This window comes from Coregonus clupeaformis, chromosome 26 (genome assembly GCF_020615455.1).
Source record: "Coregonus clupeaformis isolate EN_2021a chromosome 26, ASM2061545v1, whole genome shotgun sequence".
Taxonomy (NCBI): Eukaryota; Metazoa; Chordata; class Actinopteri; order Salmoniformes; family Salmonidae; genus Coregonus; species Coregonus clupeaformis.
The window spans coordinates 27,672,706-27,742,340 of NC_059217.1; the positions used below are offsets into that span (position 1 = coordinate 27,672,706).

The following is a 69,635-nucleotide window of genomic DNA, read 5'->3' on the forward strand; positions in this document are numbered from 1 at the left end:
TTTTCTAGAAAAAAAAATCTCAATTTGTCTGTCATAGTTGACGTGTACCTATGATGAAAATTACAGGCCTCTCTCATCTTTTTAAGTGGGAGAACTTGCACAATTGGTGGCTGACTAAATACTTTTTTTCCCCACTGTATACTGTGGGGAGAACAAGTATTTGATACACTGCCGATTTTGCAGGTTTTCCTACTTACAAAGCATGTAGAGGTCTATAATTATTATCATAGGTACACTCAACTGTGAGAGATGGAATCTAAAACAAAAATCCAGAAAATCACATTGTATGATTTTTAAGTAATTAATTTGCATTTTATTGCATGACATAAGTATTTGATCACCTACCAACAAGTAAGAATTCCAGCTCTCACAGACCTGTTAGTTTTTCTTTAAGAAGCCCTCCTGTTCTCCACTCATTACCTGTATTAACTGCACCTGTTTGAACTCCTTACCTGTATAAAAGACACCTGTCCACACACTCAATCAAACAGACTCCAACCTCTCCACAATGGCCAAGACCAGAGAGCTGTGTAAGGACATAAGGGATACAATTGTAGACCTGCACAAGGCTGGGATGGGCTACAGGACAATAGGCAAGCAGCTTGGTGAGAAGGCAACAACTGTTGGCGCAATTATTAGAAAATGGAAGAAGTTCAAGATGACGGTCAATCACCCTCGGTCTGGGGCTCCATGCAAGATCTCACCTCGTGGGGCATCAATGATCATGAGGAAGGTGAGGGATCAGCCCAGAACTACACGGAAGGACCTGGTCAATGACCTGAAGAGAGCTGGGACCACAGTCTCAAAGAAAACCATTAGTAACACACTACACCATCATGGATTAAAATCCTGCAGCGCACGCAAGGTCCCCCTGCTCAAGCCAGCGCATGTCCAGGCCGTCTGAAGTTTGCCAATGATCATCTGGATGATCCAGAGGAGGAATGGGAGAAGGTCATATGGTCTGATGAGACAAAAATAGAGCTTTTTGGTCTAAACTCCACTCACCGTGTTTGGAGTAAGAAGAAGGATGAGTACAATCCCAAGAACACCATACCAACCGTGAAGCATGGAGGTGGAAACATCATTCTTTGGGGATGCTTTTCTGCAAAGGGGACAGGACGACTGCACCGTAGTGAGGGGAGGATGGATGGGGCCATGTATCGCGAGATCTTGGCCAACAACCTCCTTCCCTCAGTAAGAGCATTGAAGATGGGTCGTGGCTGGCTCTTCCAGCATGACAATGACCCGAAACACACAGCCAGGGCAACTAAGGAGTGGCTCCGTAAGAAGCATCTCAAGGTCCTGGAGTGGCCTAACCAGTCTCCAGACCTGAACCCAATAGAAAATCTTTGGAGGGAGCTGAAAGTCCGTATTGCCCAGCGACAGCCCCGAAACCTGAAGGATCTGGAGAAGGTCTGTATGGAGGAGTGGGCCAAAATCCCTGCTGCAGTGTGTGCAAACCTGGTCAAGACCTACAGGAAACGTATGATCTCTGTAATTGCAAACAAAGGTTTCTGTACCAAATATTAAGTGGAGGTGAGATCTTTCACGAGGTGAGATCTTGCATGGACCCCCAGGCCGAGGGAGATTGACAGTCCTTTTGTGTTTCTTCCATTTGCGAATCATCGCACCAACTGTTGTCACCTTCTCACCAAGCTGATTGGCGATGGCCTTGTAGCCCATTCCAGCCTTGTGTAGGTCTACAATCTTGTCCCTGAGATCCTTGGAGAGCTCTTTGTTCTTGGCCATGGTGGAGAGTTTGAAATATGATTGATTGATTGCTTCTGTGGACAGGTGTCTTTTATACAGGTAACAAACAGATTAGGAGCACTCCCTTTAAGAGTGTGCTCCTAATCTCAGCTCGTTACCTGTATAAAAGACACCTGGGAGCCAGAAATCTTTCTGATTGAGAGGGGGTCAAATACTAATTTCCCTCATTAAAATGCAAATCAATTTATAACATTCTTGACATGCGTTTTTCTGGATTTTGTTGTTGTTATTCTGTCTCTCACTGTTCAAATAAACCTACCATTCAAATTATAGACTGATCATTTCTTTGTCAGTGGGAAAACGTACAAAATCAGCAGGGGATCAAATACATTTTTCCCTGACTGTGTATATATATATATATATATATATATACATACACACATACATATACCTAATTTACATATACATACATATCTTTAAAAAATATATATTTCCCTTTTTACTTTCCAACCACACCACCCCTTCCCTAATTGGTGTAAACTAGTGAACAACAATGCTTAGGCCTCTACTTCCAGCTTATACATACTATATACATTTTATAGACACAATTTTATAATAATTCTATTTTGTTTGTTTTTACTCCTGAACTGCCTCTACCCTCAACCTCTCCGATCATTTTCATGATGTCCATCCGGTTTGCTTCTACAGTGGGGAGAACAAGTATTTGATACACTGCCGATTTTGCAGGTTTTCCTACTTACAAAGCATGTAGAGGTCTGTAATTTTTATCATAGGTACACTTCAACTGTGAGAGACGGAATCTAAAACAAAAATCCAGAAAATCACATTGTATGATTTTTAAGTAATTAATTTGCATTTTATTGCATGACATAAGTATTTGATGCATCAGAAAAGCAGAACTTAATATTTGGTACAGAAACCTTTGTTTGCAATTACAGAGATCATACGTTCCCTGTAGGTCTTGACCAGGTTTGCACACACTGCAGCAGGGATTTTGGCCCACTCCTCCATACAGACCTTCTCCAGATCCTTCAGGTTTCGGGGCTGTCGCTGGGCAATACGGACTTTCAGCTCCCTCCAAAGATTTTCTATTGGGTTCAGGTCTGGAGACTGGCTAGGCCATTCCAGGACCTTGAGATGCTCCTTACGGAGCCACTCCTTAGTTGCCCTGGCTGTGTGTTTCGGGTCGTTGTCATGCTGGAAGAACCAGCCACGACCCATCTTCAATGCTCTTACTGAGGGAAGGAGGTTGTTGGCCAAGATCTCGCGATACATGGCCCCATCCATCCTCCCCTCAATACGGTGCAGTCGTCCTGTCCCCTTTGCAGAAAAGCATCCCCAAAGAAAGATGTTTCCACCTCCATGTTTCATGGTTGGGATGGTGTTCTTGGGGTTGTACTCATCCTTCTTCTTCCTCCAAACACAGCGAGAGGCATTTAGACCAAAAAGCTATATTTTTGTCTCATCAGACCACATGACCTTCTCCCATTCATCCTCTGGATCATCCAGATGGTCATTGGCAAACTTCAGACGGGCCTGGACATGCGCTGGCTTGAGCAGGGGGACCTTGCGTGCGCAGCAGGATTTTAAACCATGACGTCGTAGTGTGTTACTAATGGTTTTCTTTGAGACTGTGGTCCCAGCTCTCTTCAGGTCATTGACCAGGGGCCTCATGTATCAATCTTGCGTACGCACGAAAACACGGCGTACGCCAGCTTTCACGTTCACGGTCAGATGTACTAACAGTGAAATTAACGTAAGAATGTGCGTTCTTCCACGTAAACTTCAGGCCTGGCGTACGTACATTTTTGTGATGTTTGTCCGTTGGCGACTCATAGAGGCAATAAAGTGAAGTGGCAAACATTACACTACGAACTGTTCTATCGCACCTGCCAGATATTGCTTATAATTTGTAATTGATAAATGATTTGCCATATTATTGTCACACGAGTCTTATTAGAATATTCTATTAATTATGCAATTAAGTAAGAACATATATAAAGGATGTGAAAATTGATACAACCCGTCTAGCAATGGCAGCTTTGGCTTTATTAGAAGACATTTTCAATGGACAAATCCGGAGAGAACGAGTTTTTAGGGACCACGGTGATTTTCTGGCCCACGACGATGACTGGCTCATCAGCCGTTTCAGATTTCCAAGGGCTATACTCTTGGAGCTCTGCGCTGAGTTGGGTCCGAATTTGGAAAGAGAGACAGTGAGGAGCCACGCATTACCCGTTCCTTTACAGGTGCTTACTACACTTGGTTTCCTAGCAACCGGTTCTTTCCAAAGAGAACTGGCAGACCGCTCAGGAATAAGCCAGTCGTGTTTGAGCCGTGCAATGCCACCTGTATGGGACGGCATCATCCGCTTGTCTACCAGGTATATAACGTTCCCATACGATGCTGGTGACCAGCCAAACATCAAAGCGCAATTTGCAGCGATAGCCGGTTTTCCTAATGTAATCGGAGCGATCGACTGCACACATATTGCTATAAAGGCGCCATCTGAAGACGAATTTGCATATGTGAATCGGAAACATTTCCATTCAATAAATGTGCAGATTATATGTGATGCACAAATGCGCCTAACAAATATTGTGGCAAGGTGGCCTGGGTCAACCCATGATTCATATATCCTTACAAACAGCATGGTTGGGATGAGACTCCAAGCTGGCAGGGTGCGCGATGGGTGGCTACTTGGTAAGTTATGCATTTAAATGTATGGTTCTATCTAAAAGTAAAATGTTTGTGTCTGTAATTATTATTACTGCCCATCAGGAGACAGTGGTTATCCACTAAAGACGTGGCTGTTAACCCCCCTCACCAACCCACAAACTGACCGAGAGCGCAGATACAATGATGCCCATTCCCGCACTCGGTCAGTTGTGGAGCGGGCGATTGGGCAGCTGAAATGTCGGTGGCGCTGCCTTGACAGGACCGGGGGATGCTGTTATACCGCCCTGACAAGGTTTGCCGCATCATACTGGCCTGTGGAGTGCTGCACAATGTCGCGCACAGGCATGGCATACCCCTTGGTGAGGTGGGGGCACCGCCAGATGACCCTGACCCAGGACCAGTATATGTGCAGCACAATCAACAAGCCATTCAGGCCCGTCAACGTGTAATTGCGACAATATAAATGGTACTCAGACACAAAGTTCATTTTTTGACCAATTCTTTTAATGAATGGCTTATTTCTGTGAGTGCGTCAGTGACATTTTTAAGGTGACTGTTCATTTCTTCAATGGCCCTAACAATTTGTTGTTGTGACTCCAGAACAGCATGCGTCAAGACACGGCCAGATGGACGGGCTTCAGCACTGGGGGAACATTAGAGACACGGGAGACGTTGGACTGAATGGGCTCTGGCTGCTCAGGTGGTGCGGACTCTGAGTGCGTGCCAGTGGACGTTCCTGCGGTTCCTAAGTCCAATTAAACACAGGCACATCTTAACAGTAATTTGAGTCTGTTCCTTATTAATGGGTACACGCATTTGCAATAAAAGCAGTGGATACGTGAAATCTCTGGTGTACCTTTTGCTATATTGCATGCATTTTAAAATTAAACGGTGGCTGGCTATGTATATCAAAGTTAAGGAAATAAATCTGAGTCACCTTGCTGGCAGTCCTGTAGTATATCCGAGTCTCCTACATCAGCGGATACGATTCCAGAGATTAACGTAGAGGCAACAATAGAGGCAACTCTCTGATCAAAGGGTGCAAGTTCATCGGTCCCTGTACCACCGCCTGTTCTGCCCACACTTTGTCAGTGCGCAGCAGTTCTCCGCTTAACTTCCACCTTTATGTCTGACCATTTCTTCTTCAGTTCATTTACGGTGCGACTCTCAGATCCCACCGCGTTGACGGCATCAGACAAACTCGCCCACTCTTTTTTCTTTCTTTTGTTATTAATTCCAGAGGACAGATTTCCAAATAAAATATTTTTTCTTGTTTCTACCTCTGATAGTAGCACCTCTAATTCGTTTTCAGTGAAATTTCGTTTCTTGCTTGCTTTAGCCATGTTCTTGCAGGTTTCTTTTGCCAAATTGGACTAATTACCATATTTAAATTGATTTAATTGAGGGAGGAGACCGGGTGTGGTGTGGTGCTCGTGCATGTGCGCTCAATTTCGCGTTGATTGGGATGTACAAAGAGAATGTATGCGGAATGCTGCGTACGCAGAGATTCATACATCAGATTTTTTTGGTGCGTACGCACATTTATGGCTTTGTCCGTACGCACTGTTTTAGTATGAATTCAACGCAAGTCTTTGTACATGAGGCCCCAGGTCCTGCCGGGTAGTTCTGGGCTGATCCCTCACCTTCCTCATGATCATTGATGCCCCACGAGGTGAGATCTTGCATGGAGCCCCAGACCAAGGGTGATTGACCGTCATCTTGAACTTCTTCCATTTTCTAATAATTGTGCCAACAGTTGTTGCCTTCTCACCAAGCTGCTTGCCTATTGTCCTGTAGCCCATCCCAGCCTTGTGCAGGTCTACAATTGTATCCCTGATGTCCTTACACAGCTCTCTGGTCTTGGCCATTGTGGAGAGGTTGGAGTCTGTTTGATTGAGTGTGTGGACAGGTGTCTTTTATACAGGTAACGAGTTCAAACAGGTGCAGTTAATACAGGTAATTAGTGGAGAACAGGAGGGCTTCTTAAAGAAAAACTAACAGGTCTGTGAGAGCCGGAATTCTTACTGGTTGGTAGGTGATCAAATACTTATGTCACGCAATAAAATGCAAATTAGTTACTTAAAAATCATACAATGTGATTTTCTGGATTTTTGTTTTAGATTCCGTCTCTCGCAGTTGAAGTGTACCTATGATAAAAATTACAGACCTCTACATGCTTTGTAACTAGGAAAACCTGCAAAATCGGCAGTGTATCAAATACTTGTTCTCCCCACTGTGTGTGTGTGTGTGTGTGTATATATATATATATATTTGCGAGAAGAAGAAAAAAACATATGGGGGATTGGAAGTGATGCAGACAATTATATTGATGAAGTTACAATCTATCTGCAATTTTAAAGCTGATCAACCGCCCCCCCAAAAAAAAAAAAACATACATGAATAAGTATATTTCAAGCTAGAATGCAACCGTCTACACCTGTTGTTTACGAAGCATGTGACAAATAAAATGTCCTTTGATTTAACATGCTTTTCCCACCCAGAAGTGGGAACTGTCGAATTTTCATTCCAATCTATCCCACTCACAATGTAAACACCTTTAGTAAGACTGACATGCATAACTAGCTCCCCAGCTTGCAAGTAATACTGCTTCAGAGTACATTTTCACATTTTAGTCATTTAGCAGACACTCTTTTCCAGAGCGACTTACAGGAGCAATTAGGGTTAAGTGCCTTGCTCAAGGGCACATCGACATATTTTTCACCTAGTCGGCTCGGGGATTCGAACCAGCGACCTTTCGGTTACTGGCCCAACGCTCTTAACCACTAAGCTACCTGCCGCCCAGACAGAGTACTCACAAGTCCACCAGATCTCCATCCAACATCAACGTTTAAGAATCAACAAAGCCTCCAAAATGTAGACTCCACACACTCTACTCCTCCCTTTTATAAACAAGTCAGCTATCTTCTATGGACCCCCCCAATTGTAACAACTGCACTATATTGAGTTACCTTAATTTGAAGTGATCAAGTGTGGTTACTTCTCAACCGCCGTCAATCGAGTCACCTTATTCTGAAGCGATTGGCTGTGGTCTAACTAATAAAAAGTCCGTGCTCAAATGTTTTCAAAGCGAGAAACTCGGGAAGCAGTGTAGCTTGCTTCAACATAGCCCAATAATGGACTAAATAAGCACGTTACTCCTTAGAGTCCAATGACCTTACATGTACTGTTTAAAGGCGAATTGGCTCTGGAAGCCAAAACAGCCAAATACTCCAACTAAACGTGAATCGATTCTCAATTGCAGTACAGTTTAATTAACATTAATCCCTCTACTTTCATATCACATCAAAATTATTTCACAAATGCCAAATACACACTTACTGTACAGTTTCATCCGGCTTTATCACATTTGCAGCCGACAGTATTTTTCAGTGACAAAACCTTTGTGGCGTCCATCTTCCGTTTACACACAGATGTTCAGACACCAATAGCTAATGAGCCTAGGTTGTCCACTCGATCTTTCGTCTGTTTTTTCCGTAAACAAGCACTATAACATGGAAATATAAAAGGTGTGTATCAATTTTTATAAAAAAAATATTATACGCGATGCGTGTTAATGTTCAGACCGATCATCGGGGCTCTTAAAAAAACTCCCCTAATTACATGTGTAGTGGAACGGAAAGGAGTCATGATCAAGGGCTAGCTTCAACCGGAAGCTGTACACTCACGTTCAGCTCCCCTACACACTTTTGTCCTATTCTTCAGCCTTAGCAGGCATAGAGATGGTGACTCCCGAGTGGCGCAGTGGTCTAGAGATCCTGGTTCGAGTCCAGGCTCTGTCGCAGCCGGCCGCAACCGGGAGACCCATGGGCGGCGCACAATTGGTCCAGCGTCGTCCAAGGTAGGGGAGGGTTTGGCGGTTAGGGATGTGGGTTCGTTTCCCACTGGGGGCCAGTATGAAAAAAAAAACATATGCATTCACTAACTGTAAGTCGCTCTGGATAAGAGCGTCTGCTAAATGACTAAAATGTAAAATGTTGTAGAACATGCAGATGACAGCCCCTCAACAGCCTCTTCTTCTCAACAGTCTCCTTACCCAACTGTCGCACCAACATAGTCAGAAGGTCTCTTTCACAAGCAGCAAGGACTCTCCTTACTGGTTATTCCAACATCTTCCAGTCCCCTTTTCTCACTATCTGGGCAGCAGGCAACCATAGGCCCCATTCGCCTAGGGCTGTCTTAAATTGTGCTGTAATATTATAAGACCTTGACAGGGTGGAGAGATTAGGGTAAAAACTTGATTAGAAAACTAAAATGGAGACTGGCATCACGCTTACATTTTTATTAAAAGGACCAACATTAGAATAACTTTACAGAAATGATAAAATAGTTACATGATTCTAATCTGAAATAATTTCACTTACAATTGTTCACAATGGAGTTGAGTGCAGAAGTCAACATTCAACTACTTTTGTTTTTATTGCTTTACAAGGTCGTCAGAGAAGTCACCAATTCACTAGACAGACATTTCAATTTATGTTAATACCCCCCATTCCTTCCCCCCCATAAACACAAATAACTCAAAAAAAGTGATAGACAACATGGAGGGGGGGGGAAAGGGTAACACTTTATTTGGATAGTCCATCTGTAGATGGTCTACAGACTATCAGTAACATTTCTACTAACTATCTACTAATCTTAATCCTTACCTTAGTCTAAACCTAACCTTAACCTTAGCAAGCTGTTCCTTATCAACCAAGTTTGTTGATAGTATGACCATCTGTAGAGTAGGGATGGGGAAAGAAAATGTTTTTGAAAGGCTTGGTCTAAAATGAAATAACATTATCTATGTGACATTGCTACATAGCCTACATTACATTCAAATGTAATAAAAAGTTGACAGTTAATAGTGCGCCCCATAAAAGACGCACCGGTAGCCAACATGTAGCTTGTTGTTATTGTTGGTCAATCAAAACGGCTACAGTCAGAGGCATTGATTTATAATCGATGCAAAACGGAATTACAATTATGGAATTAAGTTGGCTAAATGAGGAGTCGGCTGCAATGATCAACCATCAGGTAGGCTGTTTAATCTGAATGGAGTTGTTGTAGATAAAGACAGGAAGCGCAGCAAAATAACCTAAATTAGCCTTGCTACTTTACCTAGCTAGCTTCTTTACATCGACTTGATGCAGTCAAAAGACAGGCACTACCAAATGGTATGACAGATAACCTATGGCAGCAACAAGTTTGTCTACTCTCTCTCCCTCCGTGCCACACACACCGGCCACTGCTCCCCTCTCGCCTTCCCCACCGTCTCTCTCTCTCGCGCGATCAAGTCTCCATTGAAGTTTTAAAATATATATTTTTCTCTTTCAAAACATTTATTTTACACTATCCGGATATCCGAAATAATCTGGATATTATTTGAAGAGTGAAATCATTTCAAATGCCTTCCCTGCTGTAGAGCATATGCAGATGGAAAATCCAGACTATCCAAATAAAGTGACTCTGAAAATCTTCAATAAACAAAAACAGCCAAATAACTGTGTCAAGATCGGCTCCAGTCTGGTTCTTTATCGTGACCAGAACATACATCTGATTCTGATCCAAACCCCCCTCTGCAAGTTCTGCATCCGCTCCCCTCTCTTTCCATCTTCCCACCACCATCTTTTGACCTGAGTGTTCAGTTATGCTGTAATCTCTAACCCATTTCAAACGTGTTCCAAATACAAATGGGGAATTCCGGAACCTCCTCAAGAGAACTGGATCTGCTGCACTCCGGGAATCTGGAAAAGGGAAAAGGGGATACCTAGTCAGTTGCACAACTGAATGCATTCAACCAAAATGTTTCTTTCCGCATTTCACCCAACCCCTCAGAGAGGTCAGGGGGGCTGCCTTAATCAACATCCACGTCATCGGCGCCCGGGGAGCAGGCTACCCGCCACCCAGAGACAGAGCAGAACTAACATGTAGAGATCTTTGTTTCTCACTTCTTTATGGTCAGCTGCAAGCCATGGTTACTCTCAGACGTTTATGATACGATATATTCATTATTCATGGATTAACATGTTCCGGGGTGCACAGTTGTGTGTACTTGTGGTGGTGGTGGGGGGGTGAGTCAGATGGCCCCTGTGCACATGGTTGTGTCCCCAGAGAGGTGCGGGACGGGATGCCTGTGCCACTGCAACCAGCGCCCCGACTGATGGTGCAACTCATCACTCTCACGTGTTGTCTTAATGAGTACTTGCAGCGTGGAGAGTAAACTCAGGAGCACCCTTACCTGTTGGTACGAGGTGGTGTAAACCATGACATTCTGTTGTTGTCCATCAGCAGTTATTATTCCAGCAGGCAACTGGTTCGCTGCAAAAGGAAACAGATTTATACTTCAGATTACGCAGTCACAATTTCCATGAAGCAATGGTCTGTCACTCACTGTCACCCACTGTTAGAAATTAATGAAATACATTTTAAACATAGAGTGTACTGTTGGATTCTAGCTTGAAATAAACGTATTAATGTTATCATAACAGAATTTATTCAGTACTTTACATGTATAAGAAATGTATATGTCAAGGGTCAAGGAAAGGGTAAAAAGGAACTTGGTGTGTGAAAGTTACTGAGTGATACGGAAAGTTACTGAGTGAGAAAAGGGAAAGTGCAGAAAGTTCATATTCTGTTCAAATATACAGTGCATTCAGAACCCTTGACTTTTTCCACTTTGTTATGTTACAGCCTGATTCTAAAATGGATTAAATTGTTTCCCCCCCCCTCAATCTACAGCCATACCCCATAACGACAAAGCAAAAACGGACTTTCAGAAATTTTTGCAAATTTATAAAAAAAAATGAAATATCACATTTATTCAGACCCTTTACTCAGTACTTTGTTGAAGCACCTTTGGCAGCGATTACAGCCTTGAGTCTTCTTGGATATGACGCTACAAGCTTGGCACACATGTATTTGGGGAGTTTCTCCCATTCTTTTCTGCAGATCCTCTCAAGCTCTGTCAAGTTGGATGGGGAGCGTCGCTGCGCAGCTATTTTCAGGTCTCTCCAGAGATATTCGATCGGGTTCAAGTCCAGGCTCTGGCTGGGCAACTCAAGGACATTCAGAGACTTGTCCCGAAGCCACTCCTGCGTGGTCTTGGTTGTGTGCTTAGGGTTGTTGTCCTGTTGGAAGGTGAACTGTCGCCCCAGTCTGAGGTCCTGAGCGCTCTGGAGCAGGTTTTCATCAAGGATCTCAATGTACTTTGCTCCGTTCACCTTTCCCTCGATTCTGACTAGTCTCCCTTTCCCTGCCGCTGAAAAACATCCCCACAGCGTGATGCTGCCACCACCATGCTTCACCGTAGGGATGGTGCCAGGTTTCCTCCAGACGTGACGCTTGGCATTCAGGCCAAAGAGTTCAATCTTGGTTTCATCAGACCAGAGACATGTTGGTCTGAGAGTCCTTTATGTGCCTTTTGGAAAACTCCAAGCAGGCTGTCATGAGCCTTTTACTGAGGATTGGCTTCCATCTGGCCACTCTACCATAATGGCCTGATTGGTGAAGTGCTGCAGAGATGGTTTGGGTTTCTGGAAGGTTCTCCATCTCCACAGAGGAACTCTGGAGCTCTGTCAGAGTGATCATCGGGATCTTGGTCACCTCCCTGACCAAGGCCCTTCTCCCCGGATTGCTCAGTTTGCCCGGCCAGCCAACTCTAGGAAGAGTCTTGGTGGTTCCAAACTTCTTACATTTAAGAATGATGGAGGCCACTGTGTTCTTGGGGACCTTCAATGCTGCAGAAATGTTTTGGTACCCTTCCCCAGATCTGTGCCTCAACACAATCCAGTATCGGAGCTCTACGGACAATTCCTTCGACCCCATGGGTTGGTTTTTGCTCTGACATGCACTGTCAACTGTGGGACCTTATATAGACAGGTGTGGGCCTTTCCAAATCATGTCCAATCAATTGAATTTACCACAGGTGGACTCCAATCATGTTGTTGAAACATCTCAAGGATGATCAATGGAAACAGGATGCACCTGAGCTCAATTTTGAGTCTCATAGCAAAGGGTCTGAATACTTATGTAAATAAGGCATCGTTTTTATTTTTTTATAAATGTGCAAAAAATTTCACATTCCTCACTCTTCCCTTATCCATGGCTATCCAACCTTATCAGTGACCGCAACCAAGTGATTGCCTTTTTCCTCACTCAGTAACTTCCATAACCCTAGTTCTTATCCACACTCCATTGACCCCACCATATACAGTGGGGGAAAAAAGTATTTGATCCCCTGCTGAATTTGTACGTTTGCCCACTGACAAAGACATGATCAGTCTATCAAGTATTTCAAGCTTATTACAACAAAAGTAATAAAATGTGGAAAAGGGGAAGGGGCAGATTCCTTTCCGAATGCACTGTATTATTGTTGAATATGAATGTTCCTAAGGAGGGAGGCAAAGGGCAACAGTCTAGTTTCAGTTCTTGATAAGGCAGGCCAGTTGCTGCGGAACCAGGACCATGAGGGATGTGGAACTCAACTCGAGACAAGATCAACAGTTGAAGAGAGAAGATACTGCTGGAAGGGGGGCCACAGGGGCCCATATCGAAGAACATCTGATTAGTCCTATCGCACACATATATACTCACTTCCACGCCCATGAGGGTCCTAGAGTTAGGCAGGGCCATGACAATACCAGTAAGAGGAACCTACTGTGTTTCTAACAGCAAACACAGCAAAGAAGGATTGGTTCTCTTAGACATGCAAGGAGGTGACTCCGCCTAGGTCGAAGGTATAAAGATGTGTTTGTGTGACTTGTATGTTGCCTTTGCAGCTGTATGACCCAGTGGTTGAATAAACTTGGTTTGAGCTTTTTCTAGTCGTCCGTGAGTTTTTACTCTGTTTGTTCAGAACCTAACAATCTTCAGGGGAGGAAATTGCCTGGGCCCAGGGGGGAGAACTGCAGTAAATAAGGCCATCATGGCAGCTAGACCATAAACTAGCTGATGACCCTGTCACATGAATAACAAAGGAATACATTTATGCATACAGCACCTAATCCTTGAGTTTGTAACAGTGTTGGAGGATAACAGCAAATATGAATGATTTCTATTGGGATTGAGACCCCACTTACCGAAGCTGTCGTCTGTGAGTTCTTCTCCGAGTCCCTCTGTTACAGATATGCCGCCGATTCCCTTCTCCCCTTTCATCGCCTATGGGATAGAGAGTGACACACACATTGAGAATTTGTTAGTGTTATGAATTGAGCTGTTATGAATTGAGCTGTATCTTTCCACAGCATCAATGGTGTGATGTCTAAAAAGGGACATAGCAATAACAAGCCCTTTGTGTTTGCAGGGACATAGCAATAACAAGCCCTTTGTGTTTGAGCCAAGGCCCATGGATAGCGAATAGCATAAGAACTCATACACACCAGTCTAGAGTGCACGAGTTATGGCACTTAGCACACACACACTTCCTCTCACCTCTCTGAACTTCTGTAGGTAGAGTTTGAGTGGCTCCACGTACATGTCGAAGCCCAGGGTGGACATGGCAAACAAGATGTCCTCTCCGTTGATGGTCTTTCTTTTCTCTTGGTGACAGCGCTCGCTGGCCTCCGACGTGATGAAGCTGATGAACTCGCTCACACACTCCTGAACACACTCCTTGGCATCTTTCGCTATCTGGACAGAATTAATAGTGGAAGGGGGATCTAGGTCAACATGCAGCCAAAGGTTGATGTGGAAACTACATTTAGGGCCGGTTTCCTGGACACAGATTAAGCCTAGTCCTGAACTAAAAAGCATGGTCATTGGAGAATCTCCAGAAAGTGTGTCTGGGAAATCAAACTCAGTGTTCACATCTGAGGTGTTATTTGGTAAAAAAAAAAAAGTCAACCTGACCTGTGCAATTTATCAGGCATCGAAGCCATGCTTTGGGTGGGAAAACACTGAACCTTTGAGATATTTACAACCTGGAACTAGGGAGTATAAAGTAGAATCCACAGTAACTGGAAGGGCAAGTATTATCAGTGTGACTAGTTGACGGCCAAGAAATGAACACAGCAATAACAAACCCTTTGTTTGGGCTAAGGCAGAGGAGAAATACATCAACACTGGCGAATATTTAGTCTTGAAAGATACAAATGCAGTGTGTCCTTGGGTGACCTGAAAGGCGCTTCTGTGCTTAACAAAATGGCGCATTTCCATAGAGCATTTACCCCAGTGTTTTACCCAAAAGGCTCAGACTTTTCTGTTTCCATCTACGCGGGCCGGCACCCATGCTCTCACTTGGTTCCAAAGCCAGGCCACTGCTACTTTTCAGCTGTCATTTACATAACAATGGCTAACTGTGAACTAACGCCTTCTCAAAAAGCAACTGTTTTGATTATGCAGAGGTTGTTGATTCCGTTCTTCACAAGTCCTCACTGTCAGCCCTAGCTTTGGAAACACAATTTCCCTAGTATAACATAAGGGTGTATACACTGGCGTAACAGTCAAAAAGCAGCAACAGTGTACTCAGTCTAAGTGTTTCCTCTACCATTGCATAGGTCAGAGGAGTCCCTATCACTTCAAAATACATAGCCTCAATTTGGTTATGATAGTAATTAGAGATGTTAACGGTTAGCCGCAAAATACATTTGACCGATCATGCTTATCGGTCTATAGGTTAATTAGCATAATTGTGTGGAATTAAAATTTGCACGTGTGTATTTTCGTTAGTTGTCATGCATTTTATTTATGACATGAGCACAGCATACAGCGCCTAGTTTGAGGAGCGGAATAGCCTACCACCTGTCAGACAGCATGAGAGTAGCTCCTCAAAAAGCATGTGGGCTACTGAAGTGAAACCTGCTTTTGTAAGCACAGTCATTGCGCAACAATTAACAATTCTAAATGCAGTCGGGGGATAAAAACACAATTAAAAAGGAGCTATTTTTATTTCTCAATCTCAACTCGTAATTAAATTGCGCCTTCCATTCGCTATTCGAATGCATAGGCTATAGCTTGCCTACACTTGACTATTAGCGCGTCACCCACCACTTTGCAATGTGAGCTTAAGGCAGTGTCATGACTCTCTCCTTGGTGAGGATCAAAGGTGCCAGATCAGAACTCCTTTTGGTCTCTAGTATGGGAAGAAAGAAATCTCTTTGTTACAGAGACTCTTGCCGCCTAAAATTTCTAACGTCAAAAGATTGGAACATTGTCATATTGTTTATTATTTTGTGATGTCATTAAGGAAGGTATCAAGAAATAACTAACTCGGAAAGTGTACATATTCTATTTATCAAGTTTACATCTAAATGTTGTATAAAATATGATAAAATAATTTTGGTGAAGATATGAAAGTGATTTTAGTCTTCTAATGAGATAATAGTTTTTCATATAAACTATTTAGTGAGTAGACACACCCCAAGTGCCATCAGAGATCGTGTCAGCAAGTAGGAACGCCCCTTTACCAAGAGGGCATAAAGACTTGAAAGACAAATTAACATTAGACCAGGAAGCGTGGAGCTGTGGCTACACAGCTTAAAATGGTTAGACTAGAAAGACCAGAAAACGTGAGTGGGTACTGCACGTTTAGAATGGTTAGAACTTTGAATGAGAAAGACCAGCCAGCGTGAAGCATGAGCTCACGTTACAAATGGTTGAACCGCTACAGACCAGCCGACGTGCAGCAGGAGCTGAAAGTTACAAATGGTTGACACTCTACAGACCAGAAAACGTGAGACTGTAGTCCATACGTTTGAAATGGAGAAACTCTAAAACTCTCAATCTCTACAAGAGAAGAAGACCACGCACTAGACCTTATCATATTAGTCTGCAGCTGTACATGTAAAGTTGTCTAGAACTTTCACTAAAGACACGAGTTGGGAAGGACAATCCCTCTCAGACAACCGTTGGTACATCTGAAGTATCTATTCTAACGAACACTCCATTCGAAGACAAGCCGAGTCTCACCGAAGTGGAATAGGACACTCAAACCCTTTTTGAGAAAGTGGTTCAACAGAGAGACGACGATCAAGGACAGCTACACGTAAATATGCATTGCATTTATTATCCGAATGAGCGGTGGTTTCCAAATGTAACAATAAGTTGAATCTCTGTCTCTCCCTTTCACTCTCTTTCAAATGACCCCTCCTTCCCCTAACCAGGCAGTCATGCTATTGTTAGTCCAGTCCACTAGGGACCTGTTTTCATTGTATTACGTTAGTAATCAGTAACCTATACCGTGTGTGTGTGCATTCTGTGTTATTATTTAGTTAGTAAATAATTAAGCCAATTTGTTTATTGCCGATTCATCAATAAGGTTATGGTTCTTGCATGTGCAAGGATTACGCGACGTTCAGAATGAGACTGATGAGGTAATGATTTAATAAGTGACCGTTATCATTATACAGTGGGGAGAACAAGTATTTGATACACTGCCGATTTTGTAGGTTTTCCTACTTACAAAGCATGTAGAGGTCTGTAATTTTTATCATAGGTACACTTCAACTGTGAGAGACGGAATCCAGAAAATCACATTGTATGATTTTTAAGTAATTAATTTGCATTTTATTGCATGACATAAGTATTTGATCACCTACCAACCAGTAAGAATTCCGGTTCTCACAGACCTGTTCGTTTTTCTTTAAGAAGCCATCCTGTTCTCCACTCATTACCTGTATTAACTGCACCTGTTTGAACTCCTTACCTGTATAAAAGACACCTGTCCACACACTCAATCAAACAGACTCCAACCTCTCCACAATGGCCAAGACCAGAGAGCTGTGTAAGGACATCCGGGATACAATTGTAGACCTGCACAAGGCTGGGATGGGCTACAGGACAATAGGCAAGCAGCTTGGTGAGAAGGCAACAACTGTTGGTGCAATTATTAGAAAATGGAAGAAGTTCAAGATGATGGTCAATCACCCTCGGTCTGGGGCTCCAAGCAAGATCTCACCTCGTGGGGCATCAATAATCATGAGGAAGGTGAGGGATCAGCCCAGAACTACACGGCAGGACCTGGTCAATGACCTGAAGAGAGCTGGGACCACAGTCTCAAAGAAAACCATTAGTAACACACTACGCCGTCATGGATTAAAATCCTGCAGCGCACGCAAGGTCCCCCTGCTCAAGCCAGCGCATGTCCAGGCCCGTCTGAAGTTTGCCAATGACCATCTGGATGATCCAGAGGAGGAATGGGAGAAGGTCATGTGGTCTGATGAGACAAAAATATAGCTTTTTGGTCTAAACTCCACTTGCCGTGTTTGGAGGAAGAAGAAGGATGAGTACAACCCCAAGAACACCATCCCAACCGTGAAGCATGGAGGTGGAAACATCATTCTTTGGGGATGCTTTTCTGCAAAGGGGACAGGACGACTGCACCGTATTGAGGGTAGGATGGATGAGGCCATGTATCGCGAGATCTTGGCCAACAACCTCCTTCCCTCAGTAAGAGCATTGAAGATGGGTCGTGGCTGGCTCTTCTAACATGACAACGACCCGAAACACACAGCCAGGGCAACTAAGGAGTGGCTCCGTAAGAAGCATCTCAAGGTCCTGGAGTGGCCTAGCCAGTCTCCAGACCTGAACCCAATGGAAAATATTTGGAGGGAGCTGAAAGTCCGTATTGCCCAGCGACAGCCCCGAAACCTGAAGGATCTGGAGAAGGTCTGTATGGAGGAGTGGGCCAAAATCTCTGCTGCAGTGTGTGCAAACCTGGTCAAGACCTACAGGAAACGTATGATCTCTGTAATTGAAAACAAAGGTTTCTGTACCAAATATTAAGTTCTGCTTTTCTGATGTATCAAATACATATGTCATGCAATAAAATGCAAATTAATTACTTAAAAATCATACAATGTGATTTTCTGGATTTTTGAAGTGTACAGTTGAAGTGTACCTATGATAATAATTACAGACCTCTACATGCTTTGAAAGTAGGAAAACCTACAAAATCGGCAGTGTATCAAATACTTGTTCTCCCCACTGTATATGCCAAATCTTCCTAACTGTGCTCTTTCACAAAAGCTCTCAACCTATAACCAAATATACTTATTATGGACACAGTGTGCTTTACATTAGTTATGTTGTTGTTATTAGTTGTTGTTAGTTGTTATTATTCCCATCCTTCAGCTCCATTCAACACCTCCCATCTATCTCTTATCACCATCCATATTGGATTTCTATTTGCCATATATTTTTCAACTGTACTGTGATGTTTCAAAAAACCTGCAAAATCGGCAGTGTATCAAATACTTGTTCTCCCCACTGTATATCTTCTAAGAGTTTAATTCGGGAGATGGTAACTCGTTAAACAACTTATTCCGTGGTGCCCCAAATTCCTAATGAGTTAATTGTTACATGATTAATATAATCGAGTGACAATAAGTCATCACATTAAGGCAAGCCACGTCAGCAGTATAATTGTTTGAAACCTGAACATTCAACATAATTGTTTGAAACCTGAACATTCATTCCCCCTCTTTCTACACTGAACAAAAATATGAATGCAACATGTAAAGTGTTGGTCCCATGTTTCATGAGCTGAAATAAAAGATCCCAGAAATGTTCCATAAGCACAAAAAGCTTCTCTCAAATGTTGTGCAAAATTAGTTTACATCCCTTTTAGTGAGCATTTCTCATTTGCCAAGATAATCCATCCACCTGACAGCTGTGACATGTCAAGAAGCTGATTAAACAGCATGATCATTACACAGGTGCACCTTGTGCTGGGGACAATAAAAGGCCACGCTAAAATTTGTAGTTTTGTCACAACACAATGCCACAGACGTCTCAAGTTTTGAGGGAGCGTGCAATTGGCATGCTGATTGCAGGAATGTTTGTGGTGGAAAATTACAAAATGTGTCATGCTGTCCCATGTTTTACTACTTAGACAATTGTCTTGTTATATGCTAGTGTTTTTTTCTAACCTGATACAAACTTGTCTTTGTGTGACTTAGTCATAAGACTGGGCGTATAGCTAAGATCCGTTTGGGTGCGGCCGCAGCATGTGACACATCCCGTGTTTTTACTATCTGCAGGAAGTCAGCTGTGTGGAAACTTGCAGAAAGGAGCACATTATAGTGTGAGCTTTGGCAAATGCAGTTAGACGGTTGAGCCCTCGTGTTACCTTAATCTGCACAGACAAACCAAACGCTTTTTACACACTATGTTCCTCCCGTTTCCACACATCTGCTAAACTGCCACAAAGACAAAGAAGTTGTACTTTCTATTAAAGCTGAGAGACAACTCTGTTCGTTGGGCTTTTAACTCTGCACTATTGAGTGATTGTTGATTGCTCCATTTTTGCAATACTCATAATAAAGTTGCTGTTCGAGGAATCTACAGTCCCTTTCTTCCTTTTGGTTAGAATGTCCACAATATGTCCACCAGAGCTGTTGCCAGATAATTTAATGTTAATTTAACTACCATAAGCCACCTCCAATGTCGTTTTAGCATGCCTATTCTCAAAAAAAATGATATTGTTGCATGTTTCCACTAAGCTCTTAAGTCCGGTCCTTCTATGCATGCATAGTATCAGACAGGAAGAGGCCAAGCGAAAGGTTTCACTCTTGCCAAAAACTGTCCAAAATAAGCCCAATGTGGTTCCTGCCTTAGGACACCCCCCATTGTTAGGGTGGAAACATAAGCATCTCGTCATTATATACAGATCTCTGATAGTATTTTGTGTTGGTCACGTCATTTTACTGTCAGGATTTTTTTTTTTTACCATTTAATGAGGGTCCGTCGGCAGCAAAATTATACGAAATGTGCATCCCTAATAGTAATTTAGGTGTGTTGGCAGACCTAGATGATTCTGTGGTTTACATATCTGGCTTTGTCGCTGTTTCAATCTTGATTTGTGTAGATTTATGGACCTCACAGAATCCAAATACCTGTTAAAAGCAAATAAATAAAAAGCAAAAAACAAGCAAAGCAAATAACTTCTAAGAGTCATGCTCCACACCTTTCCTGTCTGTGGGACGGCGTTCTTCATGATGCGAGCCACGTTAGCGATGGGGAGGTAGATGTCCTGCTCACGGAAGTTTTCCTTGCTGCCGTTGCCTTCCTCATGGTCATGCAGGCTCTCATCACAGTCATCTGTGTCAGGGAGAGGGGCATGTTACATTCCTATTCAACACCACATTTTGGCCTACACAAAACTTCCCTACTTCTATTCACCAAGCAAGGTTAGTCTGAGGTCAAATCTACATGTGACTTGGTCCATGTCAAGCCTTGTCATTTAGAATTACTACATTATGTAAGCATCATTATTTGTGAAGCACCTTTGGGCATTTGAAAGGTGGGAGTGCCCATGTCCGTATCTTTATATAGGGGTCCTCTGATTGTGTCCTGTATCATTGGGCACCCATTTTCTTCTGAAAAGGGGAATGTGCATGTCAGAGAAGAGGTAGCTGGGTTTCTCAACGCAACGTAGGTAGCTTAGTGGTCAAGAGCGTAGTGCCGGTAACCGAAAGGTCGCTGGTTCTAATCACCGAGCCGACTAGGTGAAAAATCTGTCGATGTGCCCTTGAGCCCTAATTGCTCCTGTAAGTCGCTCTGGATAAGAGCGTCTGCTAAATGACTAAAAATAAATAAAAAATACTTCTCGGTGGAGTTGGGTTGGGTTGTGACGACTGTGCGCAGAGTGTACCTCCGACAACATTGAGTCGTTGTCAGCGATACGAGGAAACAGTCGGTGGTTGTATTTGATTGACGTTTTATTAAAAAGTATGGGATTCCAGCAAACAGAGGACAAAAAAAGGCACACAGTGGACAAACAAAGGAACACGGCAGTGGAGGAAGGCTCATAGTAACGGCATGGAACGGAGTAAAGGGAATGGCATCAAACCATGTTTGATGTATTTGATCCAATTCCACTGATTACGCTCCAGCCATTACCACGAGCTCGTCCTCCCCAATTAAGGTGCCACCAACATCCTGTGGTACATGGTAGGGGTTTAAGAATTTCAATTTTTAGAAGTATAGCCTGACAACGACTCAATGTAGTTGGAGATACAGTCCACATACTCGTCTCCACTAAATTCCATTAATGTGATGTACATGATGGAGTTGACAAACTGCTAGAGAAGAGGGTGCTGCTGATTATGGCGCTTGGTCTGTGAGGAGAGTTCCACCACCTACCATCCTGTGACTGGAGTACATAGTGGCTTCCTGCCATGTACTCCCCTGGCATGCCCAACTGAGAGGCGTCTGTCGTTGAACCGTCTCCATCCATCTGTAAACAAAGACAGAAGTTATAACCCAGTTCCTATTCGGGCATGATTTAAGAAAAACATTAGGGTTGACTGTATGCTAAACTGTTTCTGTTTTAGCTACATTAACTAATCACTGGCTGGATGAACTATCCAAATAGTCAATCGAAAACTGAACACAGGTTGTTGTAGCTGTCTAGCCGAGGCTGTAAATCGGCGTACATGTCATTAGCCATAGCTACTGGCCTGAATCTACCATACAAACAGTTGCATAAAAACTACATGAGCATGGATGATTTGTTACTAACTCAGGCGTGGATGGTCATGAATCGATGAGCAGATTGTTACCCAGTTAGGTTTTACATAGGCATGGCTCTGTTCTGGCTTTTTCTAGCTACCTGCAACATTCCCTTTGTTCCCGCGCTGCCTGACAACTAGCCAGCGGGCAAACAAAATAGCTAACGTTAGCTAGCCAATTGGCTAGTTAGTACTACTAGCTAACATAACTGGCTAAAGTTGTACCCAGAGACGGCTTTGAGGTCGAGGCAAAGACGCGGGGGGAGGACAGTTTGTATTTTCACCTAAGACGAAATAGCTAAAGTAGGTAGTTAGACGAAAACCCGGACACAACTTTAGCTATTTACAATAGCTACCTAGCTAACTTTAGCTATGCTAACAAGCTACAGTAGTTAGCAGTAGCACTGTGCGCTACCTAATGCTAGCTATTAACCTTATTAGCTAGCTAACTTACACATACAAAGGTAAAGCAAAAAGCCACAATTTATGCCCATTGAATCGATGAGTAACTCACGATTTCGCAAATTCGTCATGTTTACACAAAATTCAAGACATCCCGTCGACCACCAGTCTGACTTATTGAGCACCATACCAAACATAGCCAATTAGCCTGTTACATTTGACAGATGCTTAACGTTAACATTTTAGGGCTAAAGTCTTTGTAGAGGGCCTGATGTGTGAGTGAGAGACCATTTACTAGCGGGTCCTAGAATTCCTCAACTCGAAGTCTTAATTTCTACTTTCCCGCCGCTAATTCCCTCTCACGCCACCATCAAATAAAGAGAAACAGTCAAACACGGAGATTTCGATTCGAGGTAAAGAGAAATCGGATAGCAATCATTGGCCAGAGCCAGGCACAAACCTCCGATACAGCCCTGGTTGGTTAGCTTCTCAAAACGGCCGTGTGGTTGGACAGAAAATGGCTGCGAAAGAACCAGTCCCAGCTCGAAGCTCTGCGTCCCAAAGGCACTATCTCACTTTGACGCTAGGGGAGCAATGTTTTCACTGTAGAGTACTGTCTCTACTTGTATGTGAAAGGTAGACTACTCATCAGACAGATGCACCTGCATAACTATTTTATGTTAATCTATATGCAGGAGAGGGGAAATTACCTATTAAATATCAACAAAATGAAATCCTATTTTTCTTTATTAGACAGTTTGGACTCATTCTCAACTCTCCCAAAACGCAATAACACACAACAGTCAAATGGTAAGAAAGTAACACTGCAATATTATTGATTCACATTGTGAAAACTAACCCATGTATGTAGTTCGAAGGCAAATTATATTCTATAACAGAAATTGTACATATAATATTTGTATATTACATATTATGTTACAATTAAAATGCTGCCTGCCCACAATATTGAACCAACCATACATCACCCTCATTTCGTTAACACAGAATTTCTTGACAAAATATCCAAAATGCCTATTGAAGTAACTCAGCTAGTGAGGAAATTCAGCAGAAAAAGTCCAAACAGGGGGTTGGACACAGACCCCCTTTGAGAAAGAATCCTGCAATTAAAATAATTCTGCTGCCAGATTTTAGTAGAGCCACCTGCTTCTTCCTAAGGCCTTGCCTTATCTCAGGCCTTGCTTGAATGCATCCAACCTTACTTTAAAACAATCACAGATCCAATAGGGGTGGATTGGTGAAAGCAGTTGAAATGTCTGCTTTCACCCAGGCAGAATGAAAGGAGAATGGGAGAAGATGAAGCACCCAGGGTGTCAGTCTCCAGTGGGAACCTCCCCTACGAGCCAGAGCAAAAGGAAGGCCAGAGCCAGGAGGGCTGTGCCCAATAGATCCGCCAGGGCAGTGAGGTAGGGGATGGAGTAACTGTCAGGGTCTTTGCCCGTCCGCCACAGACAATGGATCATCCAGTCAGCAATACATAGCAGTGTGAAGACCTAAGAGAAGGGAGAGAGAAAGATTCAGCCCTTTATTATAAACTGAGTGATTCGAGACCTGAATGCTGATTGGCTAACAGTTGTGGTATATCAGACCATATACCACAGGTATGACAAAACATTTATTTTTACTGCTCTAATTACGTAACCAGTTTATAATAGCAATAAGGCACCTCAGGGGTTTGTTGCGTCATGCCTAAGAACAGCCTTTAGTCGTGGTATATTGGCCATATACCACACCCCCTCGGCCCTTATTGCTTAATTATAGTATCAGTGTTAATGAAGGAGCAGAGGAGAAATAATCCACTTATGACTACTAAGACACATAAATTGACCTAACTGATCTCTCTTGTTTCCTGATTTACCTGTAGGAGGGCTGCAGCTAAGAAGAAGGTGATGAAGACAGGTGTGGGAGAGGTGCTGCCCTTCATCAAGTGGATGGTGTACAGGAAGATCAGGTGACCCGGGACGACCAACAGGAGCAGCACCTGGGCAGAGCGATGATTGGCGCCTGTCAGAGAGGTAGATATGGTTAACTGACAGATACAATACACCTGACAACAGAACATTTCATAACCTTTCGTGTTCACAGGTATGTTAAGGGGACTGGTCATGTGCATGAGCCTGCCTACATGTTGTCACGGATTCTGCCGAGGCTGCTCCTCCTCCTTGTTCGGGCAGGCTTCGGCGTTCGTCGTCCCCGGAGTACTAGCTGCCACCGTTGAATGTTTCTATGTTTGATTGCTTTTGTCTGTCTATTGCACCTGTGTCTGTTTGTGTCTGATTATGTGTTCTATAAGTTGCCTGTTTTGTATTGGTTAGGTTGTGTGTTGTTTTCTCATGTCAGTTAGTGCTGCGTGTTTGCTCTGTTTGTTGTTTTTGGAGTTACGCACAGTTTGCGTAATCGCTCGCCTCTGTGTGTTTTTGAGGCCGTTTATTGTATTTTTGCCTAGTGGTTAACTAGTAAACTTTGTTGGACTAAGCTTCGGTGTCCTGCGCCTGACTTCCACACCACACTTACATCAGCCCCTGACAGAACAACACACCATTATGGAGTCAGCAGGAGCAGCGGCGGCACCCAAGTCGCTGGAGGATCGGATCAGCGACCAAGACACCATGATCCGGCAACTTGGGGCCGCCATGAACGAGGTGTTCAACACGCTACGCCGGTTGGTTACGGGAGAGGTGCCCACGCCTTCGCACACCTTACCATCACCATCGGCCAGTCCTCCTCTCCCAGCACCGGAACCCAGTGGCATTCGGCTCTCGCTCCCGAGGGCATATGATGGTTCTGCAGCCGGGTGTCAGGGGTTCCTCCTGCAGGTGGAACTATACCTGGCCACCATACACCCGGTGCCCTCGGGATACGAGAGCGTCTCCGCCCTCATCTCCTGTCTATCCGGCAAGGCGTTGGAGTGGACCAATGCCGAATGGAGGGGAATAGACGCCGCTACCATCACCTACGCGGAGTTCTCCCGCCGCGTAGGTGATGGTAGCGGGGGAAGGCGGCGGGGGAGCGTCTGTTCCACCTCCGACAGGGGAAGAGGAGTGCACAGGAGTTCGCCCTGGAGTTCCGGACTCTAGCGGCGGATGCGGGGTGGAATGAGAGGGCCCTCATCGACCATTACCGGTGTAGCCTACGAGAGGACGTTCGTCGTGAGCTGGCCTGCAGGGACACCAACCTATCCTTCGACCAGTTGGTGGACATTTCCATCCGTCTCGACACCCTGCTGGCTACCCGCGGACGTCCCGAGTGGGGGTCGTCCATTCCACCCTCCAGCACCTCCGAGCCGATTCCCATGGAGCTCGGGGGTGCTGGCGCTAGGGAGAGGAGGAGAGAGAACCCGAGGGGGGCCGTTCCTGCACCAACTGTGGCCGTGGAGGACACACTGCGGCTAGGTGCTGGGGAGGGTCTCCTGGGAGAGGGGACAACAGGTCACGCACCGGGGAGTCATTTCAGGTGAGTAGGCGCCCCACTTACCCAGAGCTCTCTGTTGGTCACATGAGTATACCTGTGAGATTTCCACAGGTGGCACCTCATTCCCAGCATAAGGCGCTAGTAGATTCAGGGGCAGCTGGGAATTTTGTTGATCGTGAATTTTGTTATAGGCTAGGAATTCCCCTTCGGCCGGTAGAAGTCCCTTTTCCTGTTCATGCCCTAGACAGCCGGCCGCTGGGATCGGGGTTGATCAGAGAAGTCACAGCACCACTTAAGATGACGACGCAGGGGGGTCATGAGGAGATCATTCAGTTTTATCTGATCGACTCTCCTGCGTATCCCGTGGTGCTGGGGCTTCCCTGGTTAAGCGCCCATGATCCTACCATTGCGTGGCAACAGAGGGCTCTTATGGAGTGGTCTGCCCAGTGTGTAGGGAAATGTCTAGGTGTTTCCTTAGGGGCGACCTCGGTGGAGAGTCCGAACCAAGTGCCCGCAATGCGCATTCCCCCTGAATATGAGGATTTAGCACTTGTGTTCAGCAAAACTAGGGCAACATGGCTACCACCTCATAGACAGGGGGATTGTGCGATAGATCTCCAAACAGGAGCGGCACTTCCGCGGAGCCGTGTGTATCCCCTGTCTCAAGAGGAGACAGCGGCTATGGAGACTTACATAGCCGAGTCCTTGGCACAGGGATACATCCGGTCCTCCACTTCCCCGGTTTCCTCGAGTTTCTTATTTGTGAAGAAGAAGGACGGGGGTTTGCGCCCGTGTACTGATTACCGTAGTCTCAATCAGATCACGGTTAAGTACAGTTACCCTCTTCCTCTGATTGCGACTATGACGGAGTCATTACGCGGAGCGCGGTTCTTCACAAAGTTGGATCTCAGGAGCGCGTACAATCTGGTGCGCATTAGGGAGGGGGATGAATGGAAAACAGCATTTAGCACCACCTCGGGTCATTACGAGTATCTCGTCATGCCATACGGGTTAATGAATGCTCCTTCAGTCTTCCAATCCTTTGTTGACGAGATTTTCCGGGACATGCATGGGCAGGGTGTGGTAGTATACATTGACGACATCCTAGTGTACTCTTCTACCCGAGCCGAGCATGTAGCCCTGGTGCGCCGAGTATTGACGAGGCTGTTGGAGCATGACTTGTATGTTAAGGCAGAGAAATGCCTGTTTTTCCAGGAGTCCATCTCCTTTTTGGGTTATCGATTGTCCGCGTCTGGTGTGAAGATAGAGGTTGACCGTGTGTCGGCCGTGCGTAATTGGCAAACTCCAACCACTGTAAAAGAGGTGCAGCAGTTTTTGGGTTTTGCTAATTACTACCGGAGGTTTATCCGGGGCTTTGGACAGGTGGCAGCTCCCATTACGTCCCTGCTAAAGGGGGGTCCGGTGCGTTTGCAGTGGTCAGCTGAAGCGGACAGGGCATTTGTTAGACTGAAGAACCTGTTCACTTCGGCTCCGGTGCTGGCGCATTCGGACCCCGCTTTACCATTTCAAGTTGAGGTAGACGCGTCCGAGGCCGTTATTGGGGCATTCCTGTCGCAACGGTCCGGCACGCCACCCAAGCTCCGCCCCTGTGCGTTCTACTCTAAGAAGCTCAGCTCGGCGGAGCGTAATTATGACGTAGGGGACAGGGAGCTGTTGGCTGTAGTCCAGGCCCTAAAGGTGTGGAGGCATTGGCTTGAGGGGGCTCAACACCCTTTCCTCATTCTGACTGACCACCGTAACCTGGAGTACATCCGGGCAGCTAGGAGATTGAACCCTCGTCAGGCTAGGTGGAACATGTTCCTGACCCGGTTTGTTTTTAAGATCACATACATCCCAGGGTCCCAGAACGGTAAGGCAGACGCCCTGTCCCGGCGGTATGACACAGAGGAGAGGTCCATCGAGCCTACTCCCATACTGCCGTCTTGTCTGGTGGCTCCGGTTGTGTGGGAGGTCGATGCGGAGATCGAGCGGGCACTGCGTACCGACCCTACTCCCCCCGAGTGTCCTGTGGGGCGGACGTACGTTCCGCTCGAGGTTCGTGACCGCCTTATTTATTGGGCTCATACATCACCCTCCTCTGGACATCCAGGTATTGGCCGGACAGTGCACTGCCTTAGCGTGAAATACTGGTGGCCAATGTTAGCTAGGGATGTGAGGGTTTATGTCTCCTCCTGCTCGGTGTGCGCCCAGTGTAAGGCGCCTAGACATTTGCCCAGGGGAAAGTTACATCCCCTGCCCGTTCCACAACGACCATGGTCCCACCTCTCGGTGGATTTTGTGACCGACCTTCCCCCCTCCCAGGGGAATACCACAATTTTGGTCGTTGTGGATCGGTTTTCCAAGGCCTGTCGTCTCCTCCCAATGCCGGGTCTCCCTACTGCCCTACAGACCGCTGAGGCCCTATTTACCCACGTGTTCCGGCACTATGGGGTCCCCGAGGATATTGTGTCTGACCGAGGTCCCCAGTTCACCTCCAGAGTCTGGGGGCGTTCATGGAACGCTTGGGGGTCTCGGTGAGCCTTACCTCGGGGTACCACCCAGAGAGCAATGGGCAGGTTGAACGAGTCAACCAGGATGTGGGTAGGTTTCTGAGGTCCTATTGCCAGGGCCGGCCGGAGGAGTGGTCTAGGTATATCCCCTGGGCAGAGATGGCCCAGAACTCTCTCCGCCACTCCTCCACCAATTTAACACCTTTCCAGTGTGTTTTAGGGTATCAGCCGGTCCTGGCACCATGGCACGAGAGCCAGATCGAGGCCCCTGCGGTGGATGAGTGGATTCGGCGCTCGGAGGAGACGTGGGACGCTGCACATGTCCATCTGCAGCGGGCCATCAGTCGACAAAAGGCGAGCGCCGATCGCCACCGCAGTGAGGGACCGGTATACGCACCGGGAGATCGAGTCTTTCGAGTCTGGCTCTCGACTCGAAACCTGCCCCTCCGCCTGCCCTGCCGGAAGCTGGGTCGGCGGTTTGTGGGGCCCTTTAAAGTCCTGAGAAGATTGAACGAGGTGTGTTACAGGTTACAACTGCCTATTGATTACAAGAATATTAACCCCTCGTTCCATGTGTCTCTTCTCAGGCCGGTGGTAGCTGGCCCACTCCAAGAAGATGAGATAGGAGAGACCCCTCCGCCCCCTTTGGACATCGAGGGGGCCCCGGCGTACAGGGTCCGGACCATCTTGGACTCGAGGCGCAGGATGAGTGGTCTCCAGTATCTCGTGGAGTGGGAGGGTACGGTCCGGAGGAACGGTGCTGGGTGCCTAGGAGGGACATCCTAGATCCATCCCTCCTGACTGAGTTCCACCGTGGGCATCCCACGCGCCCGGGTCCGCGTCCTCCTGGCTGTCCCCGAGGCCGGGGTCGGCGCACGGCTGGAGCCGCGCGTCAAGGGGGGGGTACTGTCACGGATTCTGCCGAGGCTGCTCCTCCTCCTTGTTCGGGCAGGCTTCGGCGTTCGTCGTCCCCGGAGTACTAGCTGCCACCGTTGAATGTTTCTATGTTTGATTGCTTTTGTCTGTCTATTGCACCTGTGTCCGTTTGTGTCTGATTATGTGTTCTATAAGTTGCCTGTTTTGTATTGGTTAGGTTGTGTGTTGTTTTCTCATGTCAGTTAGTGCTGCGTGTTTGCTCTGTTTGTTGTTTTTGGAGTTACGCACAGTTTGCGTAATCGCTCGCCTCTGTGTGTTTTTGAGGCCGTTTATTGTATTTTTGCCTAGTGGTTAACTAGTAAACTTTGTTGGACTAAACTTCGGTGTCCTGCGCCTGACTTCCACACCACACTTACATCAGCCCCTGACACATGTGTGTGTCATTACCTGAGCCACAGAAGGTCCTACAGGGGTTGTAGCAGCTCCTGCGATCCTCAGGCACCTGCCTTGGTGAGCAGTGGAGGTGCAGATCAGTGGCTATACGACTGGACTGGATGGCAACCAAGTTCCCCCCAATACCTAGATAGAGATGAAGAAGACACAATGATCATACATATGGAGAGATCTTGTGACTTACCATTTTCTTGAAGGTTCCTAAATGTATGCTTCTAAAAACCCAGATCCTTGTCTCACCATTCATAACTGGCGTGTAGACTATCATTCCCACCATGTTCGGGTCTGATACAGTTGTGTCCAAGATGAGTCCTCCGATACTAGAGAAAAAGACAAATTAAAGGATGGTATTTCCATTTCCATTTGAATGCTGTGACTGGACTTCAGGGGCACGGAACAGGGGAGCAGACCTGCTGATGACCATGGCAGTGATGATTGGTTCCCAGCCTGTGTAGAGTAGAATGCGACTTGCTGGGTTTCTGGAGGAGACGACCACCCACAGAGGGGTCAGTCCGAGGAAGAACAGACACACCAGGTACGACACATAGGGATACAACTCTGTGTGGAGACAGGAGCAGACACACACTAGCTAAACAAATACAGTTGAAGATAGCCAGACAGACGAGTCAGACAGAGCTGTCAATGTAGCTATGATGTTCCAGTAAATGGGCTCATACTGCCCCCTAGTGGCCTAAAGCTAAACCTCTCGAAACCTCTCTCTATATACCCCCTCCCCTCACCAATGCATTCGTAGAGCCCCTGGCTGAGGCAGGCCAGGATGGCCAGGGTGATGAGGTCACCGAAGCTGGCAGCGATGGGCGTGGCCACGTTGTCTGGGTTGATGCCAATCCTCTTGGAGCCGATGATCACTCCCACCATGATGATCCCTGGGAGAAAACAATACAGTCAAGTCAGATTCAGGCTACTGTTCAGAGTTGCACAGCTCTCCAACCAAGGTGCATGAATTGAGGAGCCAAGAGTTGCACAGATAAAAGCAATGTTGTGACAGCTGGGAGAAGCGTCAGACTGGCGAAAGGGACAAGGGACTGTAATGGCCTTCAGTGGTATTATTCAATTCCCCTTTTATCAAGTGGTAAATGCAAATCGTCAGACTGGCGAAAGGGACAAGGGACTGTAATGGCCTTCAGTGGTATTATTCAATTCCCCTTTTATCAAGTGGTAAATGCAAATCAAGTATCTGTAAACACAGATGGTCAAGTTGAATTTGTTGAAATAGAGCTGATACATATCACCATTCCAAGGCAGATAAAATAGCATGTTATTCTGTGGACCGATCAGTACCCAGCGTTCCAATAAAAACCACATTAATAATTGATTTGGGTGTCCTAGCTAGATCACAAGCTCTGCCTTACAGAGTCTGGTCTACCTCTCAGATCCCAAGCATTGGTTTTATTTGAGTCATAACAAAATGGTTTTGCAACAAAAAGGTCTCTGATACGGAAGAAACCTACAATGTCAGTTGTAGCTAAGCTTCCTGGTCTCTGATGATTATATTCTGTACGTCTCAAATAGAAAGAGCATTCAGGCTTTTCCAAGAATACAGCAGAAGTGTACAGTATTGCAATTAAATAGGAATAATTATATGTACTGTAAATGGAGAGTAAGGGATAATACTGTATGTAGAAGGAGACACCTCCCACATGAAAAAATACTATAGTATACTATGGTATATATACTGTAGTATTAATATATTTATATACTATAGTATTCACTGTAGTGTTTTCACAGACTTTACTGTAGTGTTTTTGTATTCATTTGTATTTATTATGGCAGCAGCGACTCTTCCTGGGGTCCAGCAAAATTAAGGCAGTTATACATTTTAAAAACATTACAATACATTTATAACAGATTTCACAACATATTAAGTGTGTGCCCTCAGGCCTCTACTCTACTACCACACATCTATAACACAAAATCCATGTGTATAGTGCGTATGTTATTGTGTGTTTGTACGCATGTGTCTATGTTTGTGTTGCTTCACAGTCCCCGCTGTTCCATAAGGTGTATTTCTATCTTTTTTAAATCTAATTTTACTGCTGGCATGAGTTACTTGATGTGAAATAGAGTTCCATGAAGTCATGGCTCTATGTAGTACTGTGCGCCTCCCATAGTCTGTTCTTGACTTGGGGACTGTGAAGAGACCTCTGGCGGCATGTCTTGTGGGGTATGCATGGGTGTCCGAGCTATGTGCCAGTAGTTCAAACAGACAGCTCGGTGCATTTAACATGTCAATACCTCTCACAAATACAAGTAGTGATGAAGTCAATATCTACTCCACTTTGAGCCAGGAGAGATTGACAGGCATATTATTAATGTTAGCTCTCTGTGTACATCCAAGGGCCAGCCGTGCTGCCCTGTTCTGAGCCAATTGCAATTTTCCTAAGTCCCTCTTTGTGGCACCTGACCACACAACTGAACAGTAGACCAGGTGTGACAAAACGAGGGCCTGTAGGACCTGCCTTGTTGATAGTGCTGTTAAGAAGGTAGAGCAGCACTTTATTATTATGACTTCTCCCCATCCTAGCTACTGTTGTATCAATATGTTTTGGCCATGACAGTTCACGATCCAGGGTTACTCCAAGCAGTTTAGTCTCCTCAACTTGCTCAATTTCCACATTATTCATTACAATATTTAGTTGAAGTTTAGGGTTTAGTAAATTATTTGTCCCAAATACAATGCTTTTCATTTGAAATATTTAGGACTAACTTATTCCTTGCCACCCATTCTGAAACTAACTGCAGCTGTTTGTTAAGTGTTGCTGTCATTTCAGTCGCTGTGGTAGCTGACGTGTATAGTGTTGAGTCATCCGCATACATAGACACACTGGCTTTACTTAAAGCTAGTGGCATGTCATTAGTAAAGATTGAAAAAAGTAAGGGGCCTAGACAGCTGCCCTGGGGAATTCCTGATTGTTGGAGAGGCTTCCATTAAAGAACATCCTCTGTGTTCTGTTAGACAGGTAACTCTTTATCCACAATATAGCAGGTGGTGTAAAGCCATAACACATACGTTTTTCCAGCAACAGACTATGATCGATAATGTCAAAAGCCGCACTGAAGTCTAACAAAACAGCCCCCACAATCTTTTTATCATCAATTTCTCTCAGTCAATCATCAGTCATTTGTGGAAGTGCTGTGCTTGTTGAATGTCCTTCCCTATAAGCGTGCTGAAAGTCTGTTGTCAATTTGTTTACTGTAAAATAGCATTTTATCTGGTCAAACACCATTTTTTTTCAAAAGTTTACTAAGGGTTGGTAGGCTATTTGAGCCAGTTAAGTTTTAAAAACTATTCTTAGGTAGGGGAATAACTTTTACTTCCCTCCAGGCCTGAGGGCACACACTTTCTAGTAGGCTTAAATTGAAGATATGGCACATAGGAGTGGCAATATCGTCCGCTATTATCCTCAGTAATTTTCCATCCAAGTTGCCAGACCCCGGTGGCTTGTCATCGTAGTTTCTTCTTCTTTTAATTCAGTTTAGTCACATGATTTCTCAATTTGCAGTACGTTTTCCAATGACCTATTTGCCATCTCTTTTGCCTCTTTCCTCTCAACCATACCATTTTTCAATTCCTCATCAATCCATGGGGATGTAAACGTTTTAACAGTCATTTTCTTAATGGGTGCATGCTTATTAGTAACTTGGATAAGCAATTTCATAAATGTGTCAAGTGCAGCATCTCGTTGCTCGTCATTACACACCACGGACCAACAAATATTCTTCACATCAACAACATATTGTTCATATCTACAAAACGTATTGTATGACCTCTTATACACAATATTAGGCCCAATTTCTGCAGCATTAGTAAAGATATGATCAATACATGTTGATGATTTCATTCCTGTACTGTTTGTAACTACCCTGGTAGGTTGATTGATAACCTGAATCAGGTTGCAGGCACTAGTTAGTTTAAAGCTTTCTCCTGAGTGGGCAGCCTGATGAAAGCCAGTCAATATTTCAATCACCCAGAAAGTACACCTCTCTATTGATATCACATATATTATCAAGCAGTTCACACATGTTATCCAGATACTGACTGTTAGTACTTGGTGGTCTATAGCAGCGTCCCACCAAAATGGGCTTTAGGTGAGGCAGGTGAACCTGTAGCCATATTACTTAAACAATATTTAACATGAGATCCTCTCTAAGCTTTACAGGAATGTGGTCCTGAATATAGACCGCAACACTGCCCCCGTTGGCATTTCTGTCTTTTCTGTAAATGTTATAACCTTGTATTGCTACCACTGTATCATCAAAGGTATAATCTAAGTGAGTTTCAGAGATTGTCAGAATATGAATGTCATCTGTTACTAGCAAATTATTGATTTCATTAACCTTGTTTCTTAAGCTACATATGTTAACGTGGACTATTTTTTAACACTTTTCTGGGATGCTTGATTCTTTTTCTTGCTTTACTGGGAAGCTTAGCAGAGGTAGACATACCCAGGTTATTTGTATTAGTGCAGGGTGAGCTGCACACAGTGGACTTCCTACTACTGCACACCACCTCAGTGCTAACAGTATTACTCTGGTTCATAGGCATATGATTACTGCGTACAATAGCTGTAGGATCAGCAGAGGCATTCCGGGCAGTAAGAGGGACATAAATTAGGTTATTTACAGTGTGTCTTCCAACGCCCCCTAGGATAATGTACATTCACTGTAGGACGGCAGGTAGCCTGGCCGTCAGGAGCGTTGGGCCAGTAACCGAAAGGTTGCTGGATCTAATCCCTGATCCGACAAGGTAAAATCTGTCATTCTGCCCTTGAGAAAGGCAATTAACCCTAATTTCTCCAGGGTCGCCATTAATAATGGCTGATACCCTCGGAGAGTGGGGTCACAGCCAGGGTATCTCAGGGGGAGTGAGATATGCAAAAAAACACATTTCCATTTCACACCTCACATCTGTGCCAGTTACCCACTTACACATACAGTGAAACAGGACTATATAAGCATCCCCTAATTATTATGTAGTGTTTTTGCGGACATGACTGTAGTAAATTTACTGTAGTGTTTCTGCGGACATGACTGTAGTATACTGTAGTATTCACTAGTGATTGCCATTAATTACGTATGTTCATTGCTGTTATTGCCCATTATTATTTGCACCTTTGTGTCCTTTTAGATAAACCATACTCCATACAAAGCCAACCAAGTTACAAGACAAGCGTCTCATGTCTACAACTGTCAATCATTCCCTGCCATGTATCATCTCCATTACCTGACTCTATAAATACTTTTATACAGAACTGCATCTCTGCCTCCACCTGCTCTTTAACTGGGGTCCCACAGTAGATGGGCATCACCATAACCCTCACCTAAACCTCAGTGTTTCCGTTGGGGACCCTTATCAGGGGAGGACATGTAGGAAATGTATAAAGCATTTTCAGGTGAGAGCTTTGTACCAGGAAGGTCCTTTGTGTGTATAGGCTGTATGCTGATGCTGGTGGTTTATTTCTGTGAGGAAACACTTTGTGACCATGCTGTCTTGAAGAAATGTTTGGGGTGTGGTCGATTGTTCTGAATGGTATGTGTTGAGTTTCACCATCAGTGAGTTTATTCATGTGTGACAATGTTCAAGATGTTCATTATGTCAAGCCACTGCAATAATGTCCTTTTGTTTTCAGTTGGTTTGTTTGGAGATGCTTTGCTGGTGTGAGGTCCAGGCAGTATACAGTGGGGGAAAAAAGTATTTAGTCAGCCACCAATTGTGCAAGTTCTCCCACTTAAAAAGATGAGGGAGGCCTGTAATTTTCATCATAGGTACACGTCAACTATGACAGTTAACATGAGAAAGAAAAATCCAGAAAATCACATTGTAGGATTTTTAATGAATTTATTTGCAAATTATGGTGGAAAATAAGTATTTGGTCAATAACAAAAGTTTCTCAATACTTTGTTATATACCCTTTGTTGGCAATGACACAGGTCAAACGTTTTCTGTAAGTCTTCACAAGGTTTTCACACACTGTTGCTGGTATTTTGGCCCATTCCTCCATGCAGATCTCCTCTAGAGCAGTGATGTTTTGGGGCTGTCGCTGGGCAACACAGACTTTCAACTCCCTCCAAAGATTTTCTATGGGGTTGAGATCTGGAGACTGGCTAGGCCACTCCAGGACCTTGAAATGCTTCTTACGAAGCCACTCCTTCGTTGCCCGGGCGGTGTGTTTGGGATCATTGTCATGCTGAAAGACCCAGCCACGTTTCATCTTCAATGCCCTTGCTGATGGAAGGAGGTTTTCACTCAAAATCTCACGATACATGGCCCCATTCATTCTTTCCTTTACACGGATCAGTCGTCCTGGTCCCTTTGCAGAAAAACAGCCCCAAAGCATGATGTTTCCACCCCCCATGCTTCACAGTAGGTATGGTGTTCTTTGGATGCAACTCAGCATTCTTTGTCCTCCAAACACTACGAGTTGAGTTTTTACCAAAAAGTTATATTTTGGTTTCATCTGACCATATGACATTCTCCCAATCCTCTTCTGGATCATCCAAATGCACTCTAGCAAACTTCAGACGGGCCTGGACATGTACTGGCTTAAGCAGGGGGACACGTCTGGCACTGCAGGATTTGAGTCCCTGGCGGCGTAGTGTGTTACTGATGGTAGGCTTTGTTACTTTGGTCCCAGCTCTCTGCAGGTCATTCACTAGGTCCCCCCGTGTGGTTCTGGGATTTTTGCTCACCGTTCTTGTGATCATTTTGACCCCACGGGGTGAGATCTTGCGTGGAGCCCCAGATCGAGGGAGATTATCAGTGGTCTTGTATGTCTTCCATTTCCTAATAATTGCTCCCGCAGTTGATTTCTTCAAACCAAGCTGCTTACCTATTGCAGATTCAGTCTTCCCAGCCTGGTGCAGGTCTACAATTTTGTTTCTGGTGTCCTTTGACAGCTCTTTGGTCTTGGCCATAGTGGAGTTTGGAGTGTGACTGTTTGAGGTTGTGGACAGGTGTCTTTTATACTGATAACAAGTTCAAACAAGTGCCATTAATACAGGTAACGAGTGGAGGACAGAGGAGCCTCTTAAAGAAGAAGTTACAGGTCTGTGAGAGCCAGAAATCTTGCTTGTTTGTAGGTGACCAAATACTTATTTTCCACCATAATTTGCAAATAAATTCATTAAAAATCCTACAATGTGATTTTCTGGATTTTTTTTTCTTATTTTGTCTGTCATAGTTGACGTGTACCTATGATGAAAATTACAGGCCTCTCTCATCTTTTTAACTGGGAGAACTTGCACAATTGGTGGCTGACTAAATACTTTTTTCCCCACTGTATTGGCAGCGCCCTTCAATAAGGTGACTGTTTAAGTAGTAATTTGTATTTATTTATCTAACTGTTTTCTTTTCTACCATCAGAAGATCATCAGTATTGTTTGTCACAGTTTTTGGTCATCTTTAGAACCTGGTCAGCTGAATCTCTGTGAAAGCGCTCTTGTATTTCAGAAAGCTATCTAGTGGAAGTAAAAGATCTATGAAGTCATTTTGGTGTACTCTTGTTAATGTGCGTTACTTACAGTGCCTTCAGAAAGTATTCACACCCCTTGACTTTTTCCACAATTTGTTGTGTTACAGCCTGAATTTAAAATGGATTAAATTGAGATTTTGTGTCACCCAGGGGTTGGAACCGGTTCAGGGAACAGAACAGAAAACCATTAAAGAAAATTTTTCAAGGAACAGAAACGGAACCTGGAACGAAAGTCATCCATACTGTTCCGTAACAGAACCATTATTTTAAAAGCATGGGAACCGGTTAATAACATTATTTTACCTTCCAGGCATTTTTTATATAGTCCCACAACAAAACGCAACAAAGTGCCTATGCAAAGCCCTCACTCTGTCACTCAGAAACGTATTCCAGTGTCTGCCTGCAAGCTGAAAATCTTTGCCTGTGTGTGTTTAGGCTACCTGCCCCTCCCTCCTCAGAAGCATAAACTACTGTACTGAGGTTACAAGCTTGATTCAGAAGATAGAAAGAGAGATTTTTTATTAGCTAGAGAAGAATGGATGAACTTTTTCAATGCTAGTTAAGGATCCTATAGGCCTAGTTATCACATTTCACGTTGGATTTATTAAATACAAAAAGGTAAGATGTGTTCATTCTGGTGCAGCTCTACACACCCACACTTATTAGCTAGCTAGCTCAAGTTTGTAGCGAGCTAGCTCAAAATACATTAAAAGTTCCTCCCCAGAAGCTGCTCTTCCTAGGTATAATTCTGTGGACCTAATTCAGATAATGTATGTCATAACAAGATGTGCTTCAAGCCTCCTCCTCAACTCTCTTGCCCTCTCCCCACCTGCAAAATTTCAGTTGCACCTTGCGCCAAAGGCTACACTTGTCTGTCCATTACGCATGTAAACTACTAGCTTGCCTGCTCTATCCGCTCTGATTGGTGAATTAATTTAATGAGCTAAATTTAAAAAATGATTGATTTCAAAGTAATTTCGGTTCCTACCCCTGGTGTCACTGGACTACACACAATACCCCATAATGACAAAGTGGAATTATGTTTTTAGAAATTTTAGACATTAATTAAAAATGAAAAGCTGAAATGTCTTGAGTCTAGAAGTATTCAACTCCTTTGTTATGGCAAGCCTAAATAAGTTCAGGAGTAAAAATGTGCCTAAGTTGCATGTGTGCAATAATAGTGTTTAACATGATTTTTGAATGACTACCTCATCTCTGTAACCAACACATACAATTATCTGTAAGGTCCCTCAGTCGAGCAGTGAATTTCAAACACAGATTCAACCACAAAGACCAGGGAGGTTTTCCAATGCCTTGCAAAGAATGGCACCTATTGGTAGATGGGTAAAAAAAAAAAGAAGCTGACATTGAATATACTGTATCCCCTTGAGTGTGAAGTAAAAAAATAAAATATGTATGCACTCACTAACTGTAAGTTGCTCTGGATAAGAGCGTCTGCTAAATGACTAAAATGTAAATGTAAATGTATGGTGAAGTTATTAATTACACTTTGGATGGTGTATCAATACACCCAGTCACTACAAAGATACAGGCGTCCTTCCTAACTCAGTTGCCGGAGAGGAAGAAACCGCTCAGGGATTTCACCATGAGGCCAATGGTGACGTTAAAACAGTTACAGAGTTTAATGGCTGTGATAGAAGAAAAGTGTGGATGGATCAACAACATTGTAGTTACTCCACAATACTAACCTAATTGGCAGAGTGAAAGGAAGGAAGTCTGTACAGAATATTCCAAAACATGCATCCTGTTTGCAACAAGGCACTTAAGTAATACTGCAGAAAATGTGGCAAAGCAATTTACTTTTTGTCCTGAATACAAAGTGTTATGTTTGGGGCAAATCCAATACAACACATTACTGAGTACCACTGTCCATATTTTCATAGTGGTGACTGCATCATGTTATGGGTATGCTTGTAATCGTTAAGGACTGTGGATATCAATTTTTTTTCAGGATAAAACATTTACTGAATGGAGCTAAGCACAGGCAAAATCCTAGAGGAAAACCTAGTTTAGTCTGCTTTCCACCAGACACTGGGGGATGAATTCACATTTCAGCCAGGGACGGCTTGTTCAATAGGGCGATATGGGCGACGCACTGCCAAACGGGAAAAGGAAGGGATTTTTTTTCTAATCAATTATATCACGGCAACAGCAGTTATCAGTGTTCACGTCTGATCTGCCAGCCACTAAATGTCAAATCAGGCTAAAGTCGTGCTTCAAATGGCCCCGCCCGTTTTTGGGGCGATTTCAGTCAAGTTGAAAATCGCCCAGAAGTCTCTCATAGCCTGTCATGTAAAATCTATTTTTTCACATTTCAAAGCTTTCAATACATTCTCTATGGGTGTCTGTGGGCTTGCACTTACGCGCTTTCGTCATACGTGACGTAACGTTGAACGTAACTAAGACAATGGCGGCTATCAGCGTCTCTGTTGCGACCTGCAGTGCGGCGTTATTTTATGTTTTTAATTTGTAGACTTAGTTTACAAACATTCTGCCAACCATGGATTTCCAGTGGTTGGTTTTGGACTGATCTTGTTGATCGTGTACATACCCGCTACGAACGGACTAAATAATGAAAACGCTGCTGGCAGCTGAATCCCAATACAGCTGGGAGACTTGGCTGGATGAGTCCCGGACAGAGAAGTGGAGCCGGCCACCTTCACCCTGGTCAGAGCGGACCGCGATCCTGGTAAGAGAGCGACTCTGTACCCCGACATTGAACTGCTTTCTGTGTCATTGCGACCTTACTATCAATTCAATTCAATTTAAGGGCTTTATTGGCATGGGAAACGTGTGTTAACATTGCCAAAGCAAGGGAAGTAGATAGTAAACAAAAGTGAAATAAACAATAAATATTAACAGTAAACATTACACTCAGAAGTTTCAAAAGAATAAAGACATTTCAAATGTCATATTATGTATATATACAGTGTTGTTACAATGTGCAAATAGTTAAAGTACAAATGGGAAAATAAATAAACATAAATATGGGTTGTATTTACAATGGTGTTTGTTCTTCACTGGTTGCCCTTTTCTTGTGGCAACAGGTCACAAATCTTGCAGCTGTGATGGCACACTGTGGTTTTTCACCCAGTAGATAAGGGAGTTTATCAAAATTGGGTTTGTTTTCGAATTCTTTGTGGATCGCTGTAATCTGAGGGAAATATGTGTCTCTAATATGGTCATACATTTGGCAGGAGGTTAGGAAGTGCAGCTCAGTTTCCACCTCATTTTGTGGGCAGTGTGCACATAGCCTGTCTTCTCTTGAGAGCCAGGTCTGCCTACGGCGGCCTTTCTCAATAGCAAGGCTATGGTCACTGAGTCTGTACATAGTCAAAGCTTTCCTTAAGTTTGGGTCAGTCACAGTGGTCAGGTATTCTGCCACTGTGTACTCTCTGTTTAGGGCCAAATAGCATTCTAGTTTGCTCTGTTTTTTTGTTTGTTCTTTCCAATGTGTCAAGTAATTCTCTTTTTGTTTTCTCATGATTTGGTTGGGTCTAATTGTGTTGTTGTTGTTGTTGTTGTTGTTGTCCTGGGGCTGTGTGGGGTCTGTTTGTGTTTGTGAACAGAGGCCCAGGACAAGCTTACTTAGGGGACTCTTCTCCAAGTTCATCTCTCTGTAGGTGATGGCTTTGTTATGGAAGGTTTGGGAATCGCTTCCTTTTAAGTGGTTACTATCTGCCCCGTGAGTTCCCCCAATTGTTTGTTACCGTTGTGTACTGTTGATAATCACAAGTTTACTGGAGAACTGAGACCAAGTAGAGACTTTGGACAGGGTGGATATGGTATAATAAAGGCAGTTTATTCAGAGGTAAAGATATCTGGAATCGCGTGCACGGACTCGTGCACGTGTGTAGGTCACCTAAATCATCAGAAAAATTGCCCCTCCTGAGAATTTTTTCAGGAGCCGCCACTGATTTCAGCAGGACAATAACCTAAAACACAAGGCTAAATCTACACTGGAGTTGCTTACCAAGAAGACAGTGAATGTTCCTGAGTGGCCTAGTTAAGTTTTGAATTAAATCTGCTGACTGCAGGAATGTCCATCAGAGCTGTTGCCAGAGAACTGAATGTTAATTTCTCTACTATAATCCGCCTTCAACGTTGTTTTAGAGAATTTGGCAGTACGTCCAACCGGCCTCACATCCGCAGACCACGTGTATGGGGTCGTGTGGGCGAGCGGTTTGCTGATGTCAACATTGAGAACAGAGTGCCCCATGATGGCGGTGGGGTTATGGTATTGGCAGGCATAAGCTACAGACAACAAACACAATTGCATTTTATTGATGGCAATTTGAATGCACAGAGATACCATGACGGGATCCTGAGGCCCGTTGTTGTGCCATTCATCCACCACCATCACTTCATGTTTTAGCATGATAATGCACAGCCCCATGTCGCAAGGATCTGTACACAATTCCTGGAAGCTGAAAATGTCCCAGTTCTTCCATGGTCTGCATACTCACCAAACATGTCACCCATTGAGCATGTTTGGGATGCTCTGGATTGACGTGTACGACAGCAAGTTCCAGTTCCCGCCAATATCCAACAACTTCGCACAGCCATTGAAAAGGAGTGGGACAACATTCCACAGGCCACAATCAACAGCCTGATCAACTCTATGTGAAAGAGATGTGTCATGCTGCATGAGGCAAACTCAATCATCAAGTTTGCAGACGACACAGCAGTAGTAGGCCTAATTACCAACAATGACGAGACAGCCTACAGGGAGGAGGTGAGGGCCCTGGCGAGAAAAATAACCTCTCCCTCAATGTCAACAAAACGAAGGAGCTGATTGTGGACTTCAGGAGACAGCAGAGGGAGCACGCCCCATCCACATCGATGAGACCACAGTCGAGAAGGTGAAAAGCTTCAAGTTCCTCGGTGTACACATCACTGACAATCTGAAATGGTCCACCCACACAAACAATGTGGGGAAGAAGGCGCAACAGTGCCGCTTCAACCTCAGGAGGCTGAAGAAATTCGTCTAGGCCCCTAAGACCCTCACAAACTTTTACAGATGCACCATTGAGAGCATCCTGTCGGGCTGTATCACCGCCTGGTATGGGAACTGCACCGCCCACAACCGCAGGGCTCTCCAGAGGGTGGTGCGGTCTGCCCAACGCATCACAGGGGGCACACCACCTGCGCTCCAGAACACCTACAGCACCCGATGTCACAGGAAGGCCAAAAAGATCATCAAGGACATCAACCATCCGAGCCATGGCCTGTTCATTCCGCTATCAACCAGAAGGCGAGGTCAATATTGGTGCATCAAAGCTGGGACCGAGAGACTGAAAAACAGCTTCTATCTCAAGGCCATTAAATAGTCATCACTAGCCGGCCTCCACCCAGTACCCTGCCTTGAACTTAGTCACTGTCACTAGCCGGCTACCACCCGGTTACTCATCCCTGCACCTTGGAAGATGCTGCCCTATGAACATAGACATGGAATCACTGGTCACTTTAATAATGGAACATTGGTCACTTTAATAATGGAACACTGGTCACTTTAATAATGGAACACTGGTCACTTTAATAATGTTTACATACTGTTTTACTCATTTCATATGTATATACTGTATTCTACTGTATTCTAGTCAATACCACTCCGACATTGCTTGTCTTAATATTTATATATTTCTTAATTCCATTATTTTACTTTTAGATTTGTGTGTATTGTTGGGAAATGTTAGATGCAACTACACTGTTGGAGTTAGGAACACAAGCATTTCGCTACACCCGCATTAACATCTGTTAAATATGTGTATGCGACCAATACATTTAATTTGATTTGAAATGGTGGTTACACCAGATACTGACTACTTTTCAGATCCACACCCCTACCTTATTTTTAAAGGTATCTGTGACCAACAGATGCATATCTGTATCCCTGTCATGTGAAATCCATAGATGAGGGCCTTATGAATTTATTTCAATTGACTGTTTTCCTTATATGAACTGTAACTCAGTAAAACCTTTGACATTGTTGCATGTTGCGTTTATATTTTTGTTCCTTATAAATGGGCTATTGTGTGTAGATGGATGAGAAAAAACTAACAATTTTGAATTTAGGCTGTAACACATTTTCTTTTGTAATAAGTGAAGGGGTATTAATACTTTCTGAAGGCACTGTATCTGTGTCAAACAAGCAAACCTAATCCTCTAAGCTTTAATAAACTTTGCTTGTTCTTTATCTGCCTCTGTAGTGTTTCCCTTGAATGGGTCTAGAACCTGTGTCTAATGTTTAGATGTTACAATTGTAATACAAATGTTATATTTTTGCTAAGATATTGTTTGGTCTGTTGCATTGCTCAGAACTTTTGACCCAACTCAATAGGTGGCCCGTCATGAACCTGTGTGTGTTATGTTCTGGTTGAGTTGTTCCCCTTATTAAACAGTAATTGGTAGTTGTGCCATTTTTGTGCCCTAGTCGGCAGGTGTTACTACAATATACTACACTCATGTCCGGAAAAAAACACTACAGTGAATACTATAGTATATAAATATAATACTACTGTATTTAGACCCTAGTATACTATAGTATTTTTTCATGTGGGTTAGCTGTAAATGTGTAACATGTTTGATGTTTGAACTAGGACCACAGTGGAAATCAATGTTTCACTTTTATTTTTTTATTCTCATCAAATGTCTAAATGCATTATATCCACATTTGTGGTTATATTGTGTTTTAAATAGTCAAATAAAATCAATCAAGGGATACTACAGTGTGGAGTATAGTATTCTACAGTATACTACACAATTCTATAGTAAGCACTACACGATCAAGGGCATGCGCTCCAGCACGTTCAAATCAAAACCACATTGACAAAGCTAGCAACTAGCAGTAAAGCTAGCTAGCAGTCCAATCGATCAAAACATTTGAAAGTAAGCACCATGTGATCGAGGGATACTACAGTGTGTAGTATAGTATTCTAAAGTATACTACAAAATTCTGAAGAAAGTACTACATGATCGAGGGATACTACAGTGTGTAGTATAGTATTCTCCACTGTTCTACAAAATTCTAAAGTAAGCGCTACATGATTGAGGGATACTAAAGTGTGTAGTATAGTATACTACAGTATACTACAAAAGTCTATAGTAAGCACTACACGATTGAGGGATACTACAGTCTACAGTGTTGAGTATAGGATTCTACAGTATACTACAGTATACCACAATTTACTACATAATTCTATAGAATTATACAGTAAGTACTATAGTGTTATATAGTAAAATTTAGTATTTTTTTATGTGGACTTGCCTATAATGAAGAGACTGTCACCTCACACTAAGATGCTAGTGAAGAGGGCCTCTTTGCATGGAGGAATTGGCATGCATGAACCTACAGTGCATTCGGAAAGTATTCAGACCCCTTTACTTTTTCCAGATTTTGTTACATTACAGCCTTATTCTAAACGTAATTAAATAAATATTTTTCCTCTTCAATCTACACACAATACCCCATAATGACAAAGCGAAAAACAGTTTATTTTTAAATTTTTGCAAATGTACTAAAAATAAAAAACTGAAATCCCTTATTTACTTAAGTATTCAGACCCTTTGCTATGAGACTCGAAATTGAGCTCAGGTGCATCCTCTTTCCATCATCCTTGAGATGTTTCTACAACTTGATTGTAGTCCACCTGTGGTAAATTCAATTGATTGTACATGATTTGGAAAGACACACACCAGTCTATGTAAGGTCCCACAGTTGACAGTGCTTGTCAGAGCAAAAACCAAGCTATGAGGTCGAAAGAATTGTCCGTAGAGCTCAGAGACAGGATTTTGTCGAGGCACAGATCTGGGGAAGGGTACCAAATAATTTCTGCAGCATTGAAGGTCCCCAAGAACACAGTGGCCTCCATCATTCTTAAATGGAAGAAGTTTTGAACCACCAAGACTCTTCCTAGACCTGGCCGCCAAGCCAAACTGAGCAATCGGGAGAGAAGGGCCTTGGTCAGGGAGGTGACCAAGAACCTGATGGACACTCTGAAGGAGCTCCAGAGTTCCTCTGTGGAGATGGGAGAATCTTCCAGATGGACAACAATCTCTGCAGCACTCCACCAATCAGGCCTTTATGGTAGAGTGGCCAGACGGAAGCCACTCCTCAGTAAAAGGCACATGACAGCCCGCTTGGAGTTTGCCAAAAGGCACATAAAGACTCTCAGACCATGAGAAACAAGATTCTCTGGTCTGATGAAACCAAGACTGAACTCTTTGGCTGAATGCCAAGCGTCACATTTTTTTATATTTTAGTCATTTAGCAGACACTCTTATCCAGAGCGACTTACAGTTAAGTGAGTGCATACATATTTTTTTCATACTGGCCCCCCCGTGGGAAACGAACCCACAACCCTGGCGTTGCAAGCGCCATGCTCTACCAACTGAGCTACAGGAGGAAACCTGGCACCATCCCTACAGTGAAGCATGGTGGTGGCAGCATCATACTGTGGGGATGTTTTTCAGCGGCAGGGACTGGGAGACTAGTCAGGATTGAGGGAAAGATGAACGGAGGAAAGTAGAGAGATCCTTGATGAAAAACTGCTCCAGAGCGCTCAGGACCTCAGACTGGGGCGAAGGTTCGCCTTCCAACAGGACAACGACCCTAAGCACACAGCCAAGACAACGCAGGAGTGGCTTCAGGACAAGTCTCTGAATGTCCTTGAGTGGCCCAGCCAGAGCCCGGACTTGAACCCGATCAAACATCTCTGGAGAGACCTGAAAATAGCTGTGCAGTGGCGCTCCCCATCCAACCTGACAGAGCTTGAGAGGATCTGCAGAGAAGAATGGGAGAAACTCCCTAAATACAGGTGTGCCAATACCCAAGAAGAATCGAGGCTGTAATCGCTGCCAAAAGTGCTTCAACAAAGTACTGAGTAAAGGGTCTGAATACGTATTTAAATGTGATATTTCAGATTTTATTTGTAATTCATTTGCTAACATAACCTGTTTTTGCTTTGTCATTATGGGGTATTGTGTATAGATTGATGAGGGGAAAAAACTATTTAATCCATTTTAGAATAAGGCTGTAACGTAAGACAATGTGAAAAAGGTCAAGGGGTCTGAATACCTTCTGAATGCACTGTTTGTAGGAGAATGAGAGGTGCTGTGGGGTTAGGGTTGGTGTTCGTCCGTCACTGTCAATACCTAGCTAGCTGTTTGAGCCGTGACTTAAAACCCATTGTGTGGGTAGGTGTGATGTGGGTTAAGGGTTTGGACAGGGCTAGCTGGTCTCCTTACCCTGCAGCAAGGAAGCCATGAAGGCAGTAGTTACGCTGGCTGAGCAGAGGAGAGCAGCGTGGCTGAGGAACATATCTCCCTCCAGTACCCAGCCCAAGACCACCGCTGCCAGGGCAGCCAGGAGACCCAGCACTGTGGCTTGCATCTGGAGAAAGAAAACACTCTTTGGGCCAGACACTAGGCATTTGTTAGAGCTAAGAAGTACAAATAAAGGTTTGAGGGATATCTTTAAAGTAACTTTCCAGTGAAAATCTCACTTTTAAAAGTTAATATTCTGTTAACTCATACCTAAATAATGTTGTTGATACTATACTCGTATTTGTGGCCAAAGAATGAATTGGAGAAAAAAACACTTAAAAAACCCCACCTCAAACAGACCATTTCAAAAATGCTTGCCATTTCCTCATAGAGGATGATGTCATCCTCTTGAAGAGGATGAGCTGGCCAGTCAGCGGTCTATTCACATGAATATTTTTTATGACCGGTATACGCCCACACCATTCTGTTGTTGGGGTACGCCCACACCATTCCAACACAGAAAAGCTGCTTCTTAAAATACCTAATTAACATATTTTGGAAGGAAAACTATTTCACTCATATTGGAGTTAATTATAGATCATATTTCATAGAAATCTGGAAACACTGGACAGTATAGCCATAAAGCAAATTACCTGTTTTAGTGCCAGGTTCCCAATAATCAAACTCCATTTCTCTCTGGCTGTCTCCATTTCCCCCACGTTCACCTGACAAGGACAAAATCATAAATGTTATTATCTTTTCTCAGTGTAAAAATCCCCTATTTAGTCTTGACTAATGCATCAACATACAGTGCATTCGGAAAGTATTCAGACCTCTTGACTTTTTCCACATTTTGTTACGTTACAGCCTTATTCTAAAATGTATTAAATTGTTTTTTTCCCCTCATCAATCTACACACAATACCCCATAATGACAAAGCAAAAACAGGTCCCTGTCGCTGAAAAACATCTCCACAGCATGATGCTGCCACCACCATGCTTCACCGTTTTCACAGATGTGACGCTTGGCATTCAGGCCAAAGAGTTCAATCTTGGTTTCATCAGACCAGAGAATCTTGTTTCTCATGGTCTGAGAGTCTTTATGTGCCTTTTGGCAAACTCCAAGTTGGCTGTCATGTGCCTTTTACTGAGGAATGGCTTCCGTCTGGCCACTCTACCATAAAGGCCTGATTGGTGGAGTGCTGCAGAGATGGTTGTCCTTCTGGAAGGTTCTCCCATCTCCACAGAGGAACTCTAGAGCTCTGTCAGAGTGACCATCGGGTTCTTGGTCACCTCCTTGACCAAGGTCCTTCTCCCCCGATTGCTCAGTTTGGCCGGGCGGCCAGCTCTAGGAAGAGTCTTGGTGGTTCTAAACTTCTTCCATTTAAGAATGATGGAGGCCACTGTGTTCTTGGGGACCTTCAATGCTGCAGAACTGTTTTGGTACCCTTCCCCAGATCTGTTCCTCGACACAATCCTGTCTCGGAGCTCTACGGACAATTCCTTCGACCTCATGGCTTGGTTTTTGCTCCGACATGCACTGTCAACTGTGGGGACCTTAAATAGACAGGTGTGTGCCTTTCCAAATAATGTCCAATCAACTGAATTTACCACAGGTTGACTCCAATCAAGTTGTAGAAACATCTCAAGAATGATCAATGGAAACAGGATGCACCTGAGCTCAATTTCGAGTCTCATAGCAAAGGGTCTGAATACTTATGTAAATAAGGTATTTCAGTTGTTTTTTAAATATACATTTGCAAAATTGTAAAAATAAACTGTTTTTCGCTTTGTCATTATCGGGTATTGTGTGTAGATTACTGAGGGAAAAAATGTATTTAATCAATTTTAGAATAAGGCTGTAACGTAACAAAATGTGGAAAAGGTCAAGGGGTCTGAATACTTTCCGAAGGCACTGTATTTGTGTCATGAGTATGACCATTCATTAGGCCTGACAGCTAGGAGAGGTAAATGGCGGCAAAAATGGATGGCGGCAAATGTTTACTTTTAAACGCAGACAAAACAGAGATGCTAGTTCTAGGTCCCAAGAAACAAAGAGATCTGCTGAATCTCTATTGTTGTGCAGTCGTCTCAAATAAAACTGTAAAGGACCTCAGCGTTACTCTGAACCCTGATCTCTCTTTTGACAAACATATAGAAAATATTTCAAGGGCAGATATTTTCCATCTTCGTAACATTGCAAAAATCTGAAAAATGTTGTCCAAATATTATGCAGAAAAGCTCATCCATGCTTTTGTCACTTCAAAATTAGACTACTGCAATGTGCTACTCTCCGGCTACCCAGATAAGGCACTAAATAAACAGCTAGTTTTAAATCCGGCTGCTAGAATCTTGACTAAAACCACAAATTTGATCATATTAATCCAGTGCTAGTCTCTCTACAGTGGCTTCCTGTTAAGGCTTGGGCTGATTTCAAGGTTTTACTTTTAACCTACAAAGCATTACATGGACTTGCTCCTACCTATCTCTCTGATTTGGTCCTGCCATACATACCTACACGTACGTTATGGTCACAAGACGCAGGCCTCCTTATTGTTCCTAGAATTTCTAAGCAAACAGCAGGAGGCAGGGCTTTCTCCTATAGAGCTAAATTTTTATGGAATGGTCTGCCGATCCATGTGAGAGACATAGACTCGTCTTTACTGAAGACTCATCTCTTCAGTAGGTCCTATGATTGAGTGTAGTCTGGCCCAGGGGAGCGAGGTGAACGGCAAAGCACTGGAGTGACGAACCACCCTAGCTGTCTTTGCCTGGCCGGCTCCCCTCTCTCCACTGGGATTCTCTGCCTCTGACCCTACTACAGGGCCTGAATCACTGGCTTGCTCGCGCTTTCCCATGCAGTCCCTAGGAGGGGTGCATCATATAATGCCAGGCTTTTTTCACTATACTTGACTTGAGTGGGTTGAGTCACTAACGTGATCTTCCTGTCTAGTTTTGCGCCCCCTTGGGCTTGTGCAGTGGGAGAGATCTTTGTGGGCTATACTCGGCCTCAGAGTCACAATCTATCGATCTAAGGGTAGTCAGTTAGTGGTCTGTTGATATCCCTTTGGTGGTGTGGGGGCTGTGCTTTGGCAAAGTGGGTGGGGTTATATCCTACCTGGTTGGCCCTGTCCGGCGGTAACGTTGAACGGGGCCACAGTGTCCCCCGACTCCCATTGTCTCTGTTCCCAATATCTATGCTGCAATAGTCTACGTGCCGGAGGGCTAGGGTCAGTCTGTCCTATCTGGTGTAATTCTCCTGTCTTATCTTGTGTCCTGTGTGATCTTAGGTATGCTCCCTCTAATTCTCCTCTCTCTCTCTCTCTCTCTCTCTCTCTCTCTCTCTCTCTCTCTCTCTCTCTCTCTCTCTCTCTCTCTCTCTCTCTCTCTCTCTCTCTCTCTCTCTCTCTCTCTCTCTCTCTCTCTCTCTCGCTCTCTCTTTCTGACACTGCTGGTAATCTATGAACGTTTGAACATCTTGAATAACGATCTGGCCTTAATGGTCATCTACTCTTATAATCTCCACCCGGCACAGCCAGAAGAGGACTGGCCACACCTCAGAGCCTGGTTCCTCTCTAAGTTTCTTCCTAGGTTCCTGCCTTTCTAGGGAGTTTTTCCTAGCCACCATGCTTCTACATCTGCATTGCTTGCTCTTTGGGGTTTTAGGCTGGGTTTCTGTATAAGCACTTTGTGAAAACTGCTGATATAAAAAGGGCTTTATAAATAAATGTGATTGATCTTTCTCTCTCATCATAAACGTATTAACACCCATATTCATACTGTATAAATGATGAGTGGGAGAGCCTAAGTTACTAGAGCGGTCATGCATTCTCGAATCAGAAGCAGAAAATGCTCCATCATGCCAGTCAACAGATTGTTAAGTCGGTGGTCAAAAGTCCAATAACACACCATACATCCTGTATGCACAATACATGGTTAGGGAGGGTAGATTCAGAGTCATATATGCAGTATAGATTGTAGTCACATTAGTCCAGTCTTGTACTGCAGGGAGTTGTGCAGGGCTATTTTCTTCACTGGCGAGTGAGGACTTTCACACAGGGACAGAGAATTCACAATACAAGAGAGAAACAATGTAAGGAATGGACTTCCCACTGTGTTGGGGTATGGATTGATTGTGTGTGTGTGTGTGTGTGTGTTCATGTACTCACTGCTGTTGAAAGTCTGGAGGCCAGGGTCATCTCCAGGTTTCCTTTCAGGCCCAGTAGAGCTGGCACCAGGATGAAGATCTCTGTGACTCTCTGGAACACCTCCCAATGCTGCCACAACAACACACAGTGGAATAATACACCAACATATCATGCAATAGACTGACACATGATGCAGTGGACACACCAACACCCAATAAACTAGACAGACCAATACACAATGCAACAGAATCAACATACAGACACTCAATACAATACATGAACATACCATGCAGTGGACACACCAACACATAATGTAAGAATAAATAAACAAATACAGACACCGTGCAATTTATCAGTACCTCACCTGAACTACGTCCAGTAACATTCCAGCTGACACCGTCCCCAGTCCAGCCAGTAGGAAGGGCACCAGTATCTGCAGAACCATGGACCTGACGGACTCACTGGGCACCTCTCTGACACCATCCTGGGCACTACAATCCTCTGGGTCCTTCTCCATAACTTCCTCATTGACCTTGGAGCCAGGCATGTGTCCATTGATGAAAAGTGGGTCTGTCTCGGTGTATGGACAGAGTTCATTAAAGGGGCTGCTGTTGGATGGGGACTGAGCTCTATTTGGGAGTCGTTGGTGACCCCCTAGATAGTGTGCATCTGGGGCTGGGCAGGACCCATAGTGGTGCCTGTTGTGTTTTCCTGTGTCAACGGTGTCCCTCTGGGCCAGTTGGTCATCCTGTGGCCCAGTGTTGGCCATCAGAACAATGATGTGTCCTGCGGGAGTTAGACACTCCTTCTGCTACTCCGAAGAAAGGGTAAGTTGATATGACTGGGTCAAAGAAAACCAGCAGGAGGTAATTAGACAGTTACAGTATGTATCATCCTTGATATTGATGTTATCACTGAACACTCCTGGTACTAGTCATGAACTACTGGCAAGAAATAAAAATAATGAATTAACTTGTTGCTGCGTAAGAAGTGTGGCAAAGGTAGGATTAGTGTGTAATTTAACACACTTGTGATGCACAGACACAGATAAATGACTAAGATGCATGCCATCTCTACATGTGAGTATATAAGACAGACAAGCATACAAGAGAGTCATGGCTACAGCACGACAAATGCATAACATCTAATGCTTGTATGGTATAATTGGTTAGGCATTCTCCCACATACTCCGGGCTTTTCCATGCCATTACAAAGCCCCTTGTCAGACATGGAAACAATGTGAGGCCTCATGGTTCTAGCAGTCACACAATAGCCAAACCACTTGAGGAGACATTCAATTCATTATTTGGTAAGTCCAAATTGCATAGAAATATCTCGTCGTATCCAACAATGTATGTCTGAAAAATGGCAGACACTTTCAAAATATTCAAAGTGGCTGTGAGTCTATCTGGAAGTGAGTGAGAGTAAGTAAATCAATGACTTGTTATTTTGTAAGTAATTTGCAGTTATCCACTAATTTGGTCTGAAGTTGAAAACATGTAAACACACAAGAGAAAAACACTTACAAGTTCCAAGTGGTAGTACGTTAAGAGAAAAAGGTGACTTACCTAAAGTGTAAAACCATAGCATATTAGAGATGTGAGAGAAGAAGAAATAGATTTTGGAGAAGTAGATACTCCAGCGTTGTTCTTTCACTCTGCTTATTCTGTCCATGAATGTTTTCCTCTTCCCCTGAATGGCTGAAGCTCCTTCATAGCTATATCATTGCTCTCGCTCTCTCTCTCTCTCTCTCTCTCTCTCTCACACACACACACACACACACACACACACTGTGAGGAAATCCCTCCTGATTGAGCTGGTCTGTGGTTCACTGACAACAATCTCCTCTCAAAGAGATGATGCAACCTCCAGAGTATTCCAAACAGAGGACTTTATTGACATAATGTGGATTGGAATGGTCTACACAAGAATAGAAATAGGAATGAATATGTGATCACATGTATAACAAACCTAATAGCAGAGAAGAGTACCACTGAATAGAACAGTATGAATGGATTAATGATAATAAGAAACAAGAATAGCAGGAGTAAAGCTCTGTATATAAAATAGTGGACTATAATACAGTAATACATGAGAGAAAAGGACTGTATTGGGAACGGAATAGATGATTAATAGGCATTAGAAAAGTGTGACTAATTATAGAAGACAATAATCACAAGGATAACACCGTAAGTCGCTCTGGATAAGAGCGTCTGCTAAATGACGTAAATGTAAATGTAAATGTTGAGGGAAAAAATGATGTCTGGAACTGAGGCCTATATTTATACCCTTGTAAGAGCATGGGTAGGGCTAACTGACCAATAGGAATCTAGAAACAGTGCTTAGGGCATGCACATGGGTGAGGTGCATGGCTACTAAATTATTGGCTAAGGCCACAATCTATCGATCTCTGATGTGAGGGGGGAGAGAGGCGCCACCAAACAAATAAACAACTAAGATGCACATGCCCATAATGTCCAGGAGGGACACACACACAGTTCTCTTTCCACATGGTGATGTTGTTTCAAAAGAAAATATGCCACCTGGTGTAAACAATGATGTTATGACAGACAAAGTGATGAGAGGAGTTACCGGTAGTTAATAATAAATCCCCCTAGAGTCGATTTCTGCTGCCCGGCAGAAATGTAATTAGCATAATTAAAAAATCTCCATCAAAATCCGTCAATTTAAGATAGAGATTGGATGCATCTCAATCCACCACATCCGTGTATGTCGCACTTCCGCATCTGCGGTGAAAGGTGGCAGAGCTAGAGCAGTGTTTGTCAGACCATGAGACTATCCAGAAAATCAAATCGGTCTTCTCACTAAAACGTCTGAAGCGTCCGAACGGTTTGGCCTACAAACTATTATTATGTACCCCTCTATGGAAAGATGAGTCTCTCACGAACACGGACATGTCGGTTGTTTTGCGGTTGTTTTGCTCTAGGATGCTCACAAGCCTCACAAGACATGTCTGAAGGTTCCCATATACCAGTTTAAAAAATGAATGGAAGTATATATGGACATAGTTTAGTGCCAAAAATACGGGGTTAAATACATGAAAAAAAGAAGAGTAGTTTCCTGATCTTTCTTATACCTCTCAGATATAGGACAGACACTTCAGAACAAACTTCCTTTAGATTTTTTGGGGGGACTATCTGTTGTTCCATGTACTGAATCTGTTATTCAATGTGTTTGTATGGGCTAATAGCGGTAAGGCCAAATGCAATGTTTCATCAAATAATTGTTTACAATTCAAAATCAAATAGCTAAATTATCCTTGGTATGACCTTCTTAAAACAATTCTTTATAGCTTAGTAGACCCCTGTCTTTTTGTTGTCACGGCCTTATTGTATATCACGGTGGAGTATGAACAAATGGGTTATAGAGCAAACAACGCAAATATCACAATATAGGTTGTAATATGGCTTTTTTACTGGCTCGGCTTGGCTTTCCCAGTGATTTTACCCAGGCACCACTCCGGGGCTACGGATCTTTGGTAGGCCTAATATTCTCATACCATTGTGTTAAATAACCTATGGTATGATCATGACACAATAAAATAGGCTATATACATTTAAGGCAAAAAAAAACATATTTCTCATTGTTGTATGGATATGTAATTGTCAATGATAAACCATAGTGTATATCAATTAGAGTAGTATCCCCAACCCACCTGTACCAAAGACAGTACAGGTTTAGAAACTCTGCGCCTGTACAGTATTTTGTAAAAACTACATTACCCATAAACATCCTGAAGTCATGGGGCAAATCATGGGATTCACGTTCACTTTCTCCAACCGATACCGCTAAAGTCAGTGGAGCAATCGGCCTGCGATGGCGGTGGAGGCGATTTCTCCTGACTGGGAATTCGATCGATTTGACGATGGGTCTACAAGTAAGTAGCTTTTAGTTAGCTTGTTAACTATCCGGATAGAAAAGTATGATTTGCTTTCTCGTCAAATTCGCATGGACTTGAAGCCAGGCTAATTAGCTTGAGTGGCTAGCCACTTACGTTAGCTAGTTGTCTGGACCAGCTTCGCTTTGCCTGAGCTGCAATGTTTTTGTTTTCTTACCAGAAGCTAACGTTAAAGCTCCTGTCAAATGTCAGAAGTAAGCCAGTTAGCTAGCTAGCTAGGTAATTGATTATATTTTGCAGTGGTTGGTTTATAGTTATAGCAAAACGTCTTCCTAATCCTAGTGTTGTTGTTGCACAATACTGGCCAGCAACAGGCCTGTCTCTTCCTTGGCTTTTTCCTCAACTGGCTGTCATATTGAATTCATTATCTAGGTAACCATTGCCTCACACAGCTAGATTTTCAGGAAAGTTACTGTGCACTTTTGACCCATAAATAAAAAAGCAATCTCGACCAATTCTGTTAGCCACGTAGCTAGCTAACATAGACACATTCTTGGCCAGGTCGCAGTTGTAAATGAGAACTTGTTCTCAACTGGCTTACCTGGTTAAATAAAGGTGAAATAAAATATAAAAATACATTCCTCTCACCTGCTCCTCATCAGCAAACAGTTCATTCAGATGATTGACAGTTGAGTTGACAGGAGGCTACAGTACAGGCATCACAGTAGTGCTGTAACTTAGAAGCTAGTGCATCCAAAGTGTATCCTCTATCTTCCAGATTTACATTGCTGTGCTGCTAATCTTATGATCATGTTTTGTCTGTTTGTTCCTCCAGAGATCCACACGGAGGTGCAGCAGAAGAACTATGGGAAGTTTCTGGAGGAGTACACCTCTCAGCTGAAAGGCATCGAGGACGCTCTCGATGACTCCATAGGAGACGTTTGGGACTTCACCCTGGACCCCATAGCCCTGAAGGTATCTCTCCCTCTCTCATCCTGACATTCACCCAGGTTAACTTTCCAAAGACAGTTTCCTGCTGGAACTGAATCTGGGCCAGTTTTCCACTGCTCCTGTTTTGGCTGCAGTCAGTGTCATGACATTCGGGATCATGTTGACTTAGAATGGAGCACGAAAATCACTTAAGTGACCTTCGGTGATGGTGACCACCATAATAGAATGAATGGAACAGACAGCTCTATCGAGAATCATAGAGCATGGATTTTGATTGGACTGTCCATTATACATTTTCCATTATTCTATGGGGATTCTATGGGGACATGAAACTAACCAATTTTTTGATCCTCTTCCTCTTTCAGCTTCTCCCATATGAACAGTCCTCGTTGTTGGAACTGATTAAAACAGACAACAAGGTAAATGAAGCCAAGATAAACTATCCTCAGACATTTGAGTTATGAAACTGTAATAATAGTTAATTAAACCAGAAATATATTTGTTTCATGTATGTAATTATGTCAGTGAAGTATTGTAAATCCCTAGCAGCACGTTGCTATGAATTTGCTGGCTGTGATCCAAGAGATCATAATGAAGTCTTGCAATTTTACCAAGAAGGGAACGGGACTAAGATTGCAACTCAAATGTACAAGTGTGCAGTTGATATTCTTTCTGTCTTTGCTCTCCACAGGTTCTGAACAAAGTCATTACAGTGTACGCAGCCCTCTGCAGTGAGGTTAAAAAGCTGAAGTATGAGGTAAGAATGATGTTTCTTCATTGATAAAAGGTATTGTTCAACTTTAACTGTACACTGTGTGTGTTCTTTGCACATGCAAATATTTCAGGAAGTCTGCTTGGCAGCGAGCCATTTCAACAGTTTTTGATGTATACAACATACAGTACAGCATGTGCCTTTGTCTCCCTCTGTAGGGGGAAAACAAGTTCTACAACGGCTTGCTGTACTATGGTGAAGGAGGTAATCATCTGTTATTTATGTAGCTGATTTGATTCTTAAGCTTATGTGCACTTATAAATCTCTATCTCTTTACCTCTGAATTATTGTTATTTTTTGTCTAACTAACTGTGTGTGTGTTCCAGTGTCCGACAGCAGTGTGGTTGAAGGAGAGTCACAGGTTCAGATGGGCCGGTTCATCTCTTTCTTTCAGGTCAGTATGATGGAGTAAAACTGAGGAATTACCTAGGGGGGATTTATTGTAGTTCTAGGAATGTCCCTCCCTTTATCTCTCCATTTCTCCTCCTCATCCTCTATTTCTCTGCTGTAGGAGCTGTCCTGTTTTGTGTCGCGGTGCTTTGAGGTGGTGGTCAACATTGTCCATCAGCTGGCGGCACTCTACAACAGCAACAAGTAAGACATGGACTCATCTCGGCACCCAGAACCAAATCTCATATGTGCGCCAACCACTAGACATGGACATATGCACACCCATGCAGACACACACACATTTACTGGAGCTTTATATTTACTCTTATTCATCTTTCAGGGGAGCCACAAAAATCATTGAGTCGTCCGGAGTTCATTTTCAGACAGTGTATGAGCACCTGGGGGAGCTGTTGGTGGTTCTACTCACTCTGGATGAGATCATGGAGAATCACGGCACCCTGAAAGACCACTGGAAGATGTACAAGAGGTACGCACACACAAACAGACAGATGCATGATGATACACAGAAAGGTAAAGGAAATATATGTATTTAGTATCTCTTCCTTCTTAGGTTACTGAAGTCAGTGCATCATAACCCTGGGAAGTTTGCCATCCCAGAGGAGAAGCTGAAGCCATTTGAGAAGCTGCTTCTGAAGCTCGAGGGACAGCTGCTGGACGGCATGATATTCCAGGTGTGTACGCCCCTCAGTCCTTTCATGTTGGTGACATCACTTCCTGGTGAAGGATACTTGGGTCTCATTCAATATGCATGACGGTTTCAGATTTGTTTTTCTGTACACCTTGCTGAAAGGGGGTACTACTGCTACTCCTGAACTCACCCATGACGTTTCTGTCTGTCTGTGTATGTTGGCCAGGCGTGTGTGGAGCAGAGGTTTGACGACCCAGGAGAGGGAGTGTCGGTCTCTAAAAACAGTGCCTTCGCTGAAGAGTTTGCCCTCAACATCCGCACTATATTCACCAACGTGGAGTCCAAGATCGGTCAGTCTCTTTGGTCAATCTACAATAGGCACTGTACTGTAAATGCAAATACTGCGACTAGTACAGTCTTCTTTGCACATTTCAGCATTGTTGTTTACTGGACAGAAAATGAAGGTCGAAATCTTGTGTATATTTAGTTAGTTTGTGTCTCTGTGGTGTGTTTTTAGGCGAGCCCTCAGAGATAGACCAGAGGGATAAGTATGCTGGGGTCTGTGGACTTTATGTTCTTCACTTTCACGTCTTCAGAACTGTCGACAAGAAGCTCTACAAAGCCCTGCTAGACATCTGCAAAAAGGTGTGTGTTTGACTTAAGGTTCTGTAGTTTTATTTGTGTGTGTGAACATACACTGAACAAAAATATAAACGCAACATTAAAAAAAATATGTAAACATGAAAAGTGTTGGTCACATGTTTCATGAGCTGAAATAAAATATCCCAGAAATTGTCCATATGCACAAAAAGCTTACTTCTCTAAAATGTTGTGCACAAATTTGCTTACATCCCTTTTAGTGAGCATTTCTCTTTTGCCAAGATAATCCATCCACCTGACCGGTGTGGCATATCAAGAAGCTGATTAAACAGCATGATCATTACACAGGTGCACCTTGTACTGGAGACCATAAAAAGCCACTCTAAAATGTGTAGTTTTGCCACAGATGTCTCAAGTTTTGAGGGAGTTTGTAATTGGCGTGCTGACTAAAGGAATGTCCACCAGAACTGTTGCCAGATAATTGAATGTTCATTGCTCTACCATAAGCTGCCTCCAACGTCATTTTAGAGAATTTGGCAGTACGTCCAATTGACCTCACAACTGCAGACCACGTGTAACCACGCCAGCCCAGGACCTCCACTTCCGGCTTCTTCACCTGCGGGATGGTCTGAGACAAGCCACACGGACAGCTGATGAAACTGTGGGTTTGCACATCTGAAGAATTTCTGCACAAACTGTCAGAAACCATCTCAGGGAAGCTCATCTGCGTGCTCGTCGTCCTCACCAGGGTCTTGACCTGACTGCAGTTTGGCGTTGTAACCTTCAGTGGGCAAATGCTCACCTTCGATGGCCACTGGCACGTTGGAGAAGTGTGCTCTTCACAGATGGCAGACAGCGCGTATGGCGTCGTGTGGGCGAGTGGTTTGCTGATGTCAACATTGTGAAAAGAGTGCCCCATGGTGTCGGTGGGATTATGGTATGGGCTGGCATAAGCTATGGACAACGAACACAATTGCATTTTATCTAGTTCAATTTGAATGCATAGATATACCGTGACGAGATCCTGAGGCCCATTGTCGTGCCATTCATCCGCCGCCATCACCTCGTGTTTCAGCATGATAATGCACGGTCCCATGTCGCAAGGATCTGTACATAATTTCTGGAAGTTGAAAATGTCCCAGATCTTCCATAGCCTGCATACTCACCAGACATGTTACCCATTGAGCATGTTTGGGATGCTCTGGATCGACGTGTATGACAGTGTGTTCCAGTTCCCGCCAATATCCAGCAACTTCGCACAGCTATTGAAGAGGAGTGGGACAACATTCCACAGGCCACAATCAACAGCCTGATCAACTCTATGCGAAGGAGATGTGTCACGCTGCATGTTGCAAATGATGGTCACACCAGATACTGACTGGTTTTCTGATCCATATCTGTATTCCCAGTCTTGTGAAATCCATAGATTAGGGCCTAATTTATTTATTTCAATTGACTGATTTCCTTATATGAACTGTATCAGTAAAATCTTTGAAATTGTTACAGTGTATTTATCTTGTGAGAGTGCGGTGGTTTAACCCTTCTAAATCCTCTCCCCTTTCTCTCCCTTCTATCTCTCCCCCTCTCTTCCTTCTCCCTTTTCTGTCTTTTCTCCCTCACTCCCTTCTCTTCTACCCTCTCTCCATCTCTCTCCCTTCTCCTCTCCCCCCAGGTGCCTGCAGTGACTCTGACATCTAACATCATCTGGTTCCCTGACACCTTCCTCATGGCCAAGGTCCCGGCTGCAGCCAAGCTTATGGACAAGAAGAGCGTTCAGAGCATTAGAGCACAGAGAGACGCATATCTGCAGCAGAGAGCACAGACTCTCACCAAGTAGGTCCATCAGTCAGTCCATCACATTTCCAAAATTAGTTTTGCTTTAACCCCTTGATTACAGTTGAGCATGAGGGTAGTCATAGTCTGTTTCCTGTGTCCTCGGAGTTAACACATACATACAGTGCCTTCGGAATATTATTCAGACCCCTTGTCTTTTTCCACATTCTGTTACGTCATAGCCTTATTCTAAAATCTACACACAAAAAAATCTACACACAATATCCCATAATGACAAAGCGAAAATAGGTTTTTAGAACTTTTTGCAAATGTATACAACATTTAAACAGAAATACCTTATTTACAGAAGTATTCAGACCCTTTGTGATGAGATTCGAAATTGAGCTCAGGTGCATCCTGTTTCCATGGATCATCCTTGAGATGTTTCTACAACTTGATTGGAGTCCACCTGTGGTAAATTCAATTGATTGGACATGATTAGCAAAGGCACACACCTGTCTATATAAAGGTCCCACAGTTGACAGTCAATGTCAGAGCAAAAACCAAGCCATGAGGTCGAAGGAATTGTCCGTAGAGCTCTGAGACAGCATTGTGTCGAGGCACAAATCTGAGGAAGGATACCAAAAAATAACTGCAGCATTGAAGGTCCCCAAGAACACAGTGGCCTCCATCATTCTTAAATGGAAGAAGTTTGGAACCACCAAGACTCTTCCTAGAGCTGGCCGACCGGCCAAACTGAGCAATCGGGGGAGAAGGACCTTGGTCAAGGAGGTGACCAAGAACCCAATGGTCACTGACATAGCTCTAGAGTTCCTCTATGGAGATGGGAGAACCTTCCAGAAGGACAACCATCTCTGCAGCACTCCACCAATCAGGCCTTTATGGTAGAGTGGCCAGATGGAAGCCACTCCTCAGTAAAAGGCACATGACAGCCCGCTTGGAGTTTGCCAAAAGGCACCTAAAGACTCTCAGACCATGAGAAACAAGATTCTCTGGTCTGATGAAACCAAGATTTAACTATTTGGCCTGAATGCCAAGCGTCACGTCTGGAGGAAACCTGGCACCATCCCTACGGTGAAGCATGGTGGTGGCAGCATCATGCTGTGGGGATGTTTTTCAGCGGCAGGGACTGGGAGACTAGTCAGGATCGAGGCAAAGATGAACGGAGCAAAGTACAGAGAGATCCTTGATGAAAACCTGCTTCAGAGCACTCAGGTCCACAGGACAACGACCCTAAGCACACCCCATCCAACCTGATAGAGCTTAAGAGGATCTGCAGAGAAGAATGGGAGAAACTCCCCAAATACAGGTGTGCCAAGCTTGTAGCGTCATACCCAAGAAGAATCAAGGCTGTAATCACTGCCAAAGGTGCTTTAAACAAGTACTGAGTAAAGGGTCTGAATACTTATGTAAATGTCATATTTCAATTTTTTATTTGTAATAAATTTGCAAAAATGTCATTTGTCATTATGGGGTATTGTGTGTAGATTGTTGAGGGGGAAGAAAACAATTTAATCCATTTTAGATAAGGCTGTAACGTAACAAAATGTGAAAAAGGTCCAGTGGTCTGAATACTTTCCGAAGGCACTGTATATGATCTATTATCTCTCCCTGTCAGGGATGTTCAGTCTTACTACGTGTTTGTGACGTCCTGGATGATGAAGATGGAGGCCATCTCGTCGAAGGAGCAGCGCAACGACAAGCTGTCAGAGGACCTCAGTAGCAGGTGTAACATCTTTGTGCAGGTGTGGACTGACGTTATTAACTAACCTTTCAGAAACTGCTCAAACGGTACCAGGGGGATGATTTTATGTCATATTATCTTCCATGTCTCCCCTGCAGGGTATCCTGTATGCCTACAGTATCGGCACCATCATCAAGACTACCATGAACCTGTACATGTCCATGCAGAGACCCATGACCAAGGCCTCCGTCAAAGCCCTCTGCAGACTGGTCGAGCTGCTCAAGGTGTGTGTGTGTGTGTGCTAATTTATTGTTGTGCGTTATGATAAATAACTGTAGATCAAACATTGTGAATGTATCAAACACAACAGTTGAATGAGGTGTGATGTGACTTCCTCCCTGGTCAGGCAGTGGAGCACACGTTCCACAGGCGGTCCATGGTGGTGGCCGACTCTGTTTCCCACATAACCCAGCACCTGCAGTCCCAGGCCCTCAGCTCCATCGGCACCGCTAAGGTAAACACTACTCTCATCTCAATTCAGGATATTTATTGTGTAGGGAAATTCAATTTACAGCCAGGAGATTACAGAAATGCAACATTTATACACCTTATATTCACATCTGACAAAGAAACACATTTCTATAATTTCTCCCATCAGTTTGAATATGTTTCTCTTCTGTAGAAAAGGGTGATCTCTGACAAGAAGTACAGCGAGCAGCGTCTGGATGTGCTGTCATCACTGGTGATGGCAGAGAATGCTCTCAATGGGCCCAGCACTAAAGAGCGCCGCCTAGTGGTTTCCCTGGCACTCAGTGTGGGAACACAGATGGTACGACCATTGATCAAGTTTCTTCTGCCTAGGGTTGCAAAAGTCCAGTAATTTTCTTCACATTTCCAGGTTTTCCAAAAATCCCAGTTGGAATTTTCCTGGAATCAGGAGGGATTAAGCAGGAAATCCAGGAATCCTCCAACTGGGAATTCATGAAAATCTCGGAATTTGGGGAAAATTAAATGTGAACTGACATGTATGCTATGTTGTGATGGTAACTTCCTCCAAATTATTCCAGAAAACCTTCAAAGACGAGGAGTTGCTCCCACTGCAGCTGGTGCTAAAGAAGTTGGACCTGATCAGTGAGCTCAAGGAGAGGTGAGGGGAACACACGGCCTGGGAAATCCCACTGAGCTAAAGCCTAGGCATTAGCTATAGGACCTAACACAAGTCTTCAGTTCTATTTTAGCAAACTAAAAACTCAGGAAAACACCTGAAACCTAAGTGAATTAATATGAATGTGATGTACCGGTATCTAATATACCACTGTTCACTGATCAGGGTGAAGGTCCAGTGTGACTGTAGTTTCCTGTACTGGCACAGAGCTGTATTTCCCATCTACCTGGATGATGTGTACGACCACGCTGTAGATGCTGCACGGATACACGTAAGCACTGAACGCACCTCTATTCTCTCAGCGTCAAGAGATATCCTTACTCTCACTTTCATAGCATACTAGCCATAAAGATTGTGAACTGCCAGCACTTCTCTACCAACATGTAGCTCGCTGTTCTGCTTCTCATTGGTTCCTGTTGTCTCTCTTGATGCATTGATTGGTCCGCTTGGCTGTCCCTTCTCCTGGTTGTTGGATATGATTCGCCGGACCTGGTGTCGCTCCTCCCCATGGCTGTTTATGATTGGCTGATGCAGTACATGTTCAGCGCCCTGAGGGACAGCGTGCCCACCATGCTTCACGCTAAACACATGGAGTCATGTGACCAGCTACTGGAGAGCTACGACACCGAGATCATGGAGGTGTTCAATGAGGTGAGGAGAGAGGGAGGAGAGAGGTGAGATGGGGTGGGTTAGGGTAGGTCTAAAAATCTGTATACAGTGAGGGGAAAAAGTATTTGATCCCCTGCTGATTTTGTACGTTTTCCCACTGACAAAGACATGATCAGTCTATAATTTTAATGGTAGGTTTATTTGAACAGTGAGAGACAGAATAACAACAAAAATATCCAGAAAAACGCATGTCAAAAATGTTATAAATTGATTTGCATTTTAATGAGGGAAATAAGTATTTGACCCCTCTGCAAAACATGACTTGGTGGCAAAACCCTTGTTGGCAATCACAGAGGTCAGATGTTTCTTTTAGTTGGCCACCAGGTTTGCACACATCTCAGGAGGATTTTGTTCCACTCCTCTTTGCAGATCTTCTCCAAGTCACTAAGATTTTGAGGCTGACGTTTGGCAACTCGAACCTTCAGCTCCCTCCACAGATTTTCTATGGGATTAAGGTCTGGAGACTGGCTAGGCCACTCCAGGACCTTAATGTGCTTCTTCTTGAGCCACTCCTTTGTTGCCTTGGCCGTGTGTTTTGGGTCATTGTCATGCTGGAATACCCATCCACAACCCATTATCAATGCCCTGGCTGAGGGAAGGAGGTTCTCACCCAAGATTTGACGGTACATGGCCCCATCCATCGTCCCTTTGATGCGGTGAAGTTGTCCTGTCCCCTTAGCAGAAAAACACCCCCAAAGCATAATGTTTCCACCTCCATGTTTGACGGTGGGGATGGTGTTCTTGAGGTCATAGGCAGCATTCCTCCTCCTCCAAACACGAGTTGAGTTGATGCCAAAGATCTCGATTTTGGTCTCATCTGACCACAACACTTTCACCCAGTTCTCCTCTGAATCATTCAGATGTTCATTGGCAAACTTCAGACGGGCCTTTATATGTGCTTTCTTGAGCAGGGGGACCTTGCGGGCGCTGCAGGATTTCAGTCCTTCACTGCGTAGTGTGTTACCAATTGTTTTCTTGGTGACTATGGTCCCAGCTGCCTTGAGATCATTGACAAGATCCTCCCGTGTAGTTCTGGGCTGATTCCTCACCGTTTTCATGATCATTGCAACTCCACGAGGTGAGATCTTGCATGGAGCCCCAGGCCGAGGGAGATTGACAGTCCTTTTGTGTTTCTTCCATTTGCGAATAATCGCACCAACTGTTGTCACCTTCTCACCAAGCTGCTTGGCGATGGTGTTGTAGCCCATTCCAGCCTTGTGTAGGTCTACAATCTTGTCCCTGACATCCTTGGAGAGATCTTTGGTCTTGGCCATGGTGGAGAGTTTGGAATCTGATTGATTGATTGCTTCTGTGGACAGGTGTCTTTTATACAGGTAACAAGCTAAGATTAGGAGCACTCCCTTTAAGAGTGTGCTCCTAATCTCAGCTCGTTACCTGTATAAAAGACACCTGGGAGCCAGAAATCTTTCTGATTGAGAGGGGGTCAAATACTTATTTCCCTCATTAAAATGCAAATCAATTTATAACATTTTTGACATGCATTTTTCTGGATTTTTTTGTTGTTATTCTGTCTCTCACTGTTCAAATAAACCTACCATTAAAATTATAGACTGATAATTTCTTTGTCAGTGGGCAAACGTACAAAATCAGCAGGGGATGAAATACTTTTTTCCCTCACTGTATATTCCCTGTATAAATCCCACCTTCCCCCATCTCTTTCCACACCCCTCCATCTCCCACCCTTCATCACTCCCCCTTCTCAGCACCTGTTGGACAAGCTGTGTAAAGAGATAGAGAAGGACCTGCGTCTGTCTGTCCACACACACCTGAAGCTGGACGACAGGAACCCCTTCAAGGTGGGCATGAAGGACCTGGCCCACTTCTTCTACCTCAAACCCATCCGCTTCTTCAACCGCTTCATACACATTAAAGGTAGCTGCGCACTGCACTGGATGGGCCCCTGGGATATAGCACTGTGGTGTGGTGTGTTTGTGTGTGTGTGTGGTTTTCATGTCCTTTACCATGATGTGTGTGGGGGATGGTGTGTGCGTGGTTTTGCATTTTCTTTACCATAATGTGTGTTCCGTCTGTTCTATGCATGTTTGTTTGTGTGTCTTTGTCTCAGAGTATGTCTCACAGTGTGTGTGTCGTCCCCACAGCTTATGTGACTCACTACCTGGATAAGACATTCTATAACCTGACCACGGTGGCTCTGCATGACTGGGCCACCTACAGCGAGATGAGGAACCTGGCTACACAGCGCTACGGACTCATGATGACAGAGGCACACCTACCCAGCCAGACCCTAGAACAGGTGTGTGTGGGTAGAGAGAGAGTGTGGGTAGAGAGAGAGTGTGGGTAGAGAGAGAGTGTGGGTAGAGAGAGAGTGTGGGTAGAGAGAGAGTGTGGGTAGAGAGAGAGTGTGGGTAGAGAGAGGGTGTGTGTAGAAAAAGAGAGTGTGGGTAGAGACAGAGAGTGTGGGTAGAGACAGAGAGTGTGGGTAGAGACAGAGAGTGTGGGTAGAGACAGAGAGTGTGGGTAGAGAGAGAGTGTGGGTAGAGAGAGAGTGTGGGTAGAGAGAGAGTGTGGGTAGAGAGAGAGTGTGGGTAGAGAGAGAGTGTGGGTAGAGAGAGAGTGTGGGTAGAGAGAGAGTGTGGGTAGAGAGAGAGTGTGGGTAGAGAGAGAGTGTGGGTAGAGAGAGAGTGTGGGTAGAGAGAGAGTGTGGGTAGAGAGAGAGTGTGGGTAGAGAGAGAGTGTGGGTAGAGAGAGGGTGTGTGTAGAAAAAGAGTGTGTGGGTAGAGAGAGTGTGTGGGTAGAGACAGAGTGTGTGTGTGGGTAGAGAGAGAGAGTGTGGGTAGAGAGAGAGAGTGTGGGTAGAGAGAGAGAGTGTGGGTAGAGAGAGAGAGTGTGGGTAGAGAGAGAGAGAGTGTGGGTAGAGAGAGAGAGAGTGTGGGTAGAGAGAGAGAGTGTGGGTAGAGAGAGAGTGTGTGGGTAGAGAGAGTGTGGGTAGAGAAGGTGTAGGTAGAGAGAGTGTGTGTGTGTGTGGGTAGAGAGAGAGTGAGTGTGGGGGTAGAGAGAGAGAGAGTGTGGGGTAGCGAAAGAGTGTGGGGGTAGAGAGTGTGTGTGGGTAGAGAGAGAGAGTGTGTGTGTCTGTGTGGGTAGAGTGTGTGTGTGTGTGGGTAGAGAGTGTGTGTGTGTGGGTAGAGAGTGTGTGTGTGTGGGTAGAGAGTGTGTGTGTGTGGGTAGAGAGTGTGTGTGTGTGGGTAGAGAGTGTGTGTGTGTGGGTAGAGAGTGTGTGTGTGTGGGTAGAGAGTGTGTGTGTGTGGGTAGAGAGTGTGTGTGTGGGTAGAGAGTGTGTGTGTGTGGGTAGAGAGTGTGTGTGTGTGGGTAGAGAGTGTGTGTGTGTGTGTGTGTGTGTGTGGGTAGCGAGTGTGTGTGTGGGTAGCGAGTGTGTGTGTGTGTGTGTGGGTAGCGAGTGTGTGTGTGTGGGTAGAGTGTGTGGGTAGAGTGTGTGTAGAGAGTGTGTGTGTGTGGGTAGAGAGTGTGTGTGTGTGGGTAGAGAGTGTGTGTGTGTGGGTAGAGAGTGTGTGTGTGTGGGTAGCGAGTGTGTGTGTGTGGGTGGGTAGAGTGTGTGGGTAGAGTGTGTGTGTGTGTGGGTAGAGAGTGTGTGTGTGTGTGTGTGGGTAGAGAGTGTGTGTGTGTGTGTGTGTGTGGGTAGAGAGTGTGTGTGTGTGTGTGTGTGTGTGTGTGGGTAGCGAGTGTGTGTGTGGGTAGCGAGTGTGTGTGGGTAGCGAGTGTGTGTGGGTAGCGAGTGTGTGTGTGTGTGGGTAGAGAGAGTGTGTGTGTGGGTAGAGAGTGTGTGTGTGTGGGGAGAGAGAGTGTGTGTGTGGGGAGAGAGAGTGTGTGTGTGGGGAGAGAGAGTGTGTGTGTGTGGGGAGAGAGAGTGTGTGTGTGGGGAGAGAGAGAGTGCTGAGTTTTCCGGCTCGGAGACTGCATTCATGGTAAAAGCTGCATAGGCTATGTCGGCTAAATCGGAAATGACCTTTAAATAGCTCATAGTCGACACAGGCCAGGATTCAATCAAATAGCGCTGTGTCCTTTTGCTCTGGCCAGGGACTGGACGTGTTGGAGATCATGAGGAACATCCATGTGTTTGTGTCCCGCTATCTCTACAACCTCAACAACCAGGTAAGAGGTCTCTCTTCCCTGTCTGTCCTGTCTGTTTCACCTGTCCTGTATGTCTAAACTGTCCTGTCCTGTCTGTCTCACCTGTCTGTCTGTCCCTCAGATCTTCATCGAGAAGACAAGCAACAACAAGCACCTGAACACCATCAACATCCGCCACATCGCCAACTCCATCCGCACCCACGGCACGGGCATCATGAACACCACAGTCAACTTCACCTACCAGTTCCTGAGGAAGAAGTTCTACATCTTCAGTCAGTTCATGTACGACGAGCACATAAAGTCCAGACTCATCAAAGACATACGCTTCTTCAGGGAGACCAAAGACCAGTCAGACCAGAAGGTAACGGGGCTCACTTCACCTTTTCAGCTGTGTGGAAAAACCTGTTGTGAAGTCATACATTCATGGCCAGTCTTTCCCTTTAGATTATAGGATTGAAGAACTAGTCACGAAAGGCTCCGGTTTTAAAAACAAACAGGAGTGTTGCTCCTGGACTGACATTTCCTCTGACTGTATCACTATATATGTATGTTTGATCTAGTACCCGTTTGAGAGGGCAGAGAAGTTTAACCGTGGCATCAGGAAGCTTGGCATCACCCCAGACGGGCAGAGTTACCTGGACCAGTTTAGACAACTCATTAGCCAGATCGGTAATGCCATGGGCTACGTGCGCATGATCCGCTCTGGAGGACTCCACTGTTGCAGCAGCGCCATCAGGTACCAGACACAGGGCATTAATAGTATGTTATAACACTTTAAGATATGGAATGTTCTACTCTGTTTGTGTTTGTCCAAGCTTGGAGATTTAGTACTGTAAGGGTTGTGGGTAATGTAGTTCTTGGAGATGTAGTACTGTAAAGGGGGTTGTGGGTAATGTAGTTTTATAGTAAATGGTGAGCCATAGACCCACTTGTGTATTGTGTGTTTCCCAGGTTTGTCCCTGACCTGGAGGATATAGTGAACTTTGAGGAGCTGGTGAAGGAGGAGGGGCTTTCAGAGGAGACCCAGAAAGCTGCCAGGTATGCTTGTGTGTGTGCACCTGATGTATTTCAATTCACACAGATTTAACCAAAACAATTGCTCTCTGTGGGGTAAATAAAGGTTTCTTATCTCTTCTGAATGTGTCTTCCTCTCAGCCTTCTGGACTCTGTGCTGGGGGATCTGACCAGTAACTCTGCCGAGGGGACAGAGTACTTCAAGATGCTGGTGGGAGTGTTCGCCCCCGAGTTCCGCAGCATCAAGAACATGCACCTGAGAAACTTCTACATGATCGTACCTCCTTTGGTGTGTCCTTTCACTCCTCTCTCTATTCATCTTTCACTCATGTCTGAGCACTTCGTCTCTGTTCGTTGGTCTGTCTGTCAGGCTTTCACCCAGCTCTGTGAGCAGTCTGTCCATCCCTCTCTCTTCATTTGTCAACTCCTCTCCTTTGGGATCTATTCTCTCCTTTACGTGTATCTGTTTATCTATCGGTCTCTCTCCCTGTCCATCTCGCTTTCTGTTCTAAAGCGGCGCATACCTTCTCTTATACAACCTCTCCTTTCCTCTCCTTCAGACAGTGAATTTTGTGGAGCACTCCATCGGCTGCAAGGAGAAACTCAACAAGAAGAACAAAGTAGGGGCAGCCTTCACAGACGATGGCTTTGCCATGGGTGAGTCATTGTGTTATGATATTTCACAGATCACTGTATGTAGTAGGATAGGATTAAACTTTCACATTGGTTGTTGATGATTTTCACTGATCTTTGTTATCTCACCCTCATCTCTCTCCCTTCCTTCCTTCCTCTTCTCCCCTCCTCTTTCTCCTTCCTCCCTCTCCAACCTCCCCTCTCCCTCCTACCCGTCCCCTCTCCCTCCTACCCGTCCCCTCTCCCTCCTACCCCTCCCTCCTCCCTCTCCCTCCTACCCCTCCCCCTCCCTCCCTCTCCCTCCTACCCCTCTCTCCAACCTCCCCTCTCCCTCCTACCCGTCCCCTCTCCCTCCTACCCCTCCCTCTCCCTCCCACCCCCCCTCTCCCTCCTACCCCTCCCTCTCCCTCCTACCTCTCCCTCCTACCCCTCCCTCTCCAACCTCCCCTCTCCCTCCCTCCTACCCCTCCCTGTCCCTCCCTCACCCCCCTCTCCCTCCTACTCCTCCCTCTCCATCCGTCCCTCCCCCTCCTACCCTCCCTCTCCCTCCACCCCCTCCCCTCCCCTCTCCCTCCTACCCCTCCCTCTCCTACCTCTTCCCTCTCCTGCCCCAGGTGTGGCCTACATCCTGAAGCTGCTGGACCAGTACTTGGAGTTTGACTCCCTCCACTGGTTCCAGGCGGTCAGGGAGAAGTACATGAAGGAGATGAGTGCTGTGGTGAAGGAACAGAACGTCCAGGCCACCAGCCAGGATGAGAAGCTCCTGCAGACCATGAACCTCACCCAGAAGAGGCTGGACATCTACCTGCAGGTACATGTCTGACCACTGACCTCATATCTAGGATTAGATTATTCAACCTCAAGTCTTAGCT

At 44.5% G+C, this 69,635-nt stretch overlaps 4 protein-coding genes, 1 long non-coding RNA gene and 1 other non-coding gene across 9 annotated transcripts in view; 3 read left to right on the forward strand and 3 right to left on the reverse strand.

Annotated features, from left to right (window-relative positions):
- The first annotated feature begins 3,237 nt into the window (after positions 1 to 3,237).
- On the forward strand, positions 3,238 to 5,060 carry LOC121540587 (putative nuclease HARBI1). 2 transcript variants are annotated; one of them, XM_045207801.1, is made up of 3 exons: positions 3,238 to 4,434; positions 4,513 to 4,876; positions 5,011 to 5,060. In XM_045207801.1, exons 1-2 carry the CDS (start codon positions 3,765 to 3,767, stop codon positions 4,857 to 4,859), a joined length of 1,017 nt encoding a protein of 338 aa, XP_045063736.1. In that variant the 5' UTR covers positions 3,238 to 3,764; the 3' UTR covers positions 4,860 to 4,876; positions 5,011 to 5,060. The 2 variants fall into 2 exon arrangements, with proteins under 2 accessions (XP_045063736.1, XP_045063735.1); XM_045207800.1 differs by having other exon boundaries at positions 4,513 to 5,054.
- Positions 5,061 to 8,695: 3,635 nt separating this feature from the next.
- LOC121540589 (nuclear transcription factor Y subunit beta) lies at positions 8,696 to 22,830 on the reverse strand. Of its 3 annotated transcripts, none has more exons than XM_041849575.2 (7): positions 22,723 to 22,830; positions 21,493 to 21,586; positions 20,315 to 20,448; positions 13,843 to 14,040; positions 13,491 to 13,569; positions 10,652 to 10,731; positions 8,696 to 10,157 (listed from the first exon to the last, which is right to left on the reverse strand). In XM_041849575.2, the coding sequence occupies exons 2-7, from the start codon at positions 21,584 to 21,586 to the stop codon at positions 10,125 to 10,127; spliced, it is 618 nt and encodes a 205-aa protein (XP_041705509.1). In that variant the 5' UTR covers positions 22,723 to 22,830; the 3' UTR covers positions 8,696 to 10,124. The 3 variants fall into 3 exon arrangements, with proteins under 3 accessions (XP_041705509.1, XP_041705510.1, XP_041705512.1); XM_041849576.2 differs by lacking the exon at positions 22,723 to 22,830 and adding an exon at positions 22,375 to 22,660; XM_041849578.2 differs by lacking the exon at positions 22,723 to 22,830 and adding an exon at positions 21,872 to 21,967.
- LOC121541021 lies at positions 10,484 to 10,597 on the reverse strand. Its single transcript, XR_005995665.1, has one exon. It is a non-coding gene; the product is annotated as a small nucleolar RNA SNORD67 (small nucleolar RNA).
- On the forward strand, positions 16,358 to 24,471 carry LOC121540590. Its single transcript, XR_005995513.2, has 3 exons — positions 16,358 to 16,393; positions 24,145 to 24,295; positions 24,366 to 24,471. It is a non-coding gene; the product is annotated as an uncharacterized LOC121540590 (long non-coding RNA).
- On the reverse strand, positions 22,992 to 52,166 carry LOC121540588 (solute carrier family 41 member 2). The gene is made up of 11 exons (XM_041849574.1): positions 52,024 to 52,166; positions 50,820 to 51,296; positions 50,477 to 50,584; positions 46,962 to 47,033; positions 46,291 to 46,435; positions 30,271 to 30,417; positions 29,941 to 30,088; positions 29,771 to 29,850; positions 29,525 to 29,656; positions 24,139 to 24,284; positions 22,992 to 23,773 (listed from the first exon to the last, which is right to left on the reverse strand). Exons 2-11 carry the CDS (start codon positions 51,222 to 51,224, stop codon positions 23,594 to 23,596), a joined length of 1,563 nt encoding a protein of 520 aa, XP_041705508.1. The 5' UTR covers positions 51,225 to 51,296; positions 52,024 to 52,166; the 3' UTR covers positions 22,992 to 23,593.
- Positions 52,167 to 54,250: 2,084 nt separating this feature from the next.
- Positions 54,251 to 69,635, forward strand: part of washc4 (WASH complex subunit 4) — a 17,985-nt gene continuing 2,600 nt past the window's right edge. Inside the window, exons 1-28 of the mRNA XM_041849579.1 lie at positions 54,251 to 54,353; positions 55,150 to 55,289; positions 55,631 to 55,684; positions 55,957 to 56,022; positions 56,196 to 56,241; positions 56,364 to 56,431; positions 56,549 to 56,631; positions 56,768 to 56,914; positions 56,999 to 57,119; positions 57,303 to 57,426; positions 57,594 to 57,721; positions 59,349 to 59,509; positions 61,089 to 61,215; positions 61,313 to 61,438; positions 61,561 to 61,668; positions 61,837 to 61,983; positions 62,222 to 62,301; positions 62,485 to 62,590; positions 62,854 to 62,970; positions 64,713 to 64,881; positions 65,109 to 65,263; positions 67,063 to 67,137; positions 67,238 to 67,477; positions 67,677 to 67,852; positions 68,068 to 68,154; positions 68,272 to 68,419; positions 68,691 to 68,787; positions 69,378 to 69,574. Coding sequence (XP_041705513.1) covers positions 54,293 to 54,353; positions 55,150 to 55,289; positions 55,631 to 55,684; positions 55,957 to 56,022; positions 56,196 to 56,241; positions 56,364 to 56,431; positions 56,549 to 56,631; positions 56,768 to 56,914; positions 56,999 to 57,119; positions 57,303 to 57,426; positions 57,594 to 57,721; positions 59,349 to 59,509; positions 61,089 to 61,215; positions 61,313 to 61,438; positions 61,561 to 61,668; positions 61,837 to 61,983; positions 62,222 to 62,301; positions 62,485 to 62,590; positions 62,854 to 62,970; positions 64,713 to 64,881; positions 65,109 to 65,263; positions 67,063 to 67,137; positions 67,238 to 67,477; positions 67,677 to 67,852; positions 68,068 to 68,154; positions 68,272 to 68,419; positions 68,691 to 68,787; positions 69,378 to 69,574 — 3,354 coding nt within the window. The 5' untranslated portion in view covers positions 54,251 to 54,292. The remainder of the gene's footprint in view (positions 54,354 to 55,149; positions 55,290 to 55,630; positions 55,685 to 55,956; positions 56,023 to 56,195; positions 56,242 to 56,363; positions 56,432 to 56,548; positions 56,632 to 56,767; positions 56,915 to 56,998; positions 57,120 to 57,302; positions 57,427 to 57,593; positions 57,722 to 59,348; positions 59,510 to 61,088; positions 61,216 to 61,312; positions 61,439 to 61,560; positions 61,669 to 61,836; positions 61,984 to 62,221; positions 62,302 to 62,484; positions 62,591 to 62,853; positions 62,971 to 64,712; positions 64,882 to 65,108; positions 65,264 to 67,062; positions 67,138 to 67,237; positions 67,478 to 67,676; positions 67,853 to 68,067; positions 68,155 to 68,271; positions 68,420 to 68,690; positions 68,788 to 69,377; positions 69,575 to 69,635) is intronic.

What these genes read in the sequence shown, in the direction of transcription:
- LOC121540587 (XM_045207801.1), top strand. Translation starts at nt 3,765, where the DNA reads ATGGCAGCTTTGGCTTTATTAGAAGACATTTTCAATGGACAAATCCGG. An exon ending in GCGCGATGGGTGGCTACTTG is followed by an intron (nt 4,435 to 4,512) that starts GTAAGTTATGCA and finishes ACTGCCCATCAG; the next exon opens with GAGACAGTGGTTATCCACTA.
- LOC121540588 (XM_041849574.1), bottom strand. Translation starts at nt 51,224, where the DNA reads ATGGCCAACACTGGGCCACAGGATGACCAACTGGCCCAGAGGGACACC. An exon ending in CATGGCTTCCTTGCTGCAGG is followed by an intron (nt 30,418 to 46,290) that starts GTAAGGAGACCA and finishes GTTTTCTCCCAG; the next exon opens with GGATCATCATGGTGGGAGTG. An exon ending in TAGCTGCAGCCCTCCTACAG is followed by an intron (nt 23,774 to 24,138) that starts GTAAATCAGGAA and finishes CCCTTCTCTTAG; the next exon opens with GTCTTCACACTGCTATGTAT.
- LOC121540589 (XM_041849575.2), bottom strand. Translation starts at nt 21,586, where the DNA reads ATGGATGGAGACGGTTCAACGACAGACGCCTCTCAGTTGGGCATGCCA. An exon ending in CCGTCCCACAGACAGGAAAG is followed by an intron (nt 14,041 to 20,314) that starts GTGTGGAGCATG and finishes AATTCTGTCCAG; the next exon opens with ATAGCGAAAGATGCCAAGGA. An exon ending in ACCTACAGAAGTTCAGAGAG is followed by an intron (nt 13,570 to 13,842) that starts GTGAGAGGAAGT and finishes TCTATCCCATAG; the next exon opens with GCGATGAAAGGGGAGAAGGG.